The sequence below is a fragment of the Procambarus clarkii genome, unplaced genomic scaffold, assembly GCF_040958095.1.
Source record: "Procambarus clarkii isolate CNS0578487 unplaced genomic scaffold, FALCON_Pclarkii_2.0 HiC_scaffold_96, whole genome shotgun sequence".
Taxonomy (NCBI): domain Eukaryota; kingdom Metazoa; phylum Arthropoda; class Malacostraca; order Decapoda; family Cambaridae; genus Procambarus; species Procambarus clarkii.
Window position 1 is genome coordinate 2164528 of NW_027189129.1, and position 72089 is coordinate 2236616.

A 72089-nucleotide genomic window follows, 5' to 3' on the forward strand; every position below is an offset into this window, starting at 1 on the left:
AGTATGGCTCAAGTGTCGAATTTGGGATGTTTGGGATATTTTGAAAACTGCTGGGAGGGTTTGGGCAAAATGTGATCCATCGCCGCTTTCAGTAATTGGCATATTTTCGGTATAAAAAGTCGTAATTTCAAACTGCGAATACGTTTTAAGAGCCGGAATTTATCTCCAAAATATGGCTCAAACGTGAAATTTAGTATGTTTGGAATATTTTGAAAACTGCAGGGAGGGGTTGGGCAAAATGTAATCCATCGCCGCTCTCAGTAATTGGCATATTTTCGGTATAAAAAGTCGTAAATTCAAACTGCGAATACGTGCAGAGAGCCAGAATTTGACTCTAAAATATGGCTCAAGCGTCGAATTTTGGATGTTTTAGATATTTTGAAAACTGCAAGGAGGGTTTGGGAAAATTGTGATCAATCGCCGCTCTCAGTAATTGGCATTTTTTCGGTATAAAAATTCGGAATTTCAATCTGCGAATCCGTGCAGACAGCCAGAATTTGGCTCCAAAATATAGCTCAAGGGTCGAATTTAGATGTTTGGGATATATCTAAAACTACACGGGGGGTTTGGCAAAATGTGACCCATCGCCGCTCTCAGTAATTGGCATATTGTCGGTATAAAATGAAATAATTTCAAACTGCGAATACGTGCAGAGAGCCCGAATTTGGCTCCAAAATATGGCTCAAGCGTCGAATTTGGGATGTTGGGAATTTGGGGAATTTGGGAATTTGGGATTTGGGATATATTGAAAACTGCATAGGGGGTTTGGGCAATATGTGACCCATCGCTGCTTTCAGTAATTGGCATATTTTCGGTATATAATGTCGTAATTTCAACCTGCGAATATGTGCAGAGAGCCAGAATTTGGCTCCAAAGTATGGCTCAAGTGTCGAATTTGGATGTTTGGGATATTTTGAAAACTGCAGAGAGGGTTTGGGCAAAATGTGATCCATCGCCGCTTTCAGTAATTGGCATATTTTCGGTATAAGAAGTCGTAATTTCAAACTGCGAATACGTGCAGAGAGCCAGGATTTGGCTCCAAAATATGACACAAGCGTCGAATTTCGGATGTTTGGGATATTTTGAAAACTGCAAGGTGGGTTTGGGCAAAATGTGATCCTTCGCCGCTTTCAGTAATTGGCATATTTTCGGTATAAAAATTCGTAATTCCAAACTGCCAATTCGTGCTAATAGCCAGAATTTATCTCCAAAATACGGCTCAAGCGTCAAATTTAGGATGTTTGGAATATTTTGAAAACTGCAGGAGGGTTTTGGCAAAATGTGATCCATCGCCGCTCTCAGTAATTGGCATATTGTCGTATAAAATGAAATAATTTCAAACTGCGAATACGTGCAGAGAGCCCGAATTTGGCTCCAAAATATGGCACAAGCGTCGAATTTGGGATGTTGGGAATTTGGGGAATTTGGGAATTTGGGATTTGGGATATTTTGAAAACTGCAGAGGGGGTTTGGGCAAAATGTGACCCATCGCTTTTTTCAGTAATTGGCATATTTTCGGTATATAATGTCGTAATTTCAACCTGCGAATATGTGCAGAGAGCCAGAATTTGGCTCCAAAGTATGGTTCAAGTGTCGAATTTGGGATGTTTGGGATATTTTGAAAACTGCAGGGAGGGTTTGGGCAAAATGTGATTCATCGCCTCTTTAAGTAATTGGCATATTTTCGGTATAAAAAGTCGTAATTTCAAACTGCGAATACGTGCAGAAAGCCAGGATTTGGCTCCAAAATATGACTCAAGCGTCGAATTTCGGATGTTTGGGATATTTTGAAAACTGCAAGGAGGGTTTGAGCAAAATTTGATCCTTCGCTGCTTTCAGTAATTGGCATATTTTCAGTATAAAAATTCGTAATTTCAAACTGCAAATACGTGCTAATAGCCAGAATTTATCTCCAAAATACGGCTCAAGCGTCAAATTTAGGATGTTTATAATATTTTGAAAACTGCAGGGAGGGTTTGGGCAAAATGTGATCCATCGCCGCTCTCAGTAATTGGCAAATTTTCGGTATAAAAAGTCGTAATTTCAAACTGCGAATACGTGTTAAGAGCCAGAATTTATCTCCAAAATATGGCTCAAGCGTCAAATTTAGAATGTTTGGAATATTTTGAAAACTGCAGCGAGGGTTTTTGGCAAAATGTGATCCATCGCCGCTCTCAGTAATTGGCATATTTTCGGTATAAAAAGTCGTAATTTCAAACTGCGAATACGTGCAGAGAGCCAGGATTTGGCTCCAAAATATGACACAAGCCTCGAATTTCGGATGTTTGGGATATTTTGAAAACTGCAAGGTGGGTTTGGGCAAAATGTGATCCTTCGCCGCTTTCAGTAATTGGATTATTTTCGGTATAAAATTTCGTAATTTCAAACTGCCAATTCGTGCTAATAGCCAGAATTTATCTCCAAAATACGGCTCAAGTGTCAAATTCAGGATGTTTGGAATATTTTGAAAACTGCAGGGAAGGTTTTGGCAAAATGTGATCCATCGCCGCTCTCAGTAATTGGCATATTTTCGGTATAAAATGTCGTAATTTCAAACTGTGAATACGTGCAGAGAGCCCGAATTTGGCTCCAAAATATGGCTCAAGCGTCGAATTTGGGATGTTGGGAATTTGGGGAATTTGGGAATTTGGGATTTGGGATATTTTGAAAACTGCAGAGGGGGTTTGGGCAATATGTGACCCATCGGTGCTTTCAGTAATTGGCATTTTTTCGGTATATAATGTCGTAATTTCAACCTGCGAATATGGGCAGAGAGCCAGAATTTGGCTCCAAAGTATGGCTCAAGTGTCGAATTTGGGATGTTTGGGATATTTTGAAAACTGCTGGGAGGGTTTGGGCAAAATGTGATCCATCGCCGCTTTCAGTAATTGGCATATTTTCGATATAAAAAGTCGTAATTTCAAACTGCGAATACGTGCAGAGAGCCAGGATTTGGCTTCAAAATATGACTCAAGCGTCGAATTTGGGATGTTTGGGATATTTTGAAAACTGCAGGAACGGTTTTGGGCAAAATGTGATCACTTGCCGCTTTCAGCAATTGGCATATTTTCGGTATAAAAAGTCGTAATTTCAATCTGCGAATACGTGTTAAGAGCCAGAATTTATCTCCAAAATATGGTTCAAGCGTCAAATTTAGAATGTTTGGAATATTTTGAAAACTGCAGGGAGGGTTTCGGCAAAATGTGATCCATCGCCGCTATCAGTAATTGGCATATTTTCGGTATAAAAAGTCGTAATTTTAAACTGCGAATACGTGCAGAGAGCCAAAATTTGGCTCCAAAATATGGCTCAAGCGTCGAATTTGGGGATGTTGGGAATTTGGGGAATTTGGGAATTTGGGATTTGGGATATTTTGAAAACTGCAGAGGGGGTTTGGGCAATATGTGACCCATCGGTGCTTTCAGTAATTGGCATTTTTTCGGTATATAATGTCGTAATTTCAACCTGCAAATATGGGCAGAGAGCCAGAATTTGGCTCCAAAGTATGGCTCAAGTGTCGAATTTGGGATGTTTGGGATATTTTGAAAACTGCTGGGAGGGTTTGGGCAAAATGTGATCCATCGCCGCTTTCAGTAATTGGCATATTTTCGGTATAAAATTCGTAATTTCAAACTGCGAATACGTTTTAAGAGCCGGAATTTATCTCCAAAATATGGCTCAAACGTGAAATTTAGTATGTTTGGAATATTTTGAAAACTGCAGGGAGGGGTTGGGCAAAATGTAATCCATCGCCGCTCTCAGTAATTGGCATATTTTCGGTATAAAAAGTCGTAAATTCAAACTGCGAATACGTGCAGAGAGCCAGAATTGACTCTAAAATATGGCTCAAGCGTCGAATTTTGGATGTTTTAGATATTTTGAAAACTGCAAGGAGGGTTTGGGAAAATTGTGATCAATCGCCGCTCTCAGTAATTGGCATTTTTTCGGTATAAAAATTCGGAATTTCAATCTGCGAATCCGTGCAGACAGCCAGAGTTTGGCTCCAAAATATAGCTCAAGGGTCGAATTTTAGATGTTTGGGATATATCTAAAACTACACGGGGGTTTGGCAAAATGTGACCCATCGCCGCTCTCAGTAATTGGCATATTGTCGGTATAAAATGAAATAATTTCAAACTGCGAATACGTGCAGAGAGCCCGAATTTGGCTCCAAAATATGGCTCAAGCGTCGAATTTGGGATGTTGGGAATTTGGGGAATTTGGGAATTTGGGATTTGGGATATATTGAAAACTGCATAGGGGGTTTGGGCAATATGTGACCCATCGCTGCTTTCAGTAATTGGCATATTTTCGGTATATAATGTCGTAATTTCAACCTGCGAATATGTGCAGAGAGCCAGAATTTGGCTCCAAAGTATGGCTCAAGTGTCGAATTTGGGATGTTTGGGATATTTTGAAAACTGCAGAGAGGGTTTGGGCAAAATGTGATCCATCGCCGCTTTCAGTAATTGGCATATTTTCGGTATAAGAAGTCGTAATTTCAAACTGCGAATACGTGCAGAGAGCCAGGATTTGGCTCCAAAATATGACACAAGCGTCGAATTTCGGATGTTTGGGATATTTTGAAAACTGCAAGGTGGGTTTGGGCAAAATGTGATCCTTCGCCGCTTTCAGTAATTGGCATATTTTCGGTATAAAAATTCGTAATTCCAAACTGCCAATTCGTGCTAATAGCCAGAATTTATCTCCAAAATACGGCTCAAGCGTCAAATTTAGGATGTTTGGAATATTTTGAAAACTGCAGGGAGGGTTTTGGCAAAATGTGATCCATCGCCGCTCTCAGTAATTGGCATATTGTCGGTATAAAATGAAATAATTTCAAACTGCGAATACGTGCAGAGAGCCCGAATTTGGCTCCAAAATATGGCACAAGCGTCGAATTTGGGATGTTGGGAATTTGGGGAATTTGGGAATTTGGGATTTGGGATATTTTGAAAACTGCAGAGGGGGTTTGGGCAAAATGTGACCCATCGCTTTTTTCAGTAATTGGCATATTTTCGGTATATAATGTCGTAATTTCAACCTGCGAATATGTGCAGAGAGCCAGAATTTGGCTCCAAAGTATGGTTCAAGTGTCGAATTTGGGATGTTTGGGATATTTTGAAAACTGCAGGGAGGGTTTGGGCAAAATGTGATTCATCGCCTCTTTAAGTAATTGGCATATTTTCGGTATAAAAAGTCGTAATTTCAAACTGCGAATACGTGCAGAAAGCCAGGATTTGGCTCCAAAATATGACTCAAGCGTCGAATTTCGGATGTTTGGGATATTTTGAAAACTGCAAGGAGGGGTTTGAGCAAAATTTGATCCTTCGCTGCTTTCAGTAATTGGCATATTTTCAGTATAAAAATTCGTAATTTCAAACTGCAAATACGTGCTAATAGCCAGAATTTATCTCCAAAATACGGCTCAAGCGTCAAATTTAGGATGTTTATAATATTTTGAAAACTGCAGGGAGGGTTGGGCAAAATGTGATCCATCGCCGCTCTCAGTAATTGGCAAATTTTCGGTATAAAAAGTCGTAATTTCAAACTGCGAATACGTGTTAAGAGCCAGAATTTATCTCCAAAATATGGCTCAAGCGTCAAATTTAGAATGTTTGGAATATTTTGAAAACTGCAGCGAGGGTTTTGGCAAAATGTGATCCATCGCCGCTCTCAGTAATTGGCATATTTTCGGTATAAAAAGTCGTAATTTCAAACTGCGAATACGTGCAGAGAGCCAGGATTTGGCTCCAAAATATGACACAAGCCTCGAATTTCGGATGTTTGGGATATTTTGAAAACTGCAAGGTGGGTTTGGGCAAAATGTGATCCTTCGCCGCTTTCAGTAATTGGATTATTTTCGGTATAAAATTTCGTAATTTCAAACTGCCAATTCGTGCTAATAGCCAGAATTTATCTCCAAAATACGGCTCAAGTGTCAAATTCAGGATGTTTGGAATATTTTGAAAACTGCAGGGAAGGTTTTGGCAAAATGTGATCCATCGCCGCTCTCAGTAATTGGCATATTTTCGGTATAAAATGTCGTAATTTCAAACTGTGAATACGTGCAGAGAGCCCGAATTTGGCTCCAAAATATGGCTCAAGCGTCGAATTTGGGATGTTGGGAATTTGGGGAATTTGGGAATTTGGGATTTGGGATATTTTGAAAACTGCAGAGGGGGTTTGGGCAATATGTGACCCATCGGTGCTTTCAGTAATTGGCATTTTTTCGGTATATAATGTCGTAATTTCAACCTGCGAATATGGGCAGAGAGCCAGAATTTGGCTCCAAAGTATGGCTCAAGTGTCGAATTTGGGATGTTTGGGATATTTTGAAAACTGCTGGGAGGGTTTGGGCAAAATGTGATCCATCGCCGCTTTCAGTAATTGGCATATTTTCGGTATAAAAAGTCATAATTTCAAACTGCGAATACGTGCAGTGAGCCAGGATTTTGCTTCAAAATATGACTCAAGCGTCGAATTTGGGATGTTTGGGATATTTTGAAAACTGCAAGAAGGGTTTTGGGCAAAATGTGATCCCTCGCCGCTTTCAGTAATTGGCATATTTTAGGTATAGAAAGTCGTAATTTCAAACTACGAATACGTGTTAAGAGCCAGAATTTATCTCCAAAATACGGCTCAAGCGTCAAATTTAGAATGTTTATAATATTTTGAAAACTGCAGGGAGGGTTTGGGCAAAATGTGATCCATCGCAGCTCTCAGTAATTGGCATATTTTCGGTATAAAAAGTCGTAATTTCATACTGCGAATACGTGTTAAGAGCCAGAATTTATCTCCAAAATATGGCTCAAGCGTCAAATTTAGAATGTTTGGAATATTTTGAAAACTGCAGGGAGGGTTTAGGCAAAATGTGATCCATCGCCGCTATCAGTAATTGGCATATTTTCGGTATAAAAAAACCGTAATTTCAAACTGCGAATGCGTGCAGAGATCCAGAATTTGGCTCCAAAATATGGCTCAAGCGTCGAATTTGGGATGTTGGGAATTTGGGGAATTTGGGAATTTGGGATTTGGGATATTTTGAAAACTGCAGAGGGGGTTTGGGCAATATGTGACCCATCGCTGCTTTCAGTAATTGGCATTTTTTCGGTATATAATGTCGTAATTTCAACCTGCGAATATGGGCAGAGAGTCAGAATTTGGCTCCAAAGTATGGCTCAAGTGTCGAATTTGGGATGTTTGGGATATTTTGAAAACTGCTGGAAGGGTTTGGGCAAAATGTGATCCATCGCCGCTTTCAGTAATTGGCATATTTTCGGTATAAAAAGGTCGTAATTTCAAACTGCGAATACGTGCAGTGAGCCTGGATTTGGCTTCAAAAGCGTCGCTTGGCGCTTTGGCGTCAAAAGCTTCACTCAAGCGTCGAATTTTGGATGTTTGGGATATTTTGAAAACTGCAAGAAGGGTTTTGGGCAAAATGTGATCCTTCGCCGCTTTCTGTAATTGGCATATTTTCGGTATAAAAAAGTCGTAATTTCAAACTGCGAATACGTGGTAAGAGCCGGAATTTATCTCCAAAATATGGCTCAAACGTCAAATTTAGAATGTTTGGAATATTTTGAAAACTGTAGGGAGGGGTTGGGCAAAATGTAATCCATCGCCGCTCTCAGTAATTGGCATATTTTCGGTATAAAAAGTCGTAATTTCAAACTGCGAATACGTGCAGAGAGCCAGAATAAGGCTCCAAAATTTGGCTCAAGCGTCGAATTTGGGATGTTTGGGATATTTTGAAAACTGCAGGGAGGGTTTGGGCAGAATGTGATCCATCGCTGCTTTCGGTAATTGGCATATATTCGGTATAAAAGTCGTAATTTCAAACTGCGAATACGTGCAGAGAGCCAGAATTTGACTCTAAAATATGGCTCAAGCGTCGAGTTTTAGATGTTTTGGATATTTTGAAAACTGCAAGGAGGGTTTGGGAAAATTGTGATCCATCGCCGCTCTCAGTAATTGGCATTTTTTCGGTATAAAAATTCGTAATTTTAATCTGCGAATCCGTGCAGACAGCCAGAATTTGGCTCCAAAATATAGCTCAAGGGTCGAATTTTAGATGTTTGGGATATATCTAAAACTACACGGGGGGTTTGGCAAAATGTGACCCATCGCCGCTCTCAGTAATTGGCATATTGTCGGTATAAAATGAAATAATTTCAAACTGCGAATACGTGCAGAGAGCGCGAATTTGGCTCCAAAATATGGCTCAAGCGTCGAATTTGGGATGTTGGGAATTTGGGGAATTTGGGAATTTGGGATTTGGGATATATTGAAAACTGCAGGGAGGGTTTGGGCAGAATGTGATCCATCGCTGCTTTCAGTAATTGGCATACTTTTGGTAAAAAAGGTCGTAATTTCAAACTGCGAATACGTGCAGAGAGCCAGGATTTGGCTCCAAAATATGACTCAAGCGTCGAATTTGGGATGTTTGGGATATTTTGAAAACTGCAAAAAGGGAATTGGGTAAAATATGATCCCTCGCCGCTTTCAGTAATTGGCATATTTTCGGTATAAAAAGTCGTAATTTCAAACTGCGAATACGTGTTAAGAGTCGGAATTTATCTCCAAAATACGGCTCAAGCGTCAAATTTAGGATGTTTATAAATTTAGGATGTTTATAATATTTTGAAAACTGCAGGGAGGGTTTGGGGAAAATGTGATCCATCGCCGCTCTCAGTAATTGGCATATTTTCGGTATAGAAAGTCGTAATTTCAAACTGCGAATACGTGCAGAGAGCCAAAATTTGGCTCCAAAATTTGACTCAAGCGTCGAATTTGGGATGTTTGGGATATTTTGAAAACTGCAGGGAGGGATTGGGCAGAATGTGATCCATCGCTGCTTTAAGTAATTGGCATACTTTTGGTAAAAAAGGTCGTAATTTCACACTGCGAATACGTGCAGAGAGCCAGAATTTGACTCTAAAATATGGCTCAAGCGTCGAATTTTGGAAGTTTTGGATATTTTGAAAACTGCAAAGAGGGTTTGGGGAAACTGTGATCCATCGCTGCTCTCAGTAATTGGCATTTTTTCGGTATAAAAAGTCGTAATTTCAAACTGCGAATACGTGTTAAGAGCCGGAATTTATCTCCAAAATATGGCTCAAACGTCAAATTTAGAAATTTTGGAATATTTTGAAAACTGCAGGGAGGGTTTGGGCAAAATGTGATCCATCGCCGCTCACAGTAATTGCATATTTTCGGTATAAAAATTCGTAATTTCAAACTGCGAATACGTGCAGAGAGCCAGAATTTGGCTCCAAAATTTGGCTCAAGCGTCGAATTTGGGATGTTTGGGATATTTTGAAAACTGCAGGGAGGGTTTGGGCAGAATGTGATCCATCGCTGCTTTCAGTAATTGGCATATATTCGGTATAAAAAGTCGTAATTTCAAACTGCGAATACGTGCAGAGAGCCAGAATTTGACTCTAAAATATGGCTCAAGCGTCGAATTTTGGATGTTTTGGATATTTTGAAAACTGGAAGGAGGGTTTGGGAAAATTGTGATCCATCGCCGCTCTCAGTAGTTGGCATTTTTTCTGTATAAAAATTCGTAGTTTCAAACTGCGAATCCGTGCAGACAGCCAGAATTTGGCTCCAAAATTTAGCTCAAGGGTCGATTTTTGGATGTTTGGGATATATTGAAAACTGCAGGGGGGTTTGGCAAAATGTGACCCATCGCCGCTCTCAGTAATTGGCATATAGTCGGTATAAAAAGTCGTAATTTCAAACTGCGAATTCGTGCAGAGAGCCAGAATTTGGCTCCAAAATTTGGCTCAAGCGTCGAATTTGGGGTGTTTGGGATATTTTGAAAACTGCAGGGAGGGTTTCGGCAGTATGTGATCCATCGCTGCTTTCAGTAATTGGCATACTTTTGGTATAAAAAGTCGTAATTTCAAACTGCGAATACGTGCAGAGAGCCAGAATTTGACTCTAAAATATGGCTCAAGCGACGAATTTTGGAAGTTTTGGATATTTTGAAAACTGCAAAGAGGGTTTGGGAAAATTGTGATCCATCGCTGCTCTCAGTAATTGGCATTTTTTCGGTATATAAATTCGTAATTTCAAACTGCGAATCCGTGCAGACAGCCAGAATTTGGCTCCAAAATATAGCTCAAGGGTCGAATTTTGGATGTTTGGGATGTATTGAAAACTGCAGGGGGGTTTGGCAAAATGTGACCCATCGCCGCTCTCAGTAATTGGCATATTGTCGGTATAAAATGAAATAATTTCAAACTCCGAATACATGCAGAGAGCCCGAATTTGGCTCCAAAATAAGGCTCAAGCGTCGAATTTGGGATGTTGGGAATTTGGGAAATTTGGGAATTTGGGATTTGGGATATTTTGAAAACTGCAGAGGGGGTTTGGGCAATATGTGACCCATCCCTGATTTCAGTAATTGGCATATTTTCGGTATATAATGTCGTAATTTCAACCTGCGAATATGGGCAGAGAGTCAGAATTTGGCTCCAAAGTATGGCTCAAGTGTCGAATTTGGGATGTTTGGGATATTTTGAAAACTGCTGGAAGGGTTTGGGCAAAATGTGATCCATCGCCGCTTTCAGTAATTGGCATATTTTCGGTATAAAAAGTCGTAATTTCAAACTGCGAATACGTGCAGTGAGCCAGGATTTGGCTTCAAAAGCGTCGCTTGGCGCTTTGGCGTCAAAAGCTTCACTCAAGCGTCGAATTTTGGATGTTTGGGATATTTTGAAAACTGCAAGAAGGGTTTTGGGCAAAATGTGATCCTTCGCCGCTTTCTGTAATTGGCATATTTTCGGTATAAAAAGTCGTAATTTCAAACTGCGAATACGTGTTAAGAGCCGGAATTTATCTCCAAAATATGGCTCAAACGTCAAATTTAGAATGTTTGGAATATTTTGAAAACTGTAGGGAGGGGTTGGGCAAAATGTAATCCATCGCCGCTCTCAGTAATTGGCATATTTTCGGTATAAAAAGTCGTAATTTCAAACTGCGAATACGTGCAGAGAGCCAGAATAAGGCTCCAAAATTTGGCTCAAGCGTCGAATTTGGGATGTTTGGGATATTTTGAAAACTGCAGGGAGGGTTTGGGCAGAATGTGATCCATCGCTGCTTTCGGTAATTGGCATATATTCGGTATAAAAAGTCGTAATTTCAAACTGCGAATACGTGCAGAGAGCCAGAATTTGACTCTAAAATATGGCTCAAGCGTCGAGTTTTAGATGTTTTGGATATTTTGAAAACTGCAAGGAGGGTTTGGGAAAATTGTGATCCATCGCCGCTCTCAGTAATTGGCATTTTTTCGGTATAAAAATTCGTAATTTTAATCTGCGAATCCGTGCAGACAGCCAGAATTTGGCTCCAAAATATAGCTCAAGGGTCGAATTTTAGATGTTTGGGATATATCTAAAACTACACGGGGGGTTTGGCAAAATGTGACCCATCGCCGCTCTCAGTAATTGGCATATTGTCGGTATAAAATGAAATAATTTCAAACTGCGAATACGTGCAGAGAGCGCGAATTTGGCTCCAAAATATGGCTCAAGCGTCGAATTTGGGATGTTGGGAATTTGGGGAATTTGGGAATTTGGGATTTGGGATATATTGAAAACTGCAGGGAGGGTTTGGGCAGAATGTGATCCATCGCTGCTTTCAGTAATTGGCATACTTTTGGTAAAAAAGGTCGTAATTTCAAACTGCGAATACGTGCAGAGAGCCAGGATTTGGCTCCAAAATATGACTCAAGCGTCGAATTTGGGATGTTTGGGATATTTTGAAAACTGCAAGAAGGGAATTGGGTAAAATATGATCCCTCGCCGCTTTCAGTAATTGGCATATTTTCGGTATAAAAAGTCGTAATTTCAAACTGCGAATGCGTGTTAAGAGTCGGAATTTATCTCCAAAATACGGCTCAAGCGTCAAATTTAGGATGTTTATAAATTTAGGATGTTTATAATATTTTGAAAACTGCAGGGAGGGTTTGGGGAAAATGTGATCCATCGCCGCTCTCAGTAATTGGCATATTTTCGGTATAGAAAGTCGTAATTTCAAACTGCGAATACGTGCAGAGAGCCAAAATTTGGCTCCAAAATTTGACTCAAGCGTCGAATTTGGGATGTTTGGGATATTTTGAAAACTGCAGGGAGGGATTGGGCAGAATGTGATCCATCGCTGCTTTAAGTAATTGGCATACTTTTGGTAAAAAAGGTCGTAATTTCACACTGCGAATACGTGCAGAGAGCCAGAATTTGACTCTAAAATATGGCTCAAGCGTCGAATTTTGGAAGTTTTGGATATTTTGAAAACTGCAAAGAGGGTTTGGGGAAACTGTGATCCATCGCTGCTCTCAGTAATTGGCATTTTTTCGGTATAAAAAGTCGTAATTTCAAACTGCGAATACGTGTTAAGAGCCGGAATTTATCTCCAAAATATGGCTCAAACGTCAAATTTAGAAATTTTGGAATATTTTGAAAACTGCAGGGAGGGTTTGGGCAAAATGTGATCCATCGCCGCTCACAGTAATTGCATATTTTCGGTATAAAAATTCGTAATTTCAAACTGCGAATACGTGCAGAGAGCCAGAATTTGGCTCCAAAATTTGGCTCAAGCGTCGAATTTGGGATGTTTGGGATATTTTGAAAACTGCAGGGAGGGTTTGGGCAGAATGTGATCCATCGCTGCTTTCAGTAATTGGCATATATTCGGTATAAAAAGACGTAATTTCAAACTGCGAATACGTGCAGAGAGCCAGAATTTGACTCTAAAATATGGCTCAAGCGTCGAATTTTGGATGTTTTGGATATTTTGAAAACTGGAAGGAGGGTTTGGGAAAATTGTGATCCATCGCCGCTCTCAGTAGTTGGCATTTTTTCTGTATAAAAATTCGTAGTTTCAAACTGCGAATCCGTGCAGACAGCCAGAATTTGGCTCCAAAATTTAGCTCAAGGGTCGATTTTTGGATGTTTGGGATATATTGAAAACTGCAGGGGGGTTTGGCAAAATGTGACCCATCGCCGCTCTCAGTAATTGGCATATAGTCGGTATAAAAAGTCGTAATTTCAAACTGCGAATTCGTGCAGAGAGCCAGAATTTGGCTCCAAAATTTGGCTCAAGCGTCGAATTTGGGGTGTTTGGGATATTTTGAAAACTGCAGGGAGGGTTTCGGCAGTATGTGATCCATCGCTGCTTTCAGTAATTGGCATACTTTTGGTATAAAAAGTCGTAATTTCAAACTGCGAATACGTGCAGAGAGCCAGAATTTGACTCTAAAATATGGCTCAAGCGACGAATTTTGGAAGTTTTGGATATTTTGAAAACTGCAAAGAGGGTTTGGGAAAATTGTGATCCATCGCCGCTCTCAGTAATTGGCATTTTTTCGGTATATAAATTCGTAATTTCAAACTGCGAATCCGTGCAGACAGCCAGAATTTGGCTCCAAAATATAGCTCAAGGGTCGAATTTTGGATGTTTGGGATGTATTGAAAACTGCAGGGGGGTTTGGCAAAATGTGACCCATCGCCGCTCTCAGTAATTGGCATATTGTCGGTATAAAATGAAATAATTTCAAACTCCGAATACATGCAGAGAGCCCGAATTTGGCTCCAAAATATGGCTCAAGCGTCGAATTTGGGATGTTGGGAATTTGGGAAATTTGGGAATTTGGGATTTGGGATATTTTGAAAACTGCAGAGGGGGTTTGGGCAATATGTGACCCATCCCTGATTTCAGTAATTGGCATATTTTCGGTATATAATGTCGTAATTTCAACCTGCGAATATGTGCAGAGAACCAGAATTTGGCTCCAAAGTATGGTTCAAGTGTCGAATTTGGGATGTTTGGGATATTTTGAAAACTGCAGGGAGGGTTTGGCAAAATGTGATCCATCGCCGCTTTCAGTAATTGGCATATTTTCGGTATATAATGTCGTAATTTCAAACTGCGAATACGTGCAGAGAGCCAGGATTTGACTCCAAAATATGACTCAAGCGTCGAATTTGGGATGTTTGGGATATTTTGAAAACTGCAGGAAGGGTTTGGGCAAAATGTGACCTATAGCCGCTTTCAGTAATTGGCATATTTTCGGTATAAAAAGTCGTAATTTCAAACTTCGAATACGTGCAGAGAGCCAGAATTTGGCTCCAAAATATAGATCAAGCGTCGAATTTTTGATGTTTAGGATATTTTGAAAATAACAAGGAGGGTTTGGGCAAAATGTGATCCATCGCCGCTCTAAGTAATTGGCATTTTTTCGGTATAAAACGTCGCAATTTCAAACTGCGAATACGTGCAGACAGTCAGAATTTGGCTCCAAAATATAGCTCAAAGGTCGAGTTTGGGATGTTTTCGATATTTTGAAAACTGCAGGGGGGTTTTGGCAAAATGGTACCCATCGCTGCTCACATTAATTGGCATATTGTCGGTATAAAATGAAATAATTTCAAACTGCGAATACGTGCAGACAGCCAGATTTTGGCTCCAAAATATAGCTCAAGGGTCGAATTTGGGATGTTTTGGATATTTTGAAAACTGCAGGGGGGTTTTGGCAAAATGGTACCCATCGCTGCTCACATTAATTGGCATATTGTCGGTATAAAATGAAATAATTTCAAACTGTGAATACGTGCAGAGAGCCAGAATTTCGCTCCAAAAAATGGCTCAAGGGTAGAATTTGGAATGTTTGGGATATTTTGAAAACTGCAGGGAGGGTTTGGGTAAAATGTGACCCATCGCAGCTCTAAGTAATTGGCATATTTTCGGAATAAGAATTCGTAATTTGAAACTGCGAATAAATGCAGAAAGCTAGAACTTGGCTCTAATATATGGCTGAAGGGTCGAATTTGGGATGTTTGGGATATTTTGCAAACTGCAGGGGAGTTAGGGCAAAATGTGACCCGTCGCCGCTTTCAGTAATTGGCATATTTTCGGTATAAAAAGTCGTAATTTCAAACTGCGAATTCGTGCAGAGAGCCAAAATTTGGCTCCAAAATATTGCTCAAGCGTCGAATTTTGGATGTTTTGGATATTTTGAAAACTGCGAGGAAGGTTTGGGCAAAATGTGATCCATCGCCGCTCTCAGTAATTGGCCTTTTTTCGGTATAAAAATTCGTAATTTCAAACTGCGAATCCGTGCAGACAGCCAGAATTTGCCTCCAAAATATACCTCAAGGGTCGAATTTGGGATGTTTGGGATATTTTGAAAACTGCAAGGAGGGTTTGGGAAAATTGTGATCCATCGCCTCTCTCAGTAATTTGCATTTTTTCGGTATAAAAAGTCGTAATTTCAAACTGCGAATGCGTGCAGACAGCCAGAATTTGGCTCCAAAATATAGCTCAAGGGTCGAATTTTAGATGTTTGAGATATTTTGAAAACTGCAGGGGGGTTTTGGCAAAATGTGACCAATCGCCGCTCTCAGTAATTGGCATATTGTCGGTATAAAATGAAATAATTTCAAATTGCGAATACGTGCAGAGAGCCCGAATTTGGCTCCAAAATATGGCTCAAGCGTCGAATTTGAGATGTTGGGAATTTGGGGAATTTGGAAATTTGGGATGTGGGATATTTTGAAAACTGCAGAGGGGGTTTGGCCAATATGTGACCCTTCAGTGCTTTCAGTAATTGGCATTTTTTCGGTATATAATGTCGTAATTTCAACCTGCGAATATGGGCAGAGAGCCAGAATTTGGCTCCAAAGTATGGCTCAAGTGTCGAATTTGGGATGTTTGGGATATTTTGAAAACTGCTTGGAGGGTTTGGGCAAAATGTGATCCATCGCCGCTTTCAGTAATTGGAATATTTTCGGTATATAAAGTCGTAATTTCAAACTGCGAATACGTGCAGAGAGCCAGGATTTGGCTTCAAAATATGACTCAAGCGTCGAATTTGGGATGTTTGGGATATTTTGAAAACTGCAAGAAGGGTTTTGGGCAAAATGTGATCCCTCGCCTCTTTCAGTAATTGGCATATTTTCGGCATAAAAAGTCGTAATTTCAAACTGCGAATACGTGTTAAGAGCCAGAATTTATCTCCAAAGTATGGCTCAAGCGTCAAATTTAGAATGTTTGGAATATTTTGAAAACTGCAGGGAGGGTTTGGGCAAAATGTGATCCATCGCCGCTATCAATAATTGGCATATTTTCGGTATAAAAATTCGTAATTTCAAACTGCGAATACGTGCAGAGAGCCAGAATTTGGCTCCAAAATTTGGCTCAAGCATCAAATTTGGGATGTTTGGGATATTTTGAAAACTGCAGGGAGGGTTTGGGCTGAATGTGATCCATCGCTGCTTTCAGTAATTGGCATATTTTCGGTATAAAAAGTCGTAATTTCAAACTGCGAATTCGTGCATAGAGCCAGAATTTGGCTCCAAAATATTGCTCAAGCGTCGAATTTTGGATGTTTTGGATATTTTGAAAACTGCGAGGAAAGTTTGGGCAAAATGTGATCCATCGCTGCTTTCAGTAATTGGCATATATTCGGTATAAAAAGTCGTAATTTCAAACGGCGAATACGTGCAGAGAGCCAGAATTTGACTCTAAAATATGGCTCAAGTGTCGAATTTTGGATGTTTTGGATATTTTGAAAACTGCAAGGAGGGTTTGGGAGAATTGTGATCCATCGCCGCTCTCTGTAATTGGCATTTTTTCGGTATAAAAATTCGTAATTTCAAACTGCGAATCCGTGCAGACAGCTAGAATTTGGCTCCAAAATATAGCTCAAGGGTCGAATTTTGGATGTTTGGGATATATTGAAAACTACACGGGGGGTTTGGCAAAATGTGACTCATCGCCGCTCTCAGTAATTGGCATATTGTCGGTATAAAATGAAATAATTTTAAACTGCTAATACGTGCAGAGAGCCCGAATTTGGCTCTAAAATATGGCTCAAGCGTCGAATTTGCGATGTTGGGAATTTGGGGAATTTAGGAATTTGGGATTTGGGATATATTGAAAACTGCAGAGGGGGTTTGGGCAATATGTGACCCATCGCTGCTTTCAGTAATTGGCATATTTTCGGTATATAATGTCGTAATTTCAACCTGCGAATATGTGCAGAGAGCCAGAATTTGGCTCCAAAGTATGGCTCAAGTGTCGAATTTGGGATGTTTGGGATATTTTGAAAACTGCAGAGAGGGTTTGGGCAAAATGTGATCCATCGCCGCTTTCAGTAATTGGCATATTTTCGGTATAAAAAGTCGTAATTTGAAACTGCGAATACGTGCAGAGAGCCAGGATTTGGCTCCAAAATATGACACAAGCGTCGAATTTCGGACGTTTGGGATATTTTGAAAACTGCAAGGTGGGTTTGGGCAAAATGTGATCCTTCGCCGCTTTCAGTAATTGGCATATTTTCGGTATAAAAATTCGTAATTTCAAACTGCGAATACGTGCTAATAACCAGAATTTATCTCCAAAATACTGCTCAAGCGTCAAATTTAGGATGTTTGGAATATTTTGAAAACTGCAGGGAGGGTTTTGGCAAAATGTGATCCATCGCCGCTCTCAGTAATTGGCATATTTTCTGTATAAAATGTCGTAATTTAAAACTGCGAATACGTGCAGAGCGCCCGAATTTGGCTCCAAAATATGGCTCAAGCGTCGAATTTGGGATGTTGGGAATTTGGGGAATTTGGGAATTTGGGATTTGGGATATTTTGAAGACTGCAGAGGGGATTTGGGCAATATGTGACCCATCGGTGCTTTCAGTAATCGGCAATTTTTCGGTATATAATGTCGTAATTTCAACCTGCGAATATGGGCAGAGAGCCAGAATTTGGCTCCAAAGTATGGCTCAAGTGTCGAATTTGGGATGTTTGGGATATTTTGAAAACTGCAAGAAGGGTTTTGGGCAAAATGTGATCCCTCGCCGCTTTCAGTAATTGGCATATTATCGGTATAAAAAGTCGTAATTTCAAACTGCGAATACGTGCAGAGAGCCAGAATTTGGCTCCAAAATTTGGCTCAAGCGTCGAATTTGGGGTGTTTGGGATATTTTGAAAACTGCAGGGAGGGTTTCGGCAGTATGTGATCCATCGCTGCTTTCAGTAATTGGCATACTTTTGGTATTAAAAGTCGTAATTTCAAACTGCGAATACGTGCAAGAGCCAAAATTTGACTCTAAAATATGGCTCAAGCGACGAATTTTGGAAGTTTTGGATATTTTGAAAACTGCAAAGAGGGTTTGGGAAAATTGTGATCCATCGCCGCTCTTAGTAATTGGCATTTTTTCGGTATAAAAATTCGTAATTTCAAGCTGCGAATCCGTGCAGACAGCCAGAATTTGGCTCCAAAATATAGCTCAAGGGTCAAATTTTGGATGTTTGGGATATATTGAAAACTGCAGGGGGGTTTGGCAAAATGTGACCCATCGCCGCTCTCAGTAATTGGCATATTGTCGGTATAAAATGAAATAATTTCAAACTGCGAATACGTGCAGAGAGCCCAAATTATCTCCAAAATATGGCTCAAGCGTCGAATTTGTGATGTTGGGAATTTGGGAAATTTGGGAATTTGGGATTTGGGATATTTTGAAAACTGCAGAGGGGGTTTGGGCAATATGTGACCCATGCCTGCTTTCAGTAATTGGCATATTTTCGGTATATAATGTCGTAATTTCAAACTGCGAATATGTGCAGAGAACCAGAATTTGGCTCCAAAGTATGGCTCAAGTGTCGAATTTGAGATGTTTGGGATATTTTGAAAACTGCAGGGAGGTTTGGGCAAAATGTGACCTATCGCTGATCTCAGTAATTGACATATTTTGGGTATAAAATATCGTAATTTCATACTGCAAATATGTGCAGAGAGCCACAATTTTACTCCAAAATATGGCTCAAGGGTCGAATTTGGGATGTTTGTTATATTTTGAAAACTGCAGGGGGGTTTGGGCAAAATGTGACCCATCGCTGCTTTCAGTAATTGGCAAATTTTCAGTATAAAAATTCGTAATTTCAAACTGCGAATACGTGCAGAGAGCCAGAATTTGGCTCCAAAATATAGATCTAGGGTCGAATTTGGGATGTTGGGAATTTGGAGAATTTGGGAATTTGGGATTTGGGATATATTGAAAACTGCAGAGGGGGTTTGGGCAATATGTGACCCATTGCTGCTTTCAGTAATTGGCATATTTTCGGTATATAATGTCGTAATTTCAACCTGCGAATATGTGCAGAGAGCCAGAATATGGCTTCAAAGTATGTCTCAAGTGTCGAATTTGGGATGTTTGGGATATTTAAAAAACTGCAGGGAGGGTTTGGGCAAAATGTGATCCATCGCCGCTTTTGGTAATTGGCATATTTTCGGTATAAAAATTCGTAATTTCAAACTGCGAATACGTGCAGAGAGCCAGGATTTGGCTCCAAAATATGACACAAGCGTCGAATTTCGGATGTTTGGGATATTTTGAAAACTGCAAGGAGGGTTTGGGCAAAATGTGATCCTTCGCCGCTTTCAGTAATTGGCATATTTTCGGTATAAAAATTCGTAATTTCAAACTGCGAATACGTGCTAATAGCCAGAATTTATCTCCAAAATACGGCTCAAGCGTCAAATTTAGGATGTTTGGAATATTTTGAAAACTGCAATGAGGGTTTTGGCAAAATGTGATCCATCGTCGCTCTCAGTAATTGGCATATTTTCGGTATAAAAAGTTGTAATTTCAAACTGCGAATACGTGCAGAGAGCCCGAATTTGGCTCCAAAATATGGCTAAAGCGTCGAATTTGGGATGTTAGTAATTTGGGGAATTTGTGAATTTGGGATTTGGGATATTTTGAAAACTGCAGAGGGGGTTTGGGCAATATGTGACCCATCGGTGCTTTCAGTAATTGGCATTTTTCGGTATATAATATCGTAATTTCAACCTGCAAATATGGGCAGAGAGCCAGAATTTGGCTCCAAAGTATGGCTCAAGTGTCGAATTTGGGATGTTTGGGATATTTTGAAAACTGCTGGGAGTGTTTGGGCAAAATGTGATCCATCGCCGCACTCAGTAATTGGCATATTTTCGGTATAAAAAGTCGTAATTACAAACTGCGAATACGTGCAGTGAGCCAGGATTTGGCTTCAAAATATGACTCAAGCGTCGAATTTGGGATGTTTGGGATATTTTGAAAACTGCAAGAAGGGTTTTGGGCAAAATGTGATCCCTCGCCGCTTTCAGTAATTGGCATATTTTCGGTATAAAATGTCGTAATTTCAAACTGCGAATACGTGCAAAGAGCCAGAATTTGGCTCCAAAATTTGGCTCAAGCGTCGCATTTGGGATGTTTTGGATATTTTGAAAACTGCGAGGAAAGTTTGGGCAAAATGTGATCCATCGCTGCTTTCAGTAATTGGCATATATTCGGTATAAAAAGTCGTAATTTCAAACGGCGAATACGTGCAGAGAGCCAGAATTTGACTCTAAAATATGGCTCAAGTGTCGAATTTTGGATGTTTTGGATATTTTGAAAACTGCAAGGAGGGTTTGGGAGAATTGTGATCCATCGCCGCTCTCTGTAATTGGCATTTTTTCGGTATAAAAATTCGTAATTTCAAACTGCGAATCCGTGCAGACAGCTAGAATTTGGCTCCAAAATATAGCTCAAGGGTCGAATTTTGGATGTTTGGGATATATTGAAAACTACACGGGGGGTTTGGCAAAATGTGACTCATCGCCGCTCTCAGTAATTGGCATATTGTCGGTATAAAATGAAATAATTTTAAACTGCTAATACGTGCAGAGAGCCCGAATTTGGCTCTAAAATATGGCTCAAGCGTCGAATTTGCGATGTTGGGAATTTGGGGAATTTAGGAATTTGGGATTTGGGATATATTGAAAACTGCAGAGGGGGTTTGGGCAATATGTGACCCATCGCTGCTTTCAGTAATTGGCATATTTTCGGTATATAATGTCGTAATTTCAACCTGCGAATATGTGCAGAGAGCCAGAATTTGGCTCCAAAGTATGGCTCAAGTGTCGAATTTGGGATGTTTGGGATATTTTGAAAACTGCAGAGAGGGTTTGGGCAAAATGTGATCCATCGCCGCTTTCAGTAATTGGCATATTTTCGGTATAAAAAGTCGTAATTTGAAACTGCGAATACGTGCAGAGAGCCAGGATTTGGCTCCAAAATATGACACAAGCGTCGAATTTCGGACGTTTGGGATATTTTGAAAACTGCAAGGTGGGTTTGTGCAAAATGTGATCCTTCGCCGCTTTCAGTAATTGGCATATTTTCGGTATAAAAATTCGTAATTTCAAACTGCGAATACGTGCTAATAACCAGAATTTATCTTCAAAATACTGCTCAAGCGTCAAATTTAGGATGTTTGGAATATTTTGAAAACTGCAGGGAGGGTTTTGGCAAAATGTGATCCATCGCCGCTCTCAGTAATTGGCATATTTTCTGTATAAAATGTCGTAATTTAAAACTGCGAATACGTGCAGAGCGCCCGAATTTGGCTCCAAAATATGGCTCAAGCGTCGAATTTGGGATGTTGGGAATTTGGGGAATTTGGGAATTTGGGATTTGGGATATTTTGAAGACTGCAGAGGGGATTTGGGCAATATGTGACCCATCGGTGCTTTCAGTAATCGGCAATTTTTCGGTATATAATGTCGTAATTTCAACCTGCGAATATGGGCAGAGAGCCAGAATTTGGCTCCAAAGTATGGCTCAAGTGTCGAATTTGGGATGTTTGGGATATTTTGAAAACTGCAAGAAGGGTTTTGGGCAAAATGTGATCCCTCGCCGCTTTCAGTAATTGGCATATTATCGGTATAAAAAGTCGTAATTTCAAACTGCGAATACGTGCAGAGAGCCAGAATTTGGCTCCAAAATTTGGCTCAAGCGTCGAATTTGGGGTGTTTGGGATATTTTGAAAACTGCAGGGAGGGTTTCGGCAGTATGTGATCCATCGCTGCTTTCAGTAATTGGCATACTTTTGGTATTAAAAGTCGTAATTTCAAACTGCGAATACGTGCAAGAGCCAAAATTTGACTCTAAAATATGGCTCAAGCGACGAATTTTGGAAGTTTTGGATATTTTGAAAACTGCAAAGAGGGTTTGGGAAAATTGTGATCCATCGCCGCTCTTAGTAATTGGCATTTTTTCGGTATAAAAATTCGTAATTTCAAGCTGCGAATCCGTGCAGACAGCCAGAATTTGGCTCCAAAATATAGCTCAAGGGTCAAATTTTGGATGTTTGGGATATATTGAAAACTGCAGGGGGGGTTTGGCAAAATGTGACCCATCGCCGCTCTCAGTAATTGGCATATTGTCGGTATAAAATGAAATAATTTCAAACTGCGAATACGTGCAGAGAGCCCAAATTATCTCCAAAATATGGCTCAAGCGTCGAATTTGTGATGTTGGGAATTTGGGAAATTTGGGAATTTGGGATTTGGGATATTTTGAAAACTGCAGAGGGGGTTTGGGCAATATGTGACCCATGCCTGCTTTCAGTAATTGGCATATTTTCGGTATATAATGTCGTAATTTCAAACTGCGAATATGTGCAGAGAACCAGAATTTGGCTCCAAAGTATGGCTCAAGTGTCGAATTTGAGATGTTTGGGATATTTTGAAAACTGCAGGGAGGTTTGGGCAAAATGTGACCTATCGCTGATCTCAGTAATTGACATATTTTGGGTATAAAATATCGTAATTTCATACTGCAAATATGTGCAGAGAGCCACAATTTTACTCCAAAATATGGCTCAAGGGTCGAATTTGGGATGTTTGTTATATTTTGAAAACTGCAGGGGGGTTTGGGCAAAATGTGACCCATCGCTGCTTTCAGTAATTGGCAAATTTTCAGTATAAAAATTCGTAATTTCAAACTGCGAATACGTGCAGAGAGCCAGAATTTGGCTCCAAAATATAGATCTAGGGTCGAATTTGGGATGTTGGGAATTTGGAGAATTTGGGAATTTGGGATTTGGGATATATTGAAAACTGCAGAGGGGGTTTGGGCAATATGTGACCCATTGCTGCTTTCAGTAATTGGCATATTTTCGGTATATAATGTCGTAATTTCAACCTGCGAATATGTGCAGAGAGCCAGAATATGGCTTCAAAGTATGTCTCAAGTGTCGAATTTGGGATGTTTGGGATATTTAAAAAACTGCAGGGAGGGTTTGGGCAAAATGTGATCCATCGCCGCTTTTGGTAATTGGCATATTTTCGGTATAAAAATTCGTAATTTCAAACTGCGAATACGTGCAGAGAGCCAGGATTTGGCTCCAAAATATGACACAAGCGTCGAATTTCGGATGTTTGGGATATTTTGAAAACTGCAAGGAGGGTTTGGGCAAAATGTGATCCTTCGCCGCTTTCAGTAATTGGCATATTTTCGGTATAAAAATTCGTAATTTCAAACTGCGAATACGTGCTAATAGCCAGAATTTATCTCCAAAATACGGCTCAAGCGTCAAATTTAGGATGTTTGGAATATTTTGAAAACTGCAATGAGGGTTTTGGCAAAATGTGATCCATCGTCGCTCTCAGTAATTGGCATATTTTCGGTATAAAAAGTTGTAATTTCAAACTGCGAATACGTGCAGAGAGCCCGAATTTGGCTCCAAAATATGGCTAAAGCGTCGAATTTGGGATGTTAGTAATTTGGGGAATTTGTGAATTTGGGATTTGGGATATTTTGAAAACTGCAGAGGGGGTTTGGGCAATATGTGACCCATCGGTGCTTTCAGTAATTGGCATTTTTCGGTATATAATATCGTAATTTCAACCTGCAAATATGGGCAGAGAGCCAGAATTTGGCTCCAAAGTATGGCTCAAGTGTCGAATTTGGGATGTTTGGGATATTTTGAAAACTGCTGGGAGTGTTTGGGCAAAATGTGATCCATCGCCGCACTCAGTAATTGGCATATTTTCGGTATAAAAAGTCGTAATTACAAACTGCGAATACGTGCAGTGAGCCAGGATTTGGCTTCAAAATATGACTCAAGCGTCGAATTTGGGATGTTTGGGATATTTTGAAAACTGCAAGAAGGGTTTTGGGCAAAATGTGATCCCTCGCCGCTTTCAGTAATTGGCATATTTTCGGTATAAAATGTCGTAATTTCAAACTGCGAATACGTGCAAAGAGCCAGAATTTGGCTCCAAAATTTGGCTCAAGCGTCGCATTTGGGATGTTTAGGATATTTTGAAAGCTGCAGGGAGGGTTTGGGCAGAATGTGATCCATCGCTGCTTTCAGTAATTGGCATATATTCGGTATAAAAAGTCGTAATTTCAAACTGCGAATACGTGCAGAGAGCCAGAATTTGACTCTAAAATATGGCTCAAGCGTCGAATTTTGGATGTTTTGGATATTTTGAAAACTGCAAGGAGGGTTTGGGAAAATTGTGATCCATCGCCGCTCTCAGTAATTGGCATTTTTTTGCCAATTTTTTTATACCGAAAAATATGCCAATTACTGAAAACTGCGACGGGTCACATTTTGCCCTAACTCCTCTGCAGTTTGCAAAATGTCCCAAACATCCCAAATTCGACCCTTCAGCCATATATTAGAGCCAAGTTCTGGCTTTCTGCATTTATTCGCAGTTTCAAATTACGAATTCTTATACCGAAAATATGCCAATTACTTAGAGCTGCGATGGGTCACATTTTACCCAAACCCTCCATGCAGTTTTCAAAATATCCCAAACATTCCAAATTCTACCCTTGAGCCATTTTTGGAGCGAAATTCTGGCTCTCTGCACGTATTCGCAGTTTGAAATTATTTCATTTTATACCGACAATATGCGAATTAATGTGAGCAGCGTTGGGTACCATTTTGCCAAAACCCCCCTGCAGTTTTCAAAATATCTAAAACATCCCAAATTCGACAATTGAGCTATATTTTGGAGCCAAATTCTGACTGTCTGCACGTATTCGCAGTTTGAAATTACGACGTTTTATACCGAAAAAATGTCAATTACTTAGAGCGGCGATGGATCACATTTTGCCCAAACCCTCCTTGTTATTTTCAAAATATCCTAAACATCCAAAATTCGATGCTTGATCTATATTTTGGAGCCAAATTCTGGCTCTCTGCACGTATTCGAAGTTTGAAATTACGACTTTTTATACCGAAAATATGCCAATTACTGAAAGCTGCTGTTACGACCCTGGGTTCTCCAGTGGAAACCAGAGGTCAAAATTGAGCTATTAAACTTTCTGGTAGTACAGTTGAGGCATCACGAGCAGCAATTGTTTGTATCTTCCCTGCCAGACGTAAGACTATTATTGTTTCTCAAAGAGCATTTAAAGACTGAGCTGGGGGTTGATTATTAAATAATAACATAGGCACCAACTTTGCTAAATAATACTTTCTAATCATTCATAAAGTAACAATACGTTGCATAGGGGAAGATCTTTAATGTGCTTAGCTGCACGATCAATTAGGCTCCTTCCGGCACCACGACATGAGGGAGGCTAGCTGGTCGCTAGGAGCTCTCTTCTCTGGCTGGCGTTCGTGTGGACGAGACCTACTCTGTGGCTGCACCCCTACTCTTCTCCCTTCTCCTCTTACTTATTTCCCTTACCTGAAGTTCCTTTACCCTTAAGTTAAGTACGGGGCATTATTAAGTGTACCTACTCTGGTAGTAACGATTGGTGAGACCTGGGGGTAGTATTTGCCAGTGTTTTGGGTACCCCTAAGTGTTGTGTTTTGTATTAGGGTCCCACGTGGTTTCCCTACCCTAAGCTGCATCCAGCTTCAGTGGTTATCCAGTAGTACTTTACCCTAGCTTGTTATTAGTGTAAACCTTGTATCCTGCCTAAGTGGACCAAGACTTTTAACGTAAGATAGTGTGGTAAAGTTATTATTATTATTGTTATTGGTGTGAGTGTATATGGGGGGGTTGTTAAGGGGTTAATAAATAAGTACATGAATTACAGAGTATCCCTTCTTCCTATGTGGGAGCGCATTGATCAACCCTTAGACTAACATATATGGTCTAGTAGCAAGTTATTACTACTGTGGATAGTTTATTTTGGGGGCCGGGCCTTTTAGCTCTCCCATCTTTGATACTCTTGTCTTCTAACTACCCTTACCCCTTAATAGTACCAGTACCCCATAGGAGCCCCACACACTATTATTTATAACAGCTGCTATAGGTCACATTTTGCCCAAACCCTTCCTGCAGTTTTCAAAATATCCCAAACATCTCAAATTCAACGATTGAGTCATATTTTGGAGCCAAATCCTGGCTCTCTGCACGTATTCGCAGATTGAAATTACGACATTATATACCGAAAATATGCCAATTACTGAAATCGGCGATGGATCACATTTTGACCAAACCCTCCCTGCAGTTTTCAAAATATCCCAAACATCTCAAATTCGACACTTGAGCCATACTTTGGAGCCAAATTCTGGCTCTCTGCCCATATTCGCAGGTTGAAATTACGACATTATATACCGAAAAATTGCCGATTACTGAAAGCACCGATGGGTCACATATTGCCCAAACCCCCTCTGCAGTTTTCAAAATATCCCAAATCCCCAATTCCCAAATTCCCCAAATTCCCAACATCCCAAATTCGACGCTTGAGCCATATTTTGGAGATAATTCGGGCTCTCTGCACGTATTCGCAGTTTGAAACTATTTCATTTTATACCGACAATACGCCAATTACTGAGAGCGGCGATGGGTCACATTTTGCCAAACCCCACGTGTAGTTTTCAATTTATCCCAAACATCTAAAATTCGACCCTTGAGCTATATTTTGGAGCCAAATTCTGGCTGTCTGCACGGATTCGCAGTTTGAAATTACTAATTTTTATACCGAATATATGCCAATTACTGAAAGCAGCGTTGGATCACATTCTGCCCAAACCCTCCCTGCAGTTTTCAAAATATCCCAAACATCCCAAATTCGACCCTTGAGCCAAATTTTGGAGCCAAAATCTGGCTCTCTGCACGTATTCGCAGTTTGAAATTACGAATTTTTATACCGAAAATATGCCAATTACTGAGAGCGGCGATGGATCACATTTTGCCCAAACCCTCCCTGCAGTTTTCAAAATATTCCAAACATTCTAAATTTGACGTTTGAGCCATATTTTGGAGATAAATTCCAGCTCTTAACACGTATTCGCAGTTTGAAATTACGACTTTTTATACCGAAAATATGCCAATTACTGAAAGCGGCGAGGGATCACATTTTGCACAAAACTCTTCTTGCAGTTTTCAAAATATCCCAAACATCCCAAATTCGACGCTTGAGTCATATTTTGAAGCCAAATCCTGGCTCACTGCACGTATTCGCAGTGTGAAATTACGACTTTTTATACCGAAAATATGCCAATTACTGAAAGCGGCGATGGATCACATTTTGCCCAAACCCTCCCAGCAGTTTTCAAAATATCCCAAACATCCCAAATTCGACACTTGAGCCATACTTTGGAGCCAAATTCTGGCTCTCTGCACATATTCGCAGGTTGAAATTACGACATTATATACCGAAAATATGCCAATTACTGAAAGCAGGGATGGGTCACATATTGCCCAAACCCCCTCTGCAGTTTTCAAAATATCCCAAATCCCAAATTCCCAAATTTCCCAAATTCCCAACATCACAAATTCGACGCTTGAGCCATATTTTGGAGATAATTCGGGCTCTCTGCACGTATTCGCAGTTTGAAATTATTTAATTTTATACCGACAATATGCCAATTAATGTGAGCAGCGTTGGGTACCATTTTGCCAAAACCCCCCTGCAGTTTTCAAAATATCTAAAACATCCCAAATTCGACAATGGAGCTATATTTTGGAGCCAAATTCTGACTGTCTGCACGTATTCGCAGTTTCAAATTACGACGTTTTATACCGAAAAAATGCCAATTACTTAGAGCGGCGATGGATCACATTTTGCCCAAACCCTCCTTGTTATTTTCAAAATATCCTAAACATCCAAAATTCGACGCTTGATCTATATTTTGGAGCCAAATTCTGGCTCTCTGCACGTATTCGAAGTTTGAAATTACGACGTTTTATACCGAAAATATGCCAATTACTGAAAGCTGCTGTTACGACCCTGGGTTCTCCAGTGGAAACCAGAGGTCAAAATTGAGTATTAAACTTTCTGGTAGTACAGTTGAGGCATCACGAGCGGCAATTGTTTGTATCTTCCCTGCCAGACGTAAGACTATTATTGTTTCTCAAAGAGCATTTAAAGACTGAGCTGGGGGTTGATTATTAAATAATAACATAGGCACCAACTTTGCTAAATAATACTTTCTAATCATTCATAAAGTAACAATACGTTGCATAGGGGAAGATCTTTAATGTGCTTAGCTGCCCGATCAATTAGGCTCCTTCTGGCACCACGACATGAGGGAGGCTAGCTGGTCGCTAGGAGCTCTCTTCTCTGGCTGGCGTTCGTGTGGACGAGACCTACTCTGTGGCTGCACCCCTACTCTTCTCCCTTCTCCTCTTACTTATTTCCCTTACCTGAAGTTCCTGTACCCTTAAGTTAAGTACGGGGCATTATTAAGTGTACCTACTCTGGTAGTAACGATTGGTGAGACCTGGGGGTAGTATTTGCCAGTGTTTTGGGTACCCCTAAGTGTTGTGTTTTGTATTAGGGTCCCGCGTGGTTTCCCTACCCTAAGCTGCATCCAGCTTCAGTGCTTATCCAGTAGTACTTTACCCTAGCTTGTTATTAGTGTAAACCTTGTATCCTGCCTAAGTGGACCAAGGCTTTTAACGTAAGATAGTGTGGTAAAGTTATTATTATTATTGTTATTGGTGTGAGTGTATATGGGGGGGTTGTTAAGGGGTTAATAAATAAGAACATGAATTACAGAGTATCCCTTCTTCCTATGTGGGAGCGCATTGATCAACCCTTAGACTAACATATATGGTCTAGTAGCAAGTTATTACTACTGTGGATAGTTGATTTTGGGGGCCGGGCCTTTTAGCTCTCCCATCTTTGATACTCTTGTCTTCTAACTACCCTTAACCCTTAATAGTACCAGTACCCCATAGGAGTCCTACACACTATTATTTATAACAGCTGCTATAGGTCACATTTTGCCCAAACCCTTCCTGCAGTTTTCAAAATATCCCAAACATCCCAAATTCGACGCTTGAGTCATATTTTGGAGCCAAATCCTGGCTCTCTGCACGTATTCGCAGATTGAAATTACGACATTATATACCGAAAATATGCCAATTAATGAAATCGGCGATGGATCACATTTTGCCCAAACCCTCCCTGCAGTTTTCAAAATATCCCAAACATCCCAAATTCGACACTTGAGCCACACTTTGGAGCCAAATTCTGGTTCTCTGCACATATTCGCAGTTTGAAATTACGACATTATATACCGAAAATATGCCAATTACTGAAAGCAGGGATGGGTCACCTATTGCCCAAACCCCCTCTGCAGTTTTCAAAATATCCCAAATCCCAAATTCCCAAATTTCCCAAATTCCCAACATCACAAATTTGACGCTTGGACCATATTTTGGAGATAATTCGGGCTCTCTACACGTATTCGCAGTTTGAAATTATTTCATTTTATACCGACAATATGCCAATTACTGAGAGCGGCGATGGGTCACATTTTGCCAAACCCCCCCTGCAGTTTTCAATATATCCCTAACATCCAAAATTCGACCCTTGAGCTATATTTTGGAGCCAAATTCTGGGTGTCTGCACGGATTCGCAGTTTGAAATTACGAATTTTTATACCGAAAAAATGCCAATTACTAAGAGCGGCGATGGATCACAATTTTCCCAAACCCTGTTTGCAGTTTTCAAAATATCCAAAACTTCCAAAATTCGTCGCTTGAGCCATATTTTAGAGTCAAATTTTGGCTCTCTGCACGTATTCGCAGTTTGAAATTACGACTTTTTATACCAAAAGTATGCCAATTACTGAAAGCAGCGATGGATCACATACTGCCGAAACCCTCCCTGCAGTTTTCAAAATATCCCAAACACCCCAAATTCGACGCTTGAGCCAAATTTTGGAGCCAAATTCTGGCTCTCTGCACGTATTCGCAGTTTGAAATTACGACTTTTTATACCGAAAATATCCCAATTACTGAGAGCGGCGATGGATCACATTTTGCCCAAACCCTTCCTGCAGTTTTCAAACTATTCCAAACATTCTAAATTTGACGCTTGAGCCATATTTTGGAGATAAATTTCGGCTCTTAACACGTATTCGCAGTTTGAAATTACGACTTTTTATACCGAAAATATGAAAATTACTGAAAGCGGCGAGGGATCACATTTTGCCCAAAACCCTTCTTGCAGTTTTCAAAATATCCCAAACATCCCAAATTCGACACTTGAGCCATACTTTGGAGCCAAATTCTGGCTCTCTGCCCATATTCGCAGGTTAAAATTACGACATTATATACCGAAAAATTGCCAATTACTGAAAGCACCGATGGGTCACATATTGCCCAAACCCCCTCTGCAGTTTTCAAAATATCCTAAATCCCCAATTCCCAAATTCCCCAAATTAACAACATCCCAAATTCGACGCTTGAGCCATATTTTGGAGATAATTCGGGCTCTCTGCACGTATTCGCAGTTTGAAATTATTTCATTTTATACCGACAAAACGCCAATTACTGAGAGCGGCGATGGGTCACATTTTGCCAAACCCCACGTGTAGTTTTCAATATATCCCAAACATCTAAAATTCGACCCTTGAGCTATATTTTGGAGCCAAATTCTGGCTGTCTGCACGGATTCGCAGTTTGAAATTACGAATTTTTATACCTATTATATGCCAATTACTGAAAACAGCGATGGATCACATTCTGCCCAAACCCTCCCTGCAGTTTTCAAAATATCCCAAACATCCCAAATTCGACGCTTGAGCCAAATTTTGGAGCCAAAATCTGGCTCTCTGCACGTATTCGCAGTTTGAAATTACGAATTTTTATACTGAAAATATGCCAATTACTGAGAGCGGCGATGGATCACATTTTGCCCAAACCCTCCCAGCAGTTTTCAAAATATTCCAAACATTCTAAATTTGACGTTTGAGCCATATTTTGGAGATAAATTCCAGCTCTAAACACGTATTTGCAGTTTGAAATGACGACTTTTTATACCGAAAATATGCCAATTATTGAAAGCGGCGAGGGATCACATTTTGCACAAAACCCTTCTTGCAGTTTTCAAAATATCCCAAACATCCCAGATTCGACGCTTGAGTCATATTTTGAAGCCAAATCCTGGCTCACTGCACGTATTCGCAGTGTGAAATTACGACTTTTTATACCGAAAATATGCCAATTACTGAAAGCGGCGATGGATCACATTTTGCCCAAACCCTCCCAGCAGTTTTCAAAATATCCCAAACATCCCAAATTCGACACCTGAGCCATACTTTGGAGCCAAATTCTGACTCTCTGCACATATTCGCAGGTTGAAATTACGACATTATATACCGAAAATATGCCAATTACTGAAAGCAGGGATGGGTCACATATTGCCCAAACCCCCTCTGCAGTTTTCAAAATATCCCAAATCCCAAATTCCCAAATTTCCCAAATTCCCAACATCACAAATTCGACGCTTGAGCCATATTTTGGAGATAATTCGGGCTCTCTGCACGTATTCGCAGTTTGAAATTATTTCATTTTATACCGACAATATGCCAATTACTGAGAGCGGCGATGGGTCACATTTTGCCAAACCCTCCCTGCAGTTTTCAATATATCCCAAACATCAAAAATTCGACCCTTGAGCTATATTTTGGAGCCAAATTCTGGCTGTCTGCACGGATTCGCAGTTTGAAATTACGGATTTTTATACCGAAAAAATGCCAATTACTGAGAGCAGCGATGGATCACAATTTCCCCAAACCCTCTTTGCAGTTTTCAAAATATCCCAAACTTCCAAAATTCGACGCTTGAGCCATATTTTAGAGTCAAATTCTGGCTCTCTGCACGTATTCGCAGTTTGAAATTACGAATTTTTATACCGAAAATATGCCAATTACTGAAAGCAGCGAAGGGTCAAATTTTGCCCAAACCCTCCTTGCAGTTTTCAAAATATCCCAAACATCCGAAATTCGACGCTTGAGTCATATTTTGGAGCCAAATCCTGGCTTTCTGCACGTATTCGCAGTTTGAAATTACGACTTTTTATACCGAAAATATGCCAATTACGTAAAGCGGCGATGGATCACATTTTGCCCAAACCCTCCCTGCAGTTTTCAAAATATCCCAAACATCCCAAATTCGACACTTGAGCCATACTTTGGAGCCAAATTCTGGCTCTCTGCACATATTCGCAGGTTGAAATTACGACATTATATACCGAAAATATGCCTATTACTGAAAGCAGCGATGGGTCACATATTGCCCAAACCCCCTCTGCAGTTTTCAATATATCCCAAATCCCAAATTCCCAAATTCCCCAAATTCCCAACATCCCAAATTCGACGCTTGAGCCATATTTTGGAGCCAAATTCGGGCTCTCTGCACGTATTCGCAGTTTGAAATTATTTCATTTTATACCGACAATATGCCAATTACTGAGAGCGGCGATGAGTCACATTTTGCCAAACCCCCCGTGTAGTTTTCAATATATCCCAAACATCCAAAATTCGACCCTTGAGCTATATTTTGGAGCCAAATTCTAGCTGTCTGCACGGATTCGCAGTTTGAAATTACGAATTTTTATACCGAAAAAATGCCAATGACAGAGAGGGGCGATGGATCACAATTCTCCCAAACCCTCCTTGCAGTTTTCAAAATATCCAAAACATCCAAAATTCGAAGCTTGAGCCATATTTTAGAGTCAAATTCTGGCTATCTGCACGTATTCGCAGTTTGAAATTACGACTTTTTATACCGAATATATGCCAATTACTGAAAGCAGCGATGGATCACATTCTGCCCAAACCCTCCCTGCAGTTTTCAAAATATCGAAAACATTCCAAACTCGACGCTTGAGCCATATTTTGGAGCCAAATCCTGGCTCTCTGCACGTATTCGCGGTTTGAAATTACGACTTTTTATACCGAAAATATGCCAATTACTGAGAGCGGCGATGGATCACATTTTGCCCAAACCCTCCCTGCAGTTTTCAAAATATTCCAAACATTCTAAATTTGACGCTTGAGCCATATTTTGGAGATAAATTCCGGCTCTTAACACGTATTCGCAGTTTGAAATTACGAATTTTATACCGAAAATATGCCAATTACTGAAAGCGGCTAGGGATCACATTTTGCCCAAAACCCTTCTTGCAGTTTTCAAAATATCCCAAACATCCCAAATTCGACGCTTGAGTCATATTTTGAAGCCAAATCCTGGCTCACTGCACGTATTCGCAGTTTGAAATTACGAATTTTTATACCGAAAATATGCCAATTACTGAAAGCGGCGATGGATCACATTTTGCCCAAAACCCTCCCAGCAGTTTTCAAAATATCCCAAACATCCCTAATTCGACACTTGAGCCATACTTTGGAGCCAAATTCTGGCTCTGTCCATATTCGCAGGTTGAAATTACGACATTATATACCGAAAAAATTCCAATTACTGAAAGCACCGATGGGTCACATATTGCCCAAACCCCCTCTGCAGTCTTCAAAATATCCCAAATCCCAAATTCCCAAATTCCCCAAATTCCCAACATCCCAAATTCGACGCTTGAGCCATATTTTGGAGCCAAATTCGGGCGCTCTGCACGTATTCGCAGTTTTAAATTACGACATTTTAGACAGAAAATATGCCAATTACTGAGAGCGGCGATGGATCACATTTTGCCAAAACCCTCCCTGCAGTTTTCAAAATATTGCAAACATCCTAAATTTGACGCTTGAGCAGTATTTTGGAGATAAATTCTGGTTATTAGCACGTATTCGCAGTTTGAAATTACGAATTTTTATACCGAAAATATGCCAATTACTGAAAGCGGCGAAGGATCACATTTTGCCCAAACCCACCTTGCAGTTTTCAAAATATCCCAAACGTCCGAAATTCGACACTTGTGTCATATTTTGGAGCCAAATCCTGGCTCTCTGCACGTATTCGCAGTTTGAAATTACGAATTTTTATACCGAAAATATGCCAATTACTGAAAGCGGCGATGGATCACATTTTGCCCAAACCCTCTCTGCAGTTTTCAAAATATCCCAAACATCCCAAATTCGACACTTGAGCCATACTTTGGAGCCAAATTCTGGCTCTCTGCACATATTCGCAGGTTGAAATTACGACATTATATACCGAAAATATGCCAATTACTGAAAGCAGCGATGGGTCACATATTGCCCAAACCCCCTCTTCAGTTTTCAATATATCCCAAATCCCAAATTCCTAAATTCCCCAAATTCCCAACATCGCAAATTCGAGGCTTGAGCCATATTTTAGAGCCAAATTCGGGCTCTCTGCACGTATTAGCAGTTTAAAATTATTTCATTTTATACCGACAATATGCCAATTACTGAGAGCGGCGATGAGTCACATTTTGCCAAACCCCCCGTGTAGTTTTCAATATATCCCAAACATCCAAAATTCGACCCTTGAGCTATATTTTGGAGCCAAATTCTAGCTGTCTGCACGGATTCGCAGTTTGAAATTACGAATTTTTATACCGAAAAAATGCCAATTACAGAGAGCGGCGATGGATCACAATTCTCCCAAACCCTCCTTGCAGTTTTCAAAATATCCAAAACATCCAAAATTCGACACTTGAGCCATATTTTAGAGTCAAATTCTGGCTCTCTGCACGTATTCGCCGTTTGAAATTACGACTTTTTATACCGAATATATGCCAATTACTGAAAGCAGCGATGGATCACATTTTGCCCAAACTTTCCTCGCAGTTTTCAAAATATCCAAAACATCCAAAATTCGACGCTTGAGCAATATTTTGGAGCCAAATTCTGGCTCTATGCACGAATTCGCAGTTTGAAATTACGACTTTTTATACCGAAAATATGCCAATTACTGAAAGCAGCGATGGATCACATTCAGCCCAAACCCTCCCTGCAGTTTTCAAAATATCCCAAACATCCCAAATTTGATGCTTGAGCCAAATTTTGGAGCCAAATTCTGGCTCTCTGCACGTATTCGCAGTTTGAAATTACGAATTTTTATACCGAAAATATGCCAATTACTGAAAACAGCGATGGATCACATTCTGCCCAAACCCTCCCTGCAGTTTTCAAAATATCCCAAACATCCCAAATTCGACGCTTGAGCCAAATTTTGGAGCCAAAATCTGGCTCTCTGCACGTATTCGCAGTTTGAAATTACGAATTTTTATACTGAAAATATGCCAATTACTGAGAGCGGCGATGGATCACATTTTGCCCAAACCCTCCCAGCAGTTTTCAAAATATTCCAAACATTCTAAATTTGACGTTTGAGCCATATTTTGGAGATAAATTCCAGCTCTAAACACGTATTTGCAGTTTGAAATTACGACTTTTTATACCGAAAATATGCCAATTATTGAAAGCGGCGAGGGATCACATTTTGCACAAATCCCTTCTTGCAGTTTTCAAAATATCCCAAACATCCCAGATTCGACGCTTGAGTCATATTTTGAAGCCAAATCCTGGCTCACTGCACGTATTCGCAGTGTGAAATTACGACTTTTTATACCGAAAATATGCCAATTACTGAAAGCGGCGATGGATCACATTTTGCCCAAACCCTCCCAGCAGTTTTCAAAATATCCCAAACATCCCAAATTCGACACCTGAGGAATACTTTGGAGCCAAATTCTGACTCTCTGCACATATTCGCAGGTTGAAATTACGACATTATATACCGAAAATATGCCAATTACTGAAAGCAGGGATGGGTCACATATTGCCCAAACCCCCTCTGCAGTTTTCAAAATATCCCAAATCCCAAATTCCCAAATTTCCCAAATTCCCAACATCACAAATTCGACGCTTGAGCCATATTTTGGAGATAATTCGGGCTCTCTGCACGTATTCGCAGTTTGAAATTATTTCATTTTATACCGACAATATGCCAATTACTGAGAGCGGCGATGGGTCACATTTTGCCAAACCCTCCCTGCAGTTTTCAATATATCCCAAACATCAAAAATTCGACCCTTGAGCTATATTTTGGAGCCAAATTCTGGCTGTCTGCACGGATTCGCAGTTTGAAATTACGGATTTTTATACCGAAAAAATGCCAATTACTGAGAGCAGCGATGGATCACAATTTCCCCAAACCCTCTTTGCAGTTTTCAAAATATCCCAAACTTCCAAAATTCGACGCTTGAGCCATATTTTAGAGTCAAATTCTGGCTCTCTGCACGTATTCGCAGTTTGAAATTACGAATTTTTATACCGAAAATATGCCAATTACTGAAAGCAGCGAAGGGTCAAATTTTGCCCAAACCCTCCTTGCAGTTTTCAAAATATCCCAAACATCCGAAATTCGACGCTTGAGTCATATTTTGGAGCCAAATCCTGGCTTTCTGCACGTATTCGCAGTTTGAAATTACGACTTTTTATACCGAAAATATGCAAATTACGTAAAGCGGCGATGGATCACATTTTGCCCAAACCCTCCCTGCAGTTTTCAAAATATCCCAAACATCCCAAATTCGACACTTGAGCCATACTTTGGAGCCAAATTCTGGCTCTCTGCACATATTCGCAGGTTGAAATTACGACATTATATACCGAAAATATGCCTATTACTGAAAGCAGCGATGGGTCACATATTGCCCAAACCCCCTCTGCAGTTTTCAATATATCCCAAATCCCAAATTCCCAAATTCCCCAAATTCCCAACATCCCAAATTCGACGCTTGAGCCATATTTTGGAGCCAAATTCGGGCTCTCTGCACGTATTCGCAGTTTGAAATTATTTCATTTTATACCGACAATATGCCAATTACTGAGAGCGGCGATGAGTCACATTTTGCCAAACCCCCCGTGTAGTTTTCAATATATCCCAAACATCCAAAATTCGACCCTTGAGCTATATTTTGGAGCCAAATTCTAGCTGTCTGCACGGATTCGCAGTTTGAAATTACGAATTTTTATACCGAAAAAATGCCAATGACAGAGAGGGGCGATGGATCACAATTCTCCCAAACCCTCCTTGCAGTTTTCAAAATATCCAAAACATCCAAAATTCGAAGCTTGAGCCATATTTTAGAGTCAAATTCTGGCTATCTGCACGTATTCGCAGTTTGAAATTACGACTTTTTATACCGAATATATGCCAATTACTGAAAGCAGCGATGGATCACATTCTGCCCAAACCCTCCCTGCAGTTTTCAAAATATCCTAAACATTCCAAACTCGACGCTTGAGCCATATTTTGGAGCCAAATCCTGGCTCTCTGCACGTATTCGCGGTTTGAAATTACGACTTTTTATACCGAAAATATGCCAATTACTGAGAGCGGCGATGGATCACATTTTGCCCAAACCCTCCCTGCAGTTTTCAAAATATTCCAAACATTCTAAATTTGACGCTTGAGCCATATTTTGGAGATAAATTCCGGCTCTTAACACGTATTCGCAGTTTGAAATTACGAATTTTATACCGAAAATATGCCAATTACTGAAAGCGGCTAGGGATCACATTTTGCCCAAAACCCTTCTTGCAGTTTTCAAAATATCCCAAACATCCCAAATTCGACGCTTGAGTCATATTTTGAAGCCAAATCCTGGCTCACTGCACGTATTCGCAGTTTGAAATTACGAATTTTTATACCGAAAATATGCCAATTACTGAAAGCGGCGATGGATCACATTTTGCCCAAAACCCTCCCAGCAGTTTTCAAAATATCCCAAACATCCCTAATTCGACACTTGAGCCATACTTTGGAGCCAAATTCTGGCTCTGTCCATATTCGCAGGTTGAAATTACGACATTATATACCGAAAAAATTCCAATTACTGAAAGCACCGATGGGTCACATATTGCCCAAACCCCCTCTGCAGTCTTCAAAATATCCCAAATCCCAAATTCCCAAATTCCCCAAATTCCCAACATCCCAAATTCGACGCTTGACCCATATTTTGGAGCCAAATTCGGGCGCTCTGCACGTATTCGCAGTTTTAAATTACGACATTTTATACAGAAAATATGCCAATTACTGAGAGCGGCGATGGATCACATTTTGCCAAAACCCTCCCTGCAGTTTTCAAAATATTGCAAACATCCTAAATTTGACGCTTGAGCAGTATTTTGGAGATAAATTCTGGTTATTAGCACGTATTCGCAGTTTGAAATTACGAATTTTTATACCGAAAATATGCCAATTACTGAAAGCGGCGAAGGATCACATTTTGCCCAAACCCACCTTGCAGTTTTCAAAATATCCCAAACGTCCGAAATTCGACACTTGTGTCATATTTTGGAGCCAAATCCTGGCTCTCTGCACGTATTCGCAGTTTGAAATTACGAATTTTTATACCGAAAATATGCCAATTACTGAAAGCGGCGATGGATCACATTTTGCCCAAACCCTCTCTGCAGTTTTCAAAATATCCCAAACATCCCAAATTCGACACTTGAGCCATACTTTGGAGCCAAATTCTGGCTCTCTGCACATATTCGCAGGTTGAAATTACGACATTATATACCGAAAATATGCCAATTACTAAAAGCAGCGATGGGTCACATATTGCCCAAACCCCCTCTGCAGTTTTCAATATATCCCAAATCCCAAATTCCTAAATTCCCCAAATTCCCAACATCGCAAATTCGACGCTTGAGCCATATTTTAGAGCCAAATTCGGGCTCTCTGCACGTATTAGCAGTTTAAAATTATTTCATTTTATACCGACAATATGCCAATTACTGAGAGCGGCGATGAGTCACATTTTGCCAAACCCCCCGTGTAGTTTTCAATATATCCCAAACATCCAAAATTCGACCCTTGAGCTATATTTTGGAGCCAAATTCTAGCTGTCTGCACGGATTCGCAGTTTGAAATTACGAATTTTTATACCGAAAAAATGCCAATTACAGAGAGCGGCGATGGATCACAATTCTCCCAAACCCTCCTTGCAGTTTTCAAAATATCCAAAACATCCAAAATTCGACACTTGAGCCATATTTTAGAGTCAAATTCTGGCTCTCTGCACGTATTCGCCGTTTGAAATTACGACTTTTTATACCGAATATATGCCAATTACTGAAAGCAGCGATGGATCACATTTTGCCCAAACTTTCCTCGCAGTTTTCAAAATATCCAAAACATCCAAAATTCGACGCTTGAGCAATATTTTGGAGCCAAATTCTGGCTCTATGCACGAATTCGCAGTTTGAAATTACGACTTTTTATACCGAAAATATGCCAATTACTGAAAGCAGCGATGGATCACATTCAGCCCAAACCCTCCCTGCAGTTTTCAAAATATCCCAAACATCCCAAATTTGATGCTTGAGCCAAATTTTGGAGCCAAATTCTGGCTCTCTGCACGTATTCGCAGTTTGAAATTACGAATTTTTATACCGAAAATATGCCAATTATTGATAGCGGCGATGGATCACATTTTGCCCAAACCCTCCCTGCAGTTTTCAAAATATTCCAAACATTCTAAATTTGACGCTTGAGCCATACTTTGGAGATAAATTCTGGCTCTTAACACGTATTCGCAGTTTGAAATTACGACTTTTTATGCCGAAAATATGCCAATTACTGAAAGAGGCGAGGGATCACATTTTGCCCAAAACCCTTCTTGCAGTTTTCAAAATATCCCAAACATCCCAAATTCGACGCTTGAGTCATATTTTGAAGCCAAATCCTGGCTCTCTGCACGTATTCGCAGTTTGAAATTACGACTTTATATACCGAAAATATGCCAATTACTGAAAGCGGCGATGGATCACATTTTGCCCAAACCCTCCAAGCAGTTTTCAAAATATCCCAAACATCCCAAATACGACACTTGAGCCATACTTTGGAGCCAAATTCTGGCTCTGCCCATATTCGCAGGTTGAAATTACGACATTATATACCGAAAAAATGCCAATTACTGAAAGCACTGAAGGGTCACATATTGGCCAAACCCCCTCTGCAGTTTTCAAAATATCCCAAATCCCAAATTTCCAAATTCCCCAAATTCCCAACATCTCAAATTCGACGCTTGAGCCATATTTTGGAGCCAAATTCGGGCTCTCTGCACGTATTCGCAATTTGAAATTATTTCATTTTATACCGACAATATGCCAATTACTGAGAACGGCGATTGGTCACATTTTGCCAAAACCCCCCTGCAGTTTTCAAAATATCTCAAACATCTAAAATTCGACCCTTGAGCTATATTTTGGAGGCAAATTCTGGCTGTCTGCACGCATTCGCAGTTTGAAATTACGACTTTTTATACCGAAAAAATGCAAATTACTGAGAGAGGCGATGGATCACAATTTTCCCAAACCCTCCTTGCAGTTTTCAAAATATCCCAAACATCCCAAATTCGACTTTTGAGGTATATTTTGGAGGCAAATTCTGGCTGTCTGCACGGATTCGCAGTTTGAAATTACGAATTTTTATACCGAAAAAAGGCCAATTACTGAGAGCGGCGATGGATCACATTTTGCCCAAACCTTCCTCGCAGTTTTCAAAATATCCAAAACATCCAAAATTCGACGCTTGAGCAATATTTTGGAGCCAAATTTTGGCTCTCTGCACGAATTCGCAGTTTGAAATTACGACTTTTTATACCGAAAATATGCCAATTACTGAAAGCGGCGACGGGTCACATTTTGCCCTAACTCCCTTGCAGTTTGCAAAATATCCCAAACATCCCAAATTCGACCCTTCAGCCATATATTAGAGCCAAGTTCTAGCTTTCTGCATTTATTCGCAGTTTCAAATTACGAATTCTTATTCCGAAAATATGCCAATTACTTAGAGCTGCGATGGGTCACATTTTACCCAAACCCTCCCTGCAGTTTTCAAAATATCCCAAACATTCCAAATTCTACCCTTGAGCCATTTTTTGGAGCGAAATTCTGGCTCTCTGCACGTATTCACAGTTTGAAATTATTTCATTTTATACCGACAATATGCCAATTAATGTGAGCAGCGATGGGTACCATTTTGCCAAAACCCCCCTGCAGTTTTCAAAATATCCAAAACATCCCAAATTCGACCCTTGAGCTATATTTTGGAGCCAAAATCTGGCTGTCTGCACGTATTCGCAGTTTGAAATTATTTCATTTTATACCGACAATATGCCAATTAATGTGAGCAGCGATGGGTACCATTTTGCCAAAACCGCCCTGCAGTTTTCAAAATATCGAAAATATCCCAAACTCGACCTTTGAGCTATATTTTGGAGCCAAATTCTGACTGTCTGCACGTATTCGCAGTTTGAAATTGCGACGTTTTATACCGAAAAAATGCCAATAACTTAGAGCGGCGATGGATCACATTTTGCCCAAACCCTCCTTGTTATTTTCAAAATATCCTAAACATCCAAAATTCGACGCTTGATCTATATTTTGGAGCCAAATTCTGGCTCTCTGCACGTATTCGAAGTTTGAAATTACGACTTTTTATACCGAAAATATGCCAATTACTGAAAGCGGCAATAGGTCACATTTTGCCCAAACCCTTCCTGCAGTTTTCAAAATATCCAAAACTTCCAAAATTCGTCGCTTGAGCCATATTTAAGAGTCAAATTCTGGCTCTCTGCACGTATTCGCAGTTTGAAATTTCGACTTTTTATACCAAAAGTATGCCAATTACTGAAAGCAGCGATGGATCACATACTGCCGAAACCCTCCTTGTTATTTTCAAAATATCCTAAACATCCAAAATTCGACGCTTGATCTATATTTTGGAGCCAAATTCTGGCTGTCTGCACGGATTCGCAGTTTGAAATTACGAATTTATATACCGAAAAAATGCCAATTACTGAGAGCGGCGATGGATCACAATTTTCCCAAACCCTCTTTGCAGTTTTCAAAATATCCAAAACTTCCAAAATTCGTCGCTTGAGCCATATTTTAGAGTCAAATTCTGGCTCTCTGCACGTATTCGCAGTTTGAAATTTCGACTTTTTATACCAAAAGTATGCCAATTACTGAAAGCAGCGATGGATCACATACTGCCGAAACCCTCCCTGCAGTTTTCAAAATATCCCAAACACCCCAAATTCGACGCTTGAGCCAAATTTTGGAGCCAAATTCTGGCTCTCTGCACGTATTCGCAGTTTGAAATTACGACTTTTTATACCGACTATATGCCAATTACTGAGAGCGGCGATGGGTCACATTTTGCCAAACCCCCCTGCAGTTTTCAATATATCCCAAACATCCAAAAATCGACCCTTGAGCTAAATTTTGGAGCCAAATTCTGGCTGTCTGCACGGATTCGCAGTTTGAAACTACGAATTTTTATACCGAAAAAATGCCAACTACTGAGAGCGGCGATGGATCACAATTTTCCCAAACCCTCCTTCCAGTTTTCAAAATATCCAAAACATCCAAAATTCGACGCTTGAGCCATATTTTAGAGTCAAATTCTGGCTCTCTGCACGTATTCGCAGTTTGAAATTACGACTTTTTATACCGAATATATGCCAATTACTGAAAGCAGCGATGGATCACATTCTGCCCAAACCCTCCCTGCAGTTTTCAAAATATCCCAAACATCCCAAATTCGACGCTTGAGCCAAATTTTGGAGCCAAATTCTGGCTCTCTGCACGTATTCGCAGTTTGAAATTACGAATTTTTATACCGAAAATATGCAATTACTGAGAGCGGCGATGGATCACATTTTGCCCAAACCCTCCCTGCAGTTTTCAAAATATTCCAAAATTTCTAAATTTGACGTTTGAGCCATATTTTGGAGATAAATTCCGGCTCTTAACACGTATTCGCAGTTTGAAATTACGACTTTTTATACCGAAAATATGCCAATTACTGAGAGCAGCGATGGATCACAGTTTCCCCAAACCCTCTTTGCAGTTTTCAATATATCCCAAACATCCAAAATTCGACCCTTGAGCTATATTTTGGAGCCAAATTCTGGCTGTCTGCACGGATTCGCAGTTTGAAATTACGAATTTTTATACCGAAAAAACGCCAATCACTGAGAGCAGCGATGGATCACAGTTTCCCCAAACCCTCTTTGCAGTTTTCAAAATATCCAAAACTTCCAAAATTCGACGCTTGAGCCATATTTTAGAGTCAAATTCTGGCTCTCTGCACGTATTCGCAGTGTGAAATTACGACCTTTTTTACCAAAAGTATGCCAATTACTTAAAGCAGCGATGGATCACATTCTGCCCAAACCCTCCCTGCAGTTTTCAAAATATCCCAAACATCCCAAATTCGACGCTTGAGTCAAATTTTGGAGCCAAATTTTGGCTCTCTGCACGTATTCGCAGTTTGAAATTACGACTTTCTATACCGAAAATATGCCAATTACTGAGAGCGGCGATGGATCACATTTTCCCCAAACCCTCCCTGCAGTTTTCAAAATATTATAAACATCCTAAATTTATAAACATCCTAAATTTGACGCTTGAGCCGTATTTTGGAGATAAATTCCGACTCTTAACACGTATTCGCAGTTTGAAATTACGACTTTTTATACCGAAAATATGCCAATTACTGAAAGCGGCGAGGGATCATATTTTACCCAATTCCCTTCTTGCAGTTTTCAAAATATCCCAAACATCCCAAATTCGACGCTTGAGTCATATTTTGGAGCCAAATCCTGGCTCTCTGCACGTATTCGCAGTTTGAAATTACGACCTTTTTTACCAAAAGTATGCCAATTACTGAAAGCAGCGATGGATCACATTCTGCCCAAACCCTCCCTGCAGTTTTCAATATATCCCAAATCCCAAATTCCCAAATTCCCCAAATTCCCAACATCCCAAATTCGACGCTTGAGCCATATTTTGGAGCCAAATTCGCGCTCTCTGCACGTATTCGCAGTTTGAAATTATTTCATTTTATACCGACAATATGCCAATTACTGAGAGCGGCGATGGGTCACATTAAGCCAAACCCCCCGTGTAGTTTTAGATAGATCCCAAACATCTAAAATTCGACCCTTGAGCTATATTTTGGAGCCAAATTCTGGCTGTCTGCACGGATTCGCAGATTAAAATTACGAATTTTTATACCGAAAAAATGCCAATTACTGAGAGCGGCGATGGATCACAATTTTCCCAAACCCTCCTTGCAGTTTTCAAAATATCCAAAACATCTAAAACTCGACGCTTGAGCCATATTTTAGAGTCAAATTCTGGCTCTCTGCACGTATTCGCAGTTTTAAATTACGACTTTTTATACCGAATATATGCCAATTACCGAAAGCAGCGATGGATCACATTCTGCCCAAACCCTCCCTGCAGTTTTCAAAATATCCCAAACATCCCAAATTCGACGCTTGAGCCAAATTTTGGAGCCTTATTCTGGCTCTCTGCACGTATTCGCAGTTTGAAATTACGACTTTTTATACCGAAAATATGCCAATTACTGAGAGCGGCGATGGATTACATTTTGCCCAACCCCTCCCTACAGTTTTCAAAATATTCCAAACATTCTAAATTTGACGTTTGAGCCATATTTTGGAGATAAATTCCGGCTCTTAACACGTATTCGCAGTTTGAAATTACGACTTTTTATACCGAAAATATGCCAATTACAGAAAGCGGCGAAGGATCACATTTTGCCCAAAACCCTTCTTGCAGTTTTCAAAATATCCCAAACATCCAAAATTCGACGCTTGAGTGAAGGGTTTGACGCCAAAGCGCCAAGCGACGCTTTTGAAGCCAAATCCTGGCTCACTGCACGTATTCGCAGTTTGAAATTACGACTTTTTATACCGAAAATATGCCAATTACTGAAAGCGGCGATGGATCACATTTTGCCCAAACCCTCCCAGCAGTTTTCAAAATATCCCAAACATCCCAAATTCGACACTTGAGCCATACTTTGGAGCCAAATTCTGACTCTCTGCCCATATTCGCAGGTTGAAATTACGACATTATATACCGAAAAAATGCCAATTACTGAAAGCAGCGATGGGTCACATATTGCCCAAACCCCCTCTGCAGTTTTCAAAATATCCCAAATCCCAAATTCCCAAATTCCCCAAATTCCCAACATCCCAAATTCGACGCTTGAGCCATATTTTGGAGCCAAATTCTGGATCTCTGCACGTATTCGCAGTTTGAAATTACGGTTTTTTATACCGAAAATATGCCAATTACTGATAGCGGCGATGGATCACATTTTGCCTAAACCCTCCCTGCAGTTTTCAAAATATTCCAAACATTCTAAATTTGACGCTTGAGCCATATTTTGGAGATAAATTCTGGCTCTTAACACGTATTCGCAGTATGAAATTACGACTCTTTATACCGAAAATATGCCAATTACTGAGAGCTGCGATGGATCACATTTTGCCCAAACCCTCCCTGCAGTTTTCAAAATATTATAAACATTCTAAATATGACGCTTGAGCCGTATTTTGGAGATAAATTCTGGCTCTTAACACGTATTCGTAGTTTGAAATTACGACTTTCTATACCTAAAATATGCCAATTACTGAAAGCGGCGAGGGATCACATTTTGCCCAAAACCCTTCTTGCAGTTTTCAAAATATCCCAAACATCCCAAATTCGACGCTTGAGTCATATTTTGAAGCAAAATCCTGGCTCACTGCACGTATTCGCAGTTTGAAATTACGACTTTTTATACCGAAAATATGCCAATTACTGAAAGCGGCGATGGATCACATTTTGCCCAAACCCTCCCAGCAGTTTTCAAAATATCCCAAACATCCCAAATTCGACACTTGAGCCATACTTTGGAGCCAAATTCTGGCTCTCTGCCCATATTCGCAGGTTGAAATTACGACATTATATACCGAAAAAATGCCAATTACTGAAAGCACGGATGGGTCACATATTGCCCAAACCCCCTCTGCAGTTTTCAAAATATCCCAAATCCCAAATTCCCAAATTCCCCAAATTCCCAACATCCCAAATTCGACGCTTGAGCCATATTTTGGAGCCAAATTTGGGCTCTCTGCACGTATTCACAGTTTGAAATTACGACATTTTATACCGAAAATATGCCAATTACTGAGAGCGGCGATGGATCACATTTTGCCAAAACCTTCCCTGCAGTTTTCAAAATATTCCAAACATCCTGAATTTGACACTTGAGCCGTATTTTGGAGATAAATTCTGGCTATTAGCACGAATTGGCAGTTTGAAGTTACGAAATTTTATACCGAAAATAATCCAATTACTGAAAGCGGCGAAGGATCACATTTTGCCCAAACCCACCTTGCAGTTTTCAAAATATCCCAAACATCCGAAATTCGAGGCTTGTGTCATATTTTGGAGCCAAATCCTGGCTCTCAGCACGTATTCGCAGTTTGAAATTACGACTTTTTATACCGAAAATATGCCAATTACTGAGAGCGGCGATGGATCACATTTTGCCAAAACCCTCGCTGCAGTTTTCAAAATATTCCAAACATTCTAAATTTGACGCTTGAGCCATATTTTGGAGATAAATTCTGGCTCTTAACACGTATTCGCAGTTTGAAATTACGACTTTTTATACCGAAAATTTGCCAATTACTGAGAGCGGCGATGGATCACATTTTGCCCAAACCCTCCCTGCAGTTTTCAAAATATTATAAACATCCTAAATTTGACGCTTGAGCCGTATTTTGGAGATAAATTCTGGCTATTAGCACGAATTGGCAGTTTGGAATTACGAATTTTTATACTGAAAATATGCCAATTACTGAAAGCAGCGAAGGATCAAATTTTGCTCAAACCCTCCTTGCAGTTTTCAAAATATCCCAAACATCCGAAATTCGACGCTTGAGTCATATTTTGGAGCCAAATCCTGGCTTTCTGCACGTATTCGCAGTTTGAAATTACGACTTTTTATACCGAAAATATGCCAATTACTTAAAGAGGCGATGAATCACATTTTGCCCAAACCCTCCCTGCAGTTTTCAAAATATCCCAAACATCCCAAATTCGACAGTTGAACCATACTTTGGAGCCAAATTCTGGCTCTCTGCACATATTCGCAGGTTGAAATTACGACATTATATACCGAAAATATGCCAATTACTGAAAAAAGCGATGGGTCACATATTGCCCAAACCCCCTCTGCAGTTTTCAAAATATCCCAAATCCCAAATTTCCAAATTCCCCATATTCCCAACATCCCAAATTCGACGCTTGAGACATATTTTGGAGCCAAATTCGGGCTCTCTGCACGTATACGCAGTTTGAAATTATTTCAGTTTATACCGACAATATGCAAATTACTGAGAGCAGCGATTGGTCACATTTTGCCAAAACCCCCCTGCAGTTTTCAAAATATCCCAAACATCAAAAATTCGACCCTTGAGCTATATTTTGGAGGCAAATTCTGGCTCTCTGCACGGATTCGCAGTTTGAAATTACGAATTTTTGTACCGAAAAAATGCCAATTACTGAGAGCGACGATGGATCACATTTTGGCCAAACCTTCCTCGCAGTTTTCAAAATATCCAAAACGTCCAAAATTCGACGCTTTAACAATATTTTGGAGCCAAATTCTGGCTCTCTGCACGAATTCGCAGTTTGAAATTACGAATTTTTATACCGAAAATATGCCAATTACTGAAAGCAGCGATGGATCACATTCTGCCCAAACCCTCCCTGCAGTTTTCAAAATATCCCAAACATCCCAAATTCGACGCTTGAGCCAAATTTTGGAGCCAAATTCTGGCTCTCTGCACGTATTCGCAGTTTGGAATTACGACTTTTTATTCCGAAAATATGCCAATTACTGATAGCGGCGATGGATCACATTTTGCCCAAACCCTCCCTGCAGTTTTCAAAATATTCCAAACATTCTAAATTTGACGCTTGAGCAATATTTTGGAGAAAAATTCTGGCTCTTAACACGTATTCGCAGTTTGAAATAACCACTTTTTATACCGAAAATATGCCAATTACTGAAAGCCGCGATGGGTCACATATTGCCCAAACCCCCTCTGCAGTTTTCAAAATATCCCAAATCCCAAATTCCCAAATTCCCCAAATTCCCAACATCCCAAATTCGACGCTTGAGCCATATTTTGGAGCCAAATTCTGGCTCTCTGCACGTATTCGCAGTTTGAAATTACGACTTTTTATACCGAAAATATGCCAATTACTGATAGCGGCGATGGATCACATTTTGCGTAAACCCTCCCTGCAGTTTTCAAAATATTCCAAACATTCTAAATTTGACGCTTGAGCCATATTTTGGAGATAAATTCTGGCTCTTAACACGTATTCGCAGTTTGAAATTACGACTTTTTATACCGAAAATATGCCAATTACTGAAAGCGGCGATGGATCACATTTTGCCCAAACCCTCCCAGCAGTTTTCAAAATATCCCAAACATCCCAAATTCGACACTTGAGCCATACTTTGGAGCCAAATTCTGACTCTCTGCCCATATTCGCAGGTTGAAATTACGACATTATATACCGAAAAAATGCCAATTACTGAAAGCAGCGATGGGTCACATATTGCCCAAACCCCCTCTGCAGTTTTCAAAATATCCCAAATCCCAAATTCCCAAATTCCCCAAATTCCCAACATCCCAAATTCGACGCTTGAGCCATATTTTGGAGCCAAATTCTGGATCTCTGCACGTATTCGCAGTTTGAAATTACGTTTTTTTATACCGAAAATATGCCAATTACTGATAGCGGCGATGGATCACATTTTGCCTAAACCCTCCCTGCAGTTTTCAAAATATTCCAAACATTCTAAATTTGACGCTTGAGCCATATTTTGGAGATAAATTCTGGCTCTTAACACGTATTCGCCGTTTGAAATTACGACTTTTTATACCGAAAATATGCCAATTACTGAGAGCTGCGATGGATCACATTTTGCCAAAACCCTCCCTGCAGTTTTCAAAATATTATAAACATCCTAAATTTGACGCTTAAGCCGTATTTTGGAGATAAATTCTGGCTCTTAACACGTATTCGTAGTTTGAAATTACGACTTTTTATACCGAAAATATGCCAATTACTGAAAGCGGCGAGGGATCACATTTTGCCCAAAACCCTTCTTGCAGTTTTCAAAATATCCCAAACATCCCAAATTCGACGCTTGAGTCATATTTTGAAGCAAAATCCTGGCTCACTGCACGTATTCGCAGTTTGAAATTACGACTTTTTATACCGAAAATATGCCAATTACTGAAAGCGGCGATGGATCACATTTTGCCCAAACCCTCCCAGCAGTTTTCAAAATATCCCAAACATCCCAAATTCGACACTTGAGCCATACTTTGGAGCCAAATTCTGGCTCTCTGCCCATATTCGCAGGTTGAAATTACGACATTATATACCGAAAAAATGCCAATTACTGAAAGCACCGATGGGTCACATATTGCCCAAACCCCCTCTGCAGTTTTCAAAATATCCCAAATCCCAAATTCCCAAATTCCCCAAATTCCCAACATCCCAAATTCGACGCTTGAGCCATATTTTGGAGCCAAATTCGGGCTCTCTGCACGTATTCACAGTTTGAAATTACGACATTTTATACCGAAAATATGCCAATTACTGAGAGCGGCGATGGATCACATTTTGCCAAAACCCTCCCTGCAGTTTTCAAAATATTCCAAACATCCTAAATTTGACGCTTGAGCCGTATTTTGGAGATAAATTCTGGCTATTAGCACGAATTGGCAGTTTGAAATTACGAAATTTTATACCGAAAATAATCCAATTACTGAAAGCGGCGAAGGATCACATTTTGCCCAAACCCACCTTGCAGTTTTCAAAATATCCCAAACATCCGAAATTCGACGCTTGTGTCATATTTTGGAGCCAAATCCTGGCTCTCTGCACGTATTCGCAGTTTGAAATTACGACTTCTTATACCGAAAATATGCCAATTACTGAAAGCGGCGATGGATCACATTTTGGCCAAACCCTCTCTGCAGTTTTCAAAATATCCCAAACATCCCAAATTCGACACTTGAGCCATACTTTGGAGCCAAATTCTGGCTCTCTGCACATATTCGCAGGTTGAAATTACGACATTATATACCGAAAATATGCCAATTACTGAAAGCAGTGATTGGTCTCATATTGCCCAAACCGCCTCTGCAGTTTTCAATATATCCCAAATCCCAAATTCCCAAATTCCCCAAATTCCCAACATCCCAAATTCGACGCTTGAGCCATATTTTGGAGCCAAATTCGGGCTCTCTGCACGTATTCGCAGTTTGAAATTACGACTTTTTATACCGAAAATATGCCAATTACTGATAGCGGCGATGGATCACATTTTGCCTAAACCCTCCCTGCAGTTTTCAAAATATTCCAAACATTCTAAATTTGACGCTTGAGCCATATTTTGGAGATAAATTCTGGCTCTTAACACGTATTCGCAGTTTGAAATTACGACTTTTTATACCGAAAATATGCCAATTACTGAGAGCGGCGATGGATCACATTTTGTCCAAACCCTCCCTGCAGTTTTCAAAATATTATAAACATCCTAAATTTGACGCTTGAGCCGTATTTTGGAGATAAATTCTGGCTATTAGCACGTATTTGCAGTTTGAAATTACGAATTTTTATACTGAAAATATACCAATTACTGAAAGCAGCAAAGGATCAAATTTTGCTCAAACCCTCCATGCAGTTTTCAAAATATCCCAAACATCCTAAATTCGACGCTTGAGTCATATTTTGGAGCCAAATCCTGGCTTTCTGCACGTATTCGCAGTTTGAAATTACGACTTTTTATACCGAAAATATGCCAATTACTTAAAGAGGCGATGAATCACATTTTGCCCAAACCCTCCCTGCAGTTTTCAAAATATCCCAAACATCCCAAATTCGACACTTGAACCATACTTTGGAGCCAAATTCTGGCTCTCTGCACATATTCGCAGGTTGAAATTACGACATTATATACCGAAAATATGCCAATTACTGAAAAAAGCGATGGGTCACATATTGCCCAAACCCCCTCTGCATTTTTCAAAATATCCCAAATCCCAAATTCCCAAATTCCCCAAATTCCCACCATCCCAAATTCGACGCTTGTGCCATATTTTGGAGCCAAATTCGGGCTCTCTGCACGTATTCGCAGTTTGAAATTATTTCATTTTATACCGACAATATGCCAATTACTGAGAGCGGCGATGGATCACATTTTGCCAAAACCCTCCCTGCAGTTTTCAAAATATTCCAAACATCCTAAATTTGACGCTTGAGCCGTATTTTGGAGATAAATTCTGGCTATTAGCACGAATTGGCAGTTTGGAATTACGAATTTTTATACCGAAAATATGCCAATTACTGAAAGCGGCGAAGGATCACATTTTGCCCAAACCCACCTTGCAGTTTTCAAAATATCCCAAACATCCGAAATTCGACGCTTGTGTCATATTTTGGAGCCAAATCCTGGCTCTCTGCACGTATTCGCAGTTTGAAATTACGACTTCTTATACCGAAAATATGCCAATTACTGCAAGCGGCGATGGATCACATTTTGCCCAAACCCTCTCTGCAGTTTTCAAAATATCCCAAACATCCCAAATTCGACACTTGAGCCATACTTTGGAGCCAAATTCTGGCTCTCTGCACATATTCGCAGGTTGAAATTACGACATTATATACCGAAAATATGCCAATTACTGAAAGCAGCGATGGGTCACATATTGCCCAAACCGCCTATGCAGTTTTCAATATATCCCAAATCCCAAATTCCCAAATTCCCCAAATTCCCAACATCCCAAATTCGACGCTTGAGCCATATTTTGGAGCCAAATTCGGGCTCTTTGCACGTATTCGCAGTTTGAAATTATTTCATTTTATACCGACAATATGCCAATTACTGAGAGCGGCGATGGGTCACATTTTGCCAAACCCCCCGTGTAGCTTAAAATGCAATATTATGCGAAATTCTGAGATTTGAATTCCAAATCACATATCGTGATACTACATGAAATAGTATCGAAATATTGGTAAAAATGAATATATTTACGTAATATCAAACTACATGAAATAAGTGAAAAAAGTCACTATTATACCAAATTTCAGGATTTTAACTTCGAATCATAGAGCGAGGTTTCGTATTATTTAGATCCAAGAAAAGACATATGACAATGTTGTTTCCAATACAAATGATAAATATCAATGTGTTTTCATTAGAATTAACTAAAATGTTCCTGATTTTCTGTTTATATTACCGATGGAAGATGTACACGTAAAACCGCTCTAATCTGGCTGAAACGTCGATATATGCAATAAAAACAGAACTTCTCCAGTTTTCAATATCCGATTCAGTATTTAACGAGAAACATATAGATGATTGAAAATGAAGTATTTAAGGTTAATTTCTAATCAATTATGTTTTTGCATCATTTTTATCATTTATTTAATGAATTAATAAAAATAAATTGAAAATTCACAAAAACGTGGAAAAACTGCAAAATATTGCCGAAATCGATGATATTTTGTTTAAATCACATTGAGGAAAAGGGGATGATAAACGTCAAAATATTGCTAAATTCGATGATTTTTAGTACGAAACAAAATGTAAGAAAAAACTTGCTTAAAATGCAATATTCTGCGAAATTCTGAGATTTGAATTCCAAATCACATATCGTGATACTACATGAAATAGTATCGAAATATTGGTAAAATGAATATATTTACATAATATCAAAATACATGTAAAACGTGAAAAAAGTCACTATTATACCAAATTTCAGGATTTTAACTTCAAATCATAGAGCGAGGTTTCGTATTATTTAGATCCAAGAAAAGACATATGACAATGTTGTTTCCAATACAAATAATAAAAATCAATGTGTTTTCATTAGAATTAACTAAAATGTTCCTCATTTTCCGTTTATATAACCGATGAAAGACGTACACGTAAAACCGCTCAAATCCGCCTGAAACGTCGATATATGCAATAAAAACAGAACTTTTCCAGTTTTCAATATCTGATTCAGTATTTTAACGAGAAACATATAGATGATTGAAAATTAAGAATTTAAGGTTAATTTTCAATCAATTATGTTTTTGCATCATTTTTATCATATATTTAATGAATTAATAAAAATAAATTGAAAATTCACAAAAACGTGGAAAAACGGCAAAATATTGCCTAAATCGATGATATTTTGTTTAAATCACATAGAGGAAAAGGGGATGATAAACGTCAAAATATTGCTAAATTCGATGATTTTTAGTACGAAACAAAATGTAAGAAAAAACTTGCTTAAAATGCAATATTCTGCGAAATTCTGAGATATGAAGGCCAAATAACATATCGTGATACTACATGAAATAGTATCGAAATATTGGTAAAAATGAATATATTTACATAATATCAAATACATGTAAAACGTGAAAAAAGTCACTATTATACCAAATTTCAGGATTTTAACTTCGAATCATAGAGCGAGGTTTCTTATTATTTAGATCCAAGAAAAGACATATGACAATATTGTTTCCAATACAAATGATAAAAATCAATGTGTTTTCATTAGAATTAACAAAAATGTTCCTGATTTTCCGTTTATATTACCGATGGAAGATACAAACGTAAAACCGCTCTAATCCGACTGAAACGTCGATATATGCAATAAAAACCGAACTTCTCCCCTTTTCAATATCTTACTCAGTATTTTAACGAGAAACAAATAGATGATTGAAAATGAAGTATTTAAGGTTATTATCTAATCAATTATGTGTTTGCATCATTTTTATCGTATATCTAATCATTTAAAACCAATAAACTGAAAATTCACAAAAACGTGGATAAACGGCAAAATTATGCCTAATTCGATGATATTTTGCTTAAATCACATAAAGTAAAAGGGAATGATGAACGTTAAAATATTGCTGAATTCGATGATTTTTAGTTCAAAACAAAATGCAAGAAACATGCTTAAAAATGAAAAATTTGCGAAATTCTGAGATATGAATTCCAAATCACATATCGTGAGAAAACATGAAGTAGTATCGATATATTGGTAAAAACGAATATATTTACGTAAAATCACACTACATAATAAAAGTGAAAAAATCACTATTTTACCATATATGAGGATTTTAACTTCAAATTAGAGAGCGAGGTTTCGTATTATTTAGATCCAAGAAAAGACATATGACAATGCTGTTTCCAATACAAATGATAAAAATCAATGTGTTTTCATTAGAATTAACTAAAATGTTCCTGATTTTCCGTTTATATTACCGATGGAAGATGTACACGTAAAACCGCTCTAATCCGGCTGAAACGTCGATATATGCAATAAAAACAGAACTTCTCCCGTTTTCAATATTTGATTCAGTATTTTAACGAGAAACATATAGATGATTGAAAATGAAGTATTTAAGGTTAATTTCTAATCAATTATGTTTCTTGCATCATTTTTATCATATATTTAATGAATTAATAAAAATAAAATGAAAATTCACAAAAACGTGAAAAAACGGCAAAATATTGCCTAAATCGATGATATTTTGTTTAAATCACATAGAGGAAAAGGGGATGATAAACGTCAAAATATTGCTAAATTCGATGATTTTTAGTACAAAAGAAAATGCAAGAAACTTGCTTAAAAATGCAAAATTTGCGAAATTCTGAGATATGAATTCCAAATCACATATCGTGAGAAAACATGAAGTAGTATCGCAATATTGGTAAAAACGAATATATTTACGTATAATCACACTACATGAGAAACGTGAAAAAATCACTATTATACCAAATTTCAGATTTTTAACTTCGAATCATAGAGCGAGGTTTCTTATTATTTAGATCCAAGAAAAGACATATGACAATGTTGTTTCCAATACAAATGATAAAAATCAATGTGTTTTCATTAGAATTAACTAAAATGTTGCTGATTTTCCGTTTATATTACCGATGGAAGATGTACACGTAAAACCGCTCTAATCCGGCTAAAACGTCGATATATGCAATAAAAACAGAACTTCTCCCCTTTTCAATATCTTACTCAGTATTTTAACGAGAAACAAATAGTTGAGTGAAAATGAGGTATTTAAGGTTAATTTCTAATCAGTTATGTGTTTGCATCCTTTTTATCGTATATTTAATGAATTAATAACAATAAACTGAAAATTCACAAAAACGTGGAAAAACGGCAAAATATTGCCTAAATCGATGATATTTTGTTTAAATCACATAGTGGAAAAGGGGATGATAAACGTCAAAATATTGCTAAATTCGATGATTTTTAGTACGACACAAAATGTAAGAAAAAACTTGCTTAAAATGCAATATTCTGCGAAATTCTGAGATATGAAGGCCAAATAACATATCGTGATACTACATGAAATAGTATCGAAATATTGGTAAAAATGAATATATTTACATAATATCAAAATACATGTAAAACGTGAAAAAAGTCACTATTATACCAAATTTCAGGATTTTAACTTCGAATCATAGTGCGAGGTTTCGTATTATTTAGATCCAAGAAAAGACATTTGACAATGTTGTTTCCAATACAAATAATAAAAATCAATGTGTTTTCATTAGAATTAACTAAAATGTTCCTGATTTTCCGTTTATATAACCGATGAAAGACGTACACGTAAAACCGCTCAAATCCGCCTGAAACGTCGATATATGCAATAAAAACAGAACTTCTCCAGTTTTCAATATCTGATTCAGTATTTTAACGAGAAACATATAGATGATTGAAAATTAAGTATTTAAGGTTAATTTTCAATCAATTATGTTTTTGCATCATTTTTATCATATATTTAATGAATTAATAAAAATAAATTGAAAATTCACAAAAACGTAAAAAAACGGCAAAATATTGCCTAAATCGATGGTATTTTGTTTAAATCACATAGTGGAAAAGGGGATGATAAACGTCAAAATATTGCTAAATTCGATGATTTTTAGTACGAAACAAAATGTAAGAAAAAACTTGCTTAAAATGCAATATTCTGCGAAATTCTGAGATATGAAGGCCAAATAACATATCGTGATACTACATGAAATAGTATCGAAATATTGGTAAAAATGAATATATTTACATAATATCAAAATACATGTAAAACGTGAAAAAAGTCACTATTATACCAAATTTCAGGATTTTAACTTCGAATCATAGAGCGAAGTTTCGTATTATTTAGATCCAAGAAAAGACATATGACAATGTTGTTTCCAATACAAATGATAAAAATCAATGTGTTTTCATTAGAATTAACAAAAATGTTCCTGATTTTCCGTTTATATTACCGATGGAAGATACAAACGTAAAACCGCTCTAATCCGACTGAAACGTCGATATATGCAATAAAAACCGAACTTCTCCCCTTTTCAATATCTTACTCAGTATTTTAACGAGAAACAAATAGATGATTGAAAATGAAGTATTTAAGGTTATTATCTAATCAATTATGTGTTTGCATCATTTTTATCGTATATCTAATCATTTAAAACCAATAAACTGAAAATTCACAAAAACGTGGAAAAACGGCAAAATATTGCCTATATCGATGATATTTTGTTTAAATCACATAGAGGAAAAGGGGATGATAAACGTCAAAATATTGCTAAATTCGATGATTTTTAGTACGAAACAAAATGCAAGAAAACTTGCTTAAAATGCAATATTGTGCGAAATTCTGAGATTTGAAGGCCAAATCACATATCGTGATACTACATGAAATAGTATCGAAATATTGGTAAAAATGAATATATTTACGTAATATCAAACTACGTGAAAAAAGTGAAAAAAGTCACTATTATACCAAATTTCAGGATTTAAACTTCGAATCATAGATCGAGGTTTCGTATTATTTAGATCCAAGAAAAGACATATGACAATGTTGTTTCCAATACAAATGATAAAAATCAATGTTTTCATTAGAATTAACAAAAATGTTCCTGATTTTCCGTTCATATTACCGATGGAAGATATAAACGTAAAACCGCTCTAATCCGGCTGAAACGTCGATATATGCAATAAAAACCGAACTTCTCCCCTTTTCAATATCTTACTCAGTATTTTAACGAGAAAGAAATAGATGATTGAAAATTAAGTATTTAAGGTTATAATCTAATCAATTATGTGTTTGAACCATTTTTATCGTATATTTAATCATTTAAAACCAATAAACTGAAAATTCAAAAAAACGTGGAAAAACGGCACAATTATGCCTAATTCGATGATATTTTGTTTAAATCACATAAAGGAAAAGGGAATGATGAACGTTAAAATATTGCTGAATTCGATGATTTTTAGTACAAAACAAAATGCAAGAAACATGCTTAAAAATGAAAAATTTGCGAAATTCTGAGATATGAATTCCAAATCACATATCGTGAGAAAACATGAAGCAGTATCGAAATATTGGTAAAAACGAATATATTTACGTAAAATCCCACTACATGAGAAACGTGAAAAATCACTATTTTACCATATTTGAGGATTTTAACTTCAAATCATAGAGCGAGGTTTCGTATTATTTAGATCCAAGAAAAGACATGACAATGTTGTTTCCAATACAAATTAATTTCTAATCAATTATGTGTTTGCATCCTTTTTATCGTATATTTAATGAAATAATAACAATAAACGGAAATTTCACAATAACGTTGGAAAAAAGGCAAAATATTGCCTAAATCGATGATATTTTGTTTAAATCACATAGAGGAAAAGGGGATGATAAACGTCAAAATATTGCTAAATTCGATGATTTTTAGCACGAAACAAAATGTACGAAAAAACTTGCTTAAAATGCAATATTCTGCGAAATTCTGAGATATGAAGGCCAAATAACATATCGTAATTCTACATGAAATAGTATCGAAATATTGGTAAAAATGAATATATTTACATAATATCAAAATACATGTAAAACGTGAAAAAAGTCACTATTATACCAAATTTCAGGATTTTAACTTCGAATCATAGAGCGAGGTTTCGTATTATTTAGATCCAAGAAAAGACATATGACAATGTTGTTTCCAATACAAATAATAAAAATCAATGTGTTTTCATTAGAATTAACTAAAATGTTCCTGATTTTCCGTTTATATTACCGATGGAAGATGTACACGTAAAACCGCTCAAATCCGCCTGAAACGTCGATATATGCAATAAAAACAGAACTTCTCCAGTTTTCAATATCTGATTCAGTATTTTAACAAGAAAAATATAGATGATTGAAAATTAAGTATTTAAGGTTAATTTTCAATCAATTATGTTTTTGCATCATTTTTATCATATATTTAATGAATTAATAAAAATAAATTGAAAATTCACAAAAACGTGGAAAAACGGCAAAATATTGCCTAAATCGATGATATTTTGTTTAAATCACATAGAGGAAAAGGGGATGATAAACGTCAAAATATTGCTAAATTCGATGATTTTTAGTACGAAACAAAATGTAAGAAAAAACTTGCTTAAAATGCAATATTCTGCGAAATTCTGAGATATGAAGGCCAAATAACATATCGTGATACTACATGAAATAGTATCGAAATATTGGTAAAAATGAATATATTTACATAATATCAAAATACATGTAAAACGTGAAAAAAGTCACTATTATACCAAATTTCAGGATTTTAACTTCGAATCATAGAGCGAGGTTTCGTATTATTTAGATCCAAGAAAAGACATATGACAATGTTGTTTCCAATACAAATAATAAAAATCAATGTGTTTTCATTAGAATTAACTAAAATGTTCCTGATTTTCCGTTTATAATACCGATGGAAGATGTACACGTAAAACCGCTCTAATCCGGCTGAAACGTCGATATATGCAATAAAAACAGAACTTCTCCCCTTTTCAATGTCTTACTCAGTATTTTAACGAGAAACAAATAGTTGATTGAAAAATGAGGTATTTAAGGTTAATTTCTAATCAATTATGTGTTTGCAACCTTTTTATCGTATATTTAATGAATTAATAACAATAAACTGAAAATTCACAAAAACGTGGAAAAAGGCAAAATATTGCCTAAATCGATGATATTTTGTTTAAATCACATAGAGGAAAAGGGGATGATAAACGTCAAAATATTGCTAAATTCGATGATTTTTAGTACGAAACAAAATGAAAGAAAACTTGCTTAAAATGCAATATTATGCGAAATTCTGAGATTTGAAGGCCAAATCACATATCGTGATACTACAGGAAATAGTATCGAAATATTGGTAAAAATAAATATATTTACGTAATATCAAACTACATGAAAAAAGTGAAAAAGGTAACTATAATACCAAATTTCAGGATTTTAACTTCAAATCATAGAGCGAGGTTTCGTATTATTTAGATCCAAGAAACGACATATGACAATGTTGTTTCCAATACAAATGATAAAAATCAATGTGTTTTCATTAGAATTAACAAAAATGTTCCTGATTTTCCGTTTATATTACCGATGGAAGATATAAACGTAAAACCGCTCTAATCCGGCTGAAACGTCGATATATGCAATAAAAACCGAACTTCTCCCCTTTTCAATATCTTACTCAGTATTTTAACGAGAAACAAATAGATGATTGAAAATGAAGTATTTAAGGTTATTATCTAATCAATTATGTGTTTGCATCATTTTTATCGTATATTTAATCATTTAAAAACAATAAACTGAAAATTCACAAAAACGTGGAAAAACGGCAAAATTATGCCTAATTCGATGATATTTTGTTTAAATCACATAAAGGAAAAGGGAATGATGAACGTTAAAATATTGCTGAATTCGATGATTTTTAGTACAAAACAAAATGCAAGAAACATGCTTAAAAATGAAAAATTTGCGAAATTCTGGGATAAGAATTCCAAATCACATATCGTGAGAAAACATGAAGTAGTATCGAAGTATTGGTAAAAACGAATATATTTACGTAAAATCCCACTACATGAGAAACTTGAAAAAATCACTATTTTACCACATTTGAGGATTTTAACTTCAAATCATAGAGCGAGGTTTCGTATTATTTAGATCCAAGAAAAGACATGACAATGTTGTTTCCAATACAAATTAATTTCTAATAAATTATGTGTTTGCATCCTTTTTATCGTATATTTAATGAAATAATAACAATAAACGGAAATTTCACAATAAAGTGGAAAAAAGGCAAAATATTGCCTAAATCGATGATATTTTGTTTAAATCACATAAAGGAAAAGGGGATGATAAACGTCAAAATATTGCTAAATTCGATGATTTTTAGTACGAAACAAAATTTAAGAAAAAACTTGCTTAAAATGCAATATTCTGCGAAATTCTGAGATTTGAATTCCAAATCACATATCGTGATACTACATGAAATAGTATCGAAATATTGGTAAAAATGAATATATTTACATAATATCAAAATACATGTAAAACGTGAAAAAAGTCACTATTATACCAAATTTCAGGATTTTAACTTCGAATCATAGAGCGAGGTTTCGTATTATTTAGATCCAAGAAAAGACATATGACAATGTTGTTTCCAATAGAAATAATAAAAATCAATGTGTTTTCATTAGAATTAACTAAAATGTTCCTGATTTTCCGTTTATAATACCGATGGAAGATGTACACGTAAAACCGCTCTAATCCGGCTGAAACGTCGATATATGCAATAAAAACAGAACTTCTCCCCTTTTCAATATCTTACTCAGTATTTTAACGAGAAACAAATAGTTGATTGAAAAATGAGGTATTTAAGGTTAATTTCTAATCAATTATGTGTTTGCAAACTTTTTATCGTATATTTAATGAATTAATAACAATAAACTGAAAATTCACAATCGAATTTAGCATTATTTTGACGTTTATCATCCCCTTTTCCTCTATGTGATTTAAACAAAATATCATCGATTTAGGCAATATTTTGCAGTTTTTCCACGTTTTTGTGAATTTTCAATTTATTTTTATTAATTCATTAAATATATGATAAAAAAATGCAAAAACATAATTGATTAGAAATTAACCTTAAATACTTCATTTTCAATCATCTATATGTTTCTCGTTAAAATACTGAATCAGATATTGAAAACTGGAGAAGTTCTGTTTTTATTGCATATATCGACGTTTCAGCCGGATTAGAGCGGTTTTACGTGTACATCTTCCATCGGTAATATAAACAGAAAATCAGGAACATTTTAGTTAATTCTAATGAAAACACATTGATATTTATCATTTGTATTGGAAACAACATTTTCATATGTCTTTTCTTGGATCTAAATAATACGAAACCTCGCTCTATGATTCGAAGTTTAAATCCTGAAATTTGGTATAATAGTGACTTTTTTCACTTTTTTCATGTAGTTTGATATTACGTAAATATATTAATTTTTACCAATATTTCGATACTATTTCATGTAGTATCACGATATGTTATTTGGCCTTCATATCTCAGAATTTCGCAGAATATTGCATTTTAAGCAAGTTTTTTCTTACATTTTGTTTCGTACTAAAAATCATCGAATTTAGCAATATTTTGACGTTTATCATCCCCTTTTCCTCTATGTGATTTAAACAAAATATCATCGATTTAGGCAATATTTTGCCTTTTTTCCACGTTATTGTGAAATTTCCGTTTATTGTTATTATTTCATTAAATATACGATAAAAAGGATGCAAACACATAATTGATTAGAAATTAATTTGTATTGGAAACAACATTGTCATGTCTTTTCTTGGATCTAAATAATACGAAACCTCGCTCTATGATTCGAAGTTTAAATCCTGAAATTTGGTATAATAGTGACTTTTTTCACTTTTTTCACGTAGTTTGATATTACGTAAATATATTTATTTTTACCAATATTTCGATACTATTTCCTGTAGTATCACGATATGTGATTTGGCCTTCAAATCTCAGAATTTCGCATAATATTGCATTTTAAGCAAGTTTTCTTGCATTTTGTTTCGTACTAAAAATCATCGAATTTAGCAATATTTTGACGTTTATCATCCCCTTTTCCTCTATGTGATTTAAACAAAATATCATCGATTTAGGCAATATTTTGCAGTTTTTCCACGTTTTTGTGAATTTTCAATTTATTTTTATTAATTCATTAAATATATGATAAAAAATGCAAAAACATAATTGATTAGAAATTAACCTTAAATACTTCATTTTCAATCATCTATATGTTTCTCGTTAAAATACTGAATCAGATATTGAAAACTGGAGAAGTTCTGTTTTTATTGCATATATCGACGTTTCAGGCGGATTTGAGCGGTTTTACGTGTACATCTTCCATCGGTAATATAAACGGAAAATCAGGAACATTTTAGTTAATTCTAATGAAAACACATTGATTTTTATTATTTGTATTGGAAACAACATTGTCATATGTCTTTTCTTGGATCTAAATAATACGAAACCTCGCTCTATGATTCGAAGTTAAAATCATGAAATTTGGTATAATAGTGACTTTTTTCACGTTTTACATGTATTTTGATATTATGTAAATATATTCATTTTTACCAATATTTCGATACTATTTCATGTAGTATTACGATATGTTATTTGGCCTTCATATCTCAGAATTTCGCAGAATATTGCATTTTAAGCAAGTTTTTTCGTACATTTTGTTTCGTACTAAAAATCATCGAATTTAGCAATATTTCGACGTTATCATCCCCTTTTCCTCTATGTGATTTAAACAAAATATCATCGATTTAGGCAATATTTTGCCTTTTTTCCAACGTTATTGTGAAATTTCCGTTTATTGTTATTATTTCATTAAAAATACGATAAAATGGATGCAAACACATAATTGATTAGAAATTAATTTGTATTGGAAACAACATTGTTATGTCTTTTCTTGGATCTAAATAATACGAAACCTCGCTCTATGATTTGAAGTTAAAATCCTCAAATATGGTAAAATAGTGATTTTTTCACGTTTCTCATGTAGTGGGATTTTACGTATATATATTCGTTTTTACCAATATTTCGATACTACTTCATGTTTTCTCACGATATGTGATTTGGAATTCATATCTCAGAATTTCGCAAATTTTTCATTTTTAAGCATGTTTCTTGCATTTTGTTTTGTACTAAAAATCATCGAATTCAGCAATATTTTAACGTTCATCATTCCCTTTTCCTTTATGTGATTTAAACAAAATATCATCGAATTAGGCATAATTTTGCCGTTTTTCCACGTTTTTGTGAATTTTCAGTTTATTGGTTTTAAATGATTAAAAATACGATAAAAATGATGCAAACACATAATTGATTAGATAATAACCTTAAATACTTCATTTTCAATCATCTATTTGTTTCTCGTTAAAATACTGAGTAAGATATTGAAAAGGGGAGAAGTTCGGTTTTTATTGCATATATCGACGTTTCAGCCGGATTAGAGCGGTTTTACGTTTATATCTTCCATCGGTAATATAAACGGAAAATCAGGAACATTTTTGTTAATTCTAATGAAAACACATTGATTTTTATCATTTGTATTGGAAACAACATTGTCATATGTCTTTTCTTGGATCTAAATAATACAAAACCTCGCTCTATGATTTGAAGTTAAAATCCTGAATTTTGGTATTATAGTGACTTTTTTCACTTTTTTCATGTAGTTTGATATTACGTAAATATATTTATTTTTACCAATATTTCGATACTATTTAATGTAGTATCACGATATGTGATTTGGCCTTCAAATCTCAGAATTTCGCATAATATTGCATTTAAAGCAAGTTTTCTTGCATTTTGTTTCGTACTAAAAATCATCGAATTTAGCAATATTTTGACGTTTATCATCCCCTTTTCCTCTATGTGATTTAAACAAAATATCATCGATTTAGGCAATATTTTGCCGTTTTTCCACGTTTTTGTGAATTTTCAGTTTATTGTTATTAATTCATTAAATATACGATAAAAAGTTTGCAAACACATAATTGATTAGAAATTAACCTTAAATACCTCATTTTTCAATCAACTATTTGTTTCTCGTTAAAATACTGAGTAAGATATTGAAAAGGGGAGAAGTTCTGTTTTTATTGCATATATCGACGTTTCAGCCGGATTAGAGCGGTTTTACGTGTACATCTTCCATATGTATTATAAACGGAAAATCAGGAACATTTTAGTTAATTCTAATGAAAACACATTGATTTTTATTATTTCTATTGGAAACAACATTGTCATATGTCTTTTCTTGGATCTAAATAATACGAAACCTCGCTCTATGATTCGAAGTTAAAATCCTGAAATTTGGTATAATAGTGACTTTTTTCACGTTTTACATGTATTTTGATATTATGTAAATATATTCATTTTTACCAATATTTCGATACTATTTCATGTAGTATCACGATATGTTATTTGGCCTTCATATCTCAGAATTTCGCAGAATATTGCATTTTAAGCAAGTTTTTTCTTACATTTTGTTTCGTACTAAAAATCATCGAATTTAGCAATATTTTGACGTTTATCATCCCCTTTTCCTCTATGTGATTTAAACAAAATATCATCGATTTAGGCAATATTTTGCAGTTTTTCCACGTTTTTGTGAATTTTCAATTTATTTTTATTAATTCATTAAATATATGATAAAAAAATGCAAAAACATAATTGATTAGAAATTAACCTTAAATACTTCATTTTCAATCATCTATATGTTTCTCGTTAAAATACTGAATCAGATATTGAAAACTGGAGAAGTTCTGTTTTTATTGCATATATCGACGTTTCAGGCGGATTTGAGCGGTTTTACGTGTACATCTTCCATCGGTAATATAAACGGAAAATCAGGAACATTTTAGTTAATTCTAATGAAAACACATTGATTTTTATTATTTGTATTGGAAACAACATTGTCATATGTCTTTTCTTGGATCTAAATAATACGAAACCTCGCTCTATGATTCGAAGTTTAAATCCTGAAATTTGGTATAATAGTGACTTTTTTCACGTTTTACATGTATTTTGATATTATGTAAATATATTCATTTTTACCAATATTTCGATACTATTTCATGTAGTATCACGACATGTGATTTGGAATTCAAATCTCAGAATTTCGCAGAATATTGCATTTTAAGCAAGTTTTTTCTTACATTTTGTTTCGTACTAAAATTCATCGAATTTAGCAATATTTTGACGTTTATCATCCCCTTTTCCTCTATGTGATTTAAACAAAATATCATCGATTTAGGCAATATTTTGCCTTTTTTCCACTTTATTGTGAAATTTCCGTTTATTGTTATTATTTCATTAAATATACGATAAATAGGATGCAAACACATAATTGATTAGAAATTAATTTGTATTGGAAACAACATTGTCATGTCTTTTCTTGGATCTAAATAATACGAAACCTCGCTCTATGATTTGAAGTTAAAATCCTCAAATGTGGTAAAATAGTGATTTTTTCAAGTTTCTCATGTAGTGGGATTTTACGTAAATATATTCGTTTTTACCAATACTTCGATACTACTTCATGTTTTCTCACGATATGTGATTTGGAATTCTTATCCCAGAATTTCGCAAATTTTTCATTTTTAAGCATGTTTCTTGCATTTTGTTTTGTACTAAAAATCATCGAATTCAGCAATATTTTAACGTTCATCATTCCCTTTTCCTTTATGTGATTTAAACAAAATATCATCGAATTAGGCATAATTTTGCCGTTTTTCCACGTTTTTGTGAATTTTCAGTTTATTGCTTTTAAATGATTAAATATACGATAAAAATGATGCAAACACATAATTGATTAGATAATAACCTTAAATACCTCATTTTTCAATCAACTATTTGTTTCTCGTTAAAATACTGAGTAAGACATTGAAAAGGGGAGAAGTTCTGTTTTTATTGCATATATCGACGTTTCAGCCGGATTAGAGCGGTTTTACGTGTACATCTTCCATCGGTATTATAAACGGAAAATCAGGAACATTTTAGTTAATTCTAATGAAAACACATTGATTTTTATTATTTGTATTGGAAACAACATTGTCATATGTCTTTTCTTGGATCTAAATAATACGAAACCTCGCTCTATGATTCGAAGTTAAAATCCTGAAATTTGGTATAATAGTGACTTTTTTCACGTTTTACATGTATTTTGATATTATGTAAATATATTCATTTTTACCAATATTTCGATACTATTTCATGTAGTATCACGATATGTTATTTGGCCTTCATATCTCAGAATTTCGCAGAATATTGCATTTTAAGCAAGTTTTTTCTTACATTTTGTTTCGTACTAAAAATCATCGAATTTAGCAATATTTTGACGTTTATCATCCCCTTTTCCTCTATGTGATTTAAACAAAATATCATCGATTTAGGCAATATTTTGCCGTTTTTCCATGTTTTTGTGAATTTTCAATTTATTTTTATTAATTCATTAAATATATGATAAAAATGATGCAAAAACATAATTGATTGAAAATTAACCTTAAATACTTAATTTTCAATCATCTATATGTTTCTCGTTAAAATACTGAATCAGATATTGAAAACTGGAGAAGTTCTGTTTTTATTGCATATATCGACGTTTCAGGCGGATTTGAGCGGTTTTACGTGTACATCTTCCATCGGTAATATAAACGGAAAATCAGGAACATTTTAGTTAATTCTAATGAAAACACATTGATTTTTATTATTTGTATTGGAAACAACATTGTCATATGTCTTTTCTTGGATCTAAATAATACGAAACCTCGCTCTATGATTCGAAGTTAAAATCCTGAAATTTGGTATAATAGTGACTTTTTTCACGTTTTACATGTATTTTGATATTATGTAAATATATTCATTTTTACCAATATTTCGATACTATTTCATGTAGTATCACGATATGTTATTTGGCCTTCATATCTCAGAATTTCGCAGAATATTGCATTTTAAGCAAGTTTTTTCTTGCATTTTGTTTCGTACTAAAAATCATCGAATTTAGCAATATTTTGACGTTTATCATCCCCTTTTCCTCAATGTGATTTAAACAAAATATCATCGATTTAGGCAATATTTTGCAGTTTTTCCACGTTTTTGTGAATTTTCAATTTATTTTTATTAATTCATTAAATAAATTATAAAAATGATGCAAAAACATAATTGATTAGAAATTAACCTTAAATACTTCATTTTCAATCATCTATATGTTTCTCGTTAAATACTGAATCGGATATTGAAAACTGGAGAAGTTCTGTTTTTATTGCATATATCGACGTTTCAGCCAGATTAGAGCGGTTTTACGTGTACATCTTCCATCGGTAATATAAACAGAAAATCAGGAACATTTTAGTTAATTCTAATGAAAACACATTGATATTTATCATTTGTATTGGAAACAACATTGTCATATGTCTTTTCTTGGATCTAAATAATACGAAACCTCGCTCTATGATTCGAAGTTAAAATCCTGAAATTTGGTATAATAGTGACTTTTTTCACTTATTTCATGTAGTTTGATATTACGTAAATATATTCATTTTTACCAATATTTCGATACTATTTCATGTAGTATCACGATATGTGATTTGGAATTCAAATCTCAGAATTTCGCATAATATTGCATTTTAAGCAAGTTTTTTCTTACATTTTGTTTCGTACTAAAAATCATCGAATTTAGCAATATTTTGACGTTTATCATCCCCTTTTCCTCTATGTGATTTAAACAAAATATCATCGATTTAGGCAATATTTTGCCTTTTTTCCACGTTATTGTGAAATTTCCGTTTATTGTTATTATTTCATTAAATATACGATAAAAAGGATGCAAACACATAATTGATTAGAAATTAATTTGTATTGGAAACAACATTGTCATGTCTTTTCTTGGATCTAAATAATACGAAACCTCGCTCTATGATTTGAAGTTAAAATCCTCAAATATGGTAAAATAGTGATTTTTTCACGTTTCTCATGTAGTGGGATTTTACGTAAATATGTTCGTTTTTACCAATATTTCGATACTACTTCATGTTTTCTCACGATATGTGATTTGGAATTCATATCTCAGAATTTCGCAAATTTTTCATTTTTAAGCATGTTTCTTGCGTTTTGTTTTGTACTAAAAATCATCGAATTCAGCAATATTTTAACGTTCATCATTCCCTTTTCCTTTATGTGATTTAAACAAAATATCATCGAATTAGGCATAACTTTGCCGTTTTTCCACGTTTTTGTGAATTTTCAGTTTATTGGTTTTAAATGATTAAATATACGATAAAAATGATGCAAACACATAATTGATTACATAATAACCTTAAATACTTCATTTTCAATCATCTATTGGTTTCTCGTTAAAATACTGAGTAAGATATTGAAAAGGGGAGAAGTTCGGTTTTTATTGCATATATCGACGTTTCAGCCGGATTAGAGCGGTTTTACGTGTGCATCTTCCATCGGTAATATAAACGGAAAATCAGGAACATTTTTGTTAATTCTAATGAAAACACATTGATTTTTATCATTTGTATTGGAAACAACATTGTCATGTCTTTTCTTGGATCTAAATAATACGAAACCTCGCTCTATGATTTGAAGTTAAAATCCTGAAATTTGGTATTATAGTGACTTTTTTCACTTTTTTCATGTAGTTTGATATTACGTAAATATATTTATTTTTACCAATATTTCGATACTATTTCATGTAGTATCACGATATGTGATTTGGCCTTCAAATCTCAGAATTTCGCATAATATTGCATTTTAAGCAAGTTTTCTTGCATTTTGTTTCGTACTAAAAATCATCGAATTTAGCAATATTTTGACGTTTATCATCCCCTTTTCCTCTATTTGATTTAAACAAAATATCATCGATTTAGGCAATATTTTGCCGTTTTTCCACGTTTTTGTGAATTTTCAGTTTATTGTTATTAATTCATTAAATATACGATAAAAAGTTTGCAAACACATAATTGATTAGAAATTAACCTTAAATACCTCTTTTTTCAATCAACTATTTGTTTCTCGTTAAAATACTGAGTAAGATATTGAAAAGGGGAGAAGTTCTGTTTTTATTGCATATATCGACGTTTTAGCCGGATTAGAGCGGTTTTACGTGTACATCTTCCTTCGGTAATATAAACGGAAAATCAGCAACATTTTAGTTAATTCTAATGAAAACACATTGATTTTTATCATTTGTATTGGAAACAACATTGTCATATGTCTTTTCTTGGATCTAAATAATAAGAAACCTCGCTCTATGATTCGAAGTTAAAAATCTGAAATTTGGTATAATAGTGATTTTTTCACGTTTCTCATGTAGTGTGATTATACGTAAATATATTCGTTTTTACCAATATTGCGATACTACTTCATGTTTTCTCACGATATGTGATTTGGAATTCATATCTCAGAATTTCGCAAATTTTGCATTTTTAAGCAAGTTTCTTGCATTTTCTTTTGTACTAAAAATCATCGAATTTAGCAATATTTAGACGTTTATCATCCCCTTTTCCTCTATGTGATTTAAACAAAATATCATCGATTTAGGCAATATTTTGCCGTTTTTCCACGTTTTTGTGAATTTTCAGTTTATTGTTATTAATTCATTAAATATACGATAAAAAGTTTGCAAACACATAATTGATTAGAAATTAACCTTAAATACCTCATTTTTCAATCAACTATTTGTTTCTCGTTAAAATACTGAGTAAGATATTGAAAAGGGGAGAAGTTCTGTTTTTATTGCATATATCGACGTTTCAGCCGGATTAGAGCGGTTTTACGTGTACATCTTCCATATGTATTATAAACGGAAAATCAGGAACATTTTAGTTAATTCTAATGAAAACACATTGATTTTTATTATTTCTATTGGAAACAACATTGTCATATGTCTTTTCTTGGATCTAAATAATACGAAACCTCGCTCTATGATTCGAAGTTAAAATCCTGAAATTTGGTATAATAGTGACTTTTTTCACGTTTTACATGTATTTTGATATTATGTAAATATATTCATTTTTACCAATATTTCGATACTATTTCATGTAGTATCACGATATGTTATTTGGCCTTCATATCTCAGAATTTCGCAGAATATTGCATTTTAAGCAAGTTTTTTCTTACATTTTGTTTCGTACTAAAAATCATCGAATTTAGCAATATTTTGACGTTTATCATCCCCTTTTCCTCTATGTGATTTAAACAAAATATCATCGATTTAGGCAATATTTTGCAGTTTTTCCACGTTTTTGTGAATTTTCAATTTATTTTTATTAATTCATTAAATATATGATAAAAAAATGCAAAAACATAATTGATTAGAAATTAACCTTAAATACTTCATTTTCAATCATCTATATGTTTCTCGTTAAAATACTGAATCAGATATTGAAAACTGGAGAAGTTCTGTTTTTATTGCATATATCGACGTTTCAGGCGGATTTGAGCGGTTTTACGTGTACATCTTCCATCGGTAATATAAACGGAAAATCAGGAACATTTTAGTTAATTCTAATGAAAACACATTGATTTTTATTATTTGTATTGGAAACAACATTGTCATATGTCTTTTCTTGGATCTAAATAATACGAAACCTCGCTCTATGATTCGAAGTTTAAATCCTGAAATTTGGTATAATAGTGACTTTTTTCACGTTTTACATGTATTTTGATATTATGTAAATATATTCATTTTTACCAATATTTCGATACTATTTCATGTAGTATCACGACATGTGATTTGGAATTCAAATCTCAGAATTTCGCAGAATATTGCATTTTAAGCAAGTTTTTTCTTACATTTTGTTTCGTACTAAAATTCATCGAATTTAGCAATATTTTGACGTTTATCATCCCCTTTTCCTCTATGTGATTTAAACAAAATATCATCGATTTAGGCAATATTTTGCCTTTTTTCCACTTTATTGTGAAATTTCCGTTTATTGTTATTATTTCATTAAATATACGATAAATAGGATGCAAACACATAATTGATTAGAAATTAATTTGTATTGGAAACAACATTGTCATGTCTTTTCTTGGATCTAAATAATACGAAACCTCGCTCTATGATTTGAAGTTAAAATCCTCAAATGTGGTAAAATAGTGATTTTTTCAAGTTTCTCATGTAGTGGGATTTTACGTAAATATATTCGTTTTTACCAATACTTCGATACTACTTCATGTTTTCTCACGATATGTGATTTGGAATTCTTATCCCAGAATTTCGCAAATTTTTCATTTTTAAGCATGTTTCTTGCATTTTGTTTTGTACTAAAAATCATCGAATTCAGCAATATTTTAACGTTCATCATTCCCTTTTCCTTTATGTGATTTAAACAAAATATCATCGAATTAGGCATAATTTTGCCGTTTTTCCACGTTTTTGTGAATTTTCAGTTTATTGCTTTTAAATGATTAAATATACGATAAAAATGATGCAAACACATAATTGATTAGATAATAACCTTAAATACCTCATTTTTCAATCAACTATTTGTTTCTCGTTAAAATACTGAGTAAGACATTGAAAAGGGGAGAAGTTCTGTTTTTATTGCATATATCGACGTTTCAGCCGGATTAGAGCGGTTTTACGTGTACATCTTCCATCGGTATTATAAACGGAAAATCAGGAACATTTTAGTTAATTCTAATGAAAACACATTGATTTTTATTATTTGTATTGGAAACAACATTGTCATATGTCTTTTCTTGGATCTAAATAATACGAAACCTCGCTCTATGATTCGAAGTTAAAATCCTGAAATTTGGTATAATAGTGACTTTTTTCACGTTTTACATGTATTTTGATATTATGTAAATATATTCATTTTTACCAATATTTCGATACTATTTCATGTAGTATCACGATATGTTATTTGGCCTTCATATCTCAGAATTTCGCAGAATATTGCATTTTAAGCAAGTTTTTTCTTACATTTTGTTTCGTACTAAAAATCATCGAATTTAGCAATATTTTGACGTTTATCATCCCCTTTTCCTCTATGTGATTTAAACAAAATATCATCGATTTAGGCAATATTTTGCCGTTTTTCCACGTTTTTGTGAATTTTCAATTTATTTTTATTAATTCATTAAATATATGATAAAAATGATGCAAAAACATAATTGATTGAAAATTAACCTTAAATACTTAATTTTCAATCATCTATATGTTTCTCGTTAAAATACTGAATCAGATATTGAAAACTGGAGAAGTTCTGTTTTTATTG